Raw genomic sequence first — 72,089 nt, 5'->3', positions numbered from 1 at the left:
GGACTCTGCAGGTGATGTTGTTGCTGTGTCTCTTCTCCACAGTCACTCTGCTGCTGACAGTATAGAGGTCATCAGGACCTCTGAGGGTCTCTGTAGGTCCAGCAGAGAGGAGGTTTCCCTCACCGTCCAACCACAGCAGCTCAGGCTCTGGATACCAGCCTGCAGACTCACACTGTAACACCACTCCACTGATGGTTTTATTGAGGCCTGCAAAGCTGATAACAGGTGAGGAGACGGCACCTGGAAAAAGAGGCTTGTCTCACTTCACAGCTGGTGGACTTTGAACATAGTTCTGACTTCAATCTTTTCCTAACTGATAATGAGTTGTGTAACTTAATGAATGATAAGGCTTGTTTACTTTGTTGTAATATTTGTAATACTGGACACTACTACCAGAGAATACTGGAGAATAGAGAGATTATTTCTCAGCATAAACAAATGTTTTTGTGATATGTACCAATTGCTTGCCATGGAAATTGTCATGGAAATTGAAATATTGTCTTTATCTTTCTCTCTGCTACTAGCCTCTGAGGTGTGTGTTATGGAGACAGATTTTGGATTTTGAACTTCATGGTTCAATTCTTATCAACTCTGAGTTTCAGAGTTTTCTATTCTTTTGGCTAATGTTAGCCAATGTTAGCTGATGTTTAATAGTAAATTAATTGTTCTTAATAGAAGAAGCTAAATTACTTAGACATCCACTTACTAACAACAAGTTGAACATTAGAGTCTTTACGCAGGTCTGGAACAAAGCATCTGTATTTTCCCTCATCAGACGGTTTTACTCTGGAGATCTTCAGAGAAAGTTCTCCATGTTTCATTTCATTAATAAACAGAGATGTTCTGCCCTTGTAGGATGGATTTTGTAACTCAGGTCTCTCCGGCCACACATGGACTAATCTGAGGTCCAGGTCAGGTCTACTCCACTCCACAGTCATGTCTGAAGCATCCATGGTTGGGTAGAGGTAACATGGCAAAATGATGTCATTACCAATGGTTGCAGCAACTGGCTGATTTGGACCAATCACCTCTGACTGACCTGAGACAACAAAGGCTTCTGTTTTTATTTCACACAGAAATGAACAACAAACCTTGTTATTACTGTAAGCACATAACAGTTTGGTATAATTCCAGTGAGTCAGTGACTGGCAAACTTAACTAATGTGGTAACTTTGAATGTCTAAAAAAATAACATCAGCAGTTATGGATATTATTAATTAAATAATAGAAATATCACAGATGGGGCCAGTTCATTGTGTTATTCCCAGTGAGAAAAGTAATAAAGAACTTAACCTTGAGATGAGAGTATGTCATGGCTGCACTTACAGCCACACAGTGGCAACATAAACCATATTAGTGTAGAGGCTTTTACATAACGTTGCATTTACATTTGTCTTTAAATATAGGAATTAATTTACAGGACAATGAAGTTTGGTTTAGAATTAATTCACATATCCACATAACACTGCGTGTGTTACTGCGTTACTAAAACCGTGATTTTTTTGCGACAATGTCTCATGACATTGACGTAAGCGAGTGCGACGTTCATGACAACAGATCAACAATGGATAATAAACTGAGTGCGGGAGAGAGTATGACTGTGCAGCGTTTAAAGCGTGGAAGTACTGACCTTATTTTAAGTTTGATTCCATAAAAAGTGACAAAAACATTAGTGTCCGTTGTGCGTGGGAAGAAAACTTCTTTTTACAGCAAAAAACCCCCCTAAACTTCCAAGCAAGCTCCAAGTGCGCTACCACGTAATGGGAAACTCACAGAGAAACTCGCGGATTCTTCAACTGACCGCTGCAACACACCTGCACCAGGGTAAACCTCCGCCTACCCTACTCCTGGTTTACAGGTGAAAATAGAGCAACAGGACCGCTAGTCTTTGATTTTATTTATTTTCTGCTGTGTTTTACTTGCATCTATTTGAAAGACTGAGTGTAAACACAAAAAAATTATTTTATTTTATGTGCTGGAATGTGCAGAAAATAGGTTTAAATGTTAAACTAATTTCTTCAAGTCAGAGAATATTGCATATAATTTAATTTTTACTTGATGCATAAATTTAAAAGATTAAAAGTAATAAAACAAGTTTTATTGTTTCATTAGTTTTTTATTATTTTTTAAAAGGGACTTTTCCATTTGATTACATTTTGTATGATCGATTATGCAGAAAAAGTAAAATTGGGCTGAAAGATCTATCGCTTTATCACCTATTCAGGTTGTAAATCGTGTTTTTAAAAAGTAACTAAGTAACTAAGTAATTAATTACTTTTGAAAATAAGTAATCTGTAAATTAACGGTATTACTTTTTGGGGGAAGTAATCTGTAATTAGTTACTGATTACCTCCCTGAACCTGGTTTCTGCCTGTTAAAAGGGGATTCTTTCTTCCCACTGTTGCCAAAGTGCTTGCTGATTGGGGGTCATTTCATTGGTGGGGTTTACTCTGATCTCTCTGTATTATTGTTATCTTTACCTTTTAATACAATGCACCTTGAGGCAACTGTTGTTGTAGAAATAAAACTGAAATGAAATTAATTGAAACAAAAGTACACTGAGAAATTTTACAAGAAAAAAAAACATTAAGGCAGTTTTTTAAACAGAAATAGATTTTGGGAGTCCTATGATATAAAATAAATACAGTATCTAAAGTTGCTTCTATGAATAAATTTGCTCATAACCTGCCAGAAAAAAAAAATACTTGCTTGTTTTGGATCTTGACTTTGTCTCTTTGTTGATGTTGCTGGCCTTTGCATTTTATTACTTTTAGAGTAACATTTTGTGTCGGTTTTTTAAACAGTGTATGAGGTATTTGTACATGGTATATGGAAGGCTGTTAAGATGTTTTTAGTATATTATATGTGTGTGTGTGTGTTTGTGTATGTTTATGTTTGACCACACACAGTGCTAATAAATTATTATTAGTAGTATTATTAGCATCATTGTTATAGATTATTAAAGATTGTTATTTACTTGCTCTAAATTGTAGAATATTTAGTTTATTTTGGGTTTGGTACATTTTTTAATGACTGTTATTTGTAATTTCATTTTCATTTTCTTTACACCACTAGAAGGAGATCCTTTCAGATTCAAATCACCATGGTTAACTGGAGTTTGTTGGATTTCCCTCTGTAATTGTAAAGCTACGTTGGTAAATGTAGCACCACCACTGTTTGTGTGTCACCATTGTTTTTGGACTTCTGGAACTCATTGGCGCACGTGATTATGGTCACGTGATCCATGTCAACCCTTGACTGTCTAAAAAGTAACTCATTTTTAACTCATCAGACATGCACTGTCCAAACTTAATCCTTAATCTGAGAAACTGGGCCCTATTTCAGGAAGCCGGTTTAGAAAACTCAGAGTGAAAAACGATACTCAGGGTTGAGTAACCCCGAACTGTCCAACTCGGAATATTCGGTTTCAGAAAGGCTGATAACAAGTAGTTCAATCAACGCGGAGTTGCTTTAACCCCAAGTTAAGCGCGCGCACGAGGATACATAAAGCCCTGATTAGTGGAGCAAAGATTAAGCGAGTCACCATGGAGACGGAGGGAAAAAAGACGCAGTCAATGTATTTTACAGCGCTTGAGGCCGAAATTCTGATGGCAGCATATGCCGATAACATGCAAATCTTGCAGGAAAAAAGTAACACAGCCACAGCTGTGAAAGAAAGGGAGCATGCATGGCAAAACATAGCCGACAGAGTCAATGCATGAGTGTTAATTTAAACATTGATCTAGGGATTTCCACCCATTTAACACGTTATTTTATTATATTTCATTTTTTATTTTATACATTTTATTTTGTGACGTGATGTGAGCGCAGGTGCAACCCAACAGGCCCCAAACGTTCCTGGCAGCAAGTAAAAATGAAATATAAAAATATAGTCCAAACAGGTAAGGTGTAATTGTATTATGAGCCATAGTGCTTGATCTGTTTGTCTGATGTAAATCAATTGCAGTTAGAGGCTACATTAATTTTCTTTCTGTAAGCACTTATTGAAATTATCTGAGCACATACAAGTACATATTTGCGTACTCTGTATGCTCAAATGTGGCCTGTTATAGCCAACAGAAAAAAAGCGGAGGCCCGAAAAACAGGTGGGGGTCCTCCACCACCACCACTCACAGAGGCTGAGCAGTTGGCCCTCAGCCAAAACAGTGGGCGCCCTGTGGCCGAAGGCATCTCTGCGGGGACATCCTCTGAGTCAATAACCCCGCAAGACACAAGTGCCTACATAGGGGGTAAATTCAAAATAATACATGATGTGCATACATCCTTTCTTCACAGTCACCTTTGCAGTGCTGCTCATTCATTTGATAAACTCTTTACCATAATGGATTATTTTGTAGTGAAGTTATTTTCCTACTGATTTTGCCTTCCCTCAGTCTTGGTTGTCTTTGAGAGCATAATGACAATGAAGTGTAAGGTGATTGGTATGTTTGTTAATTGCCATTTGGTCCCTTGTAAGTTATAAGTGACCTGTATAAACCTCATATTCTATCAGTTGATGGTGGTGGTGTACTGCATCTGGTGCAGCCTCCTGTTGAGCCAGACCAACATGCAGTCGTGAGTAATACTCCACAGATTATATGAGTTTACAGTAGAACAGCAATGTTGTTTATTTCTTTACTACAGGAAAATAATGAAGAAACATTGACAGCTGTTACAGAGGAGGAAGCAACAGAGACACTTTATGAGGTTTACATCTTTTAATACTTTGTGTACAGGAAATACAGGCGACCAATAAAGCCAGTTGAACAAAAAATCAGTTTATTCTTCTTTCAACATGTTGAGGTGATGGGTCAAAAGAAATGATTGTGACATATGGTGTCTCTGACTGCTCTTCCATCTTGTATGTCCGTGGGAGGGTCAGGATGTTCATGGTTTGGATCACTGCTGATGTTTGGTTCAGAAGGACAGTGTTCTCCTCTAATTGTGGCAATGTTGTGTAGAATCACACATGCCACAATAATGTCACATGCCCTTTCTGGGGTGACCCTGAGTCTTTGCAGGCACTGGAACCGGGCCTTAAGCATTCCGATAGTCATTTCAATTCTGGCTCTTGTCCTGCAATTAGCCAGATTATATCGCTGCTGTGGGCCCGGTTCAGGGTCAGGGTAAGGGGTAAGCAAATAGGGTAAACATGGATACCCCCTATCACCAAGCAAGTAGCCAGTGAACTCTCCTAAGACAGAAGGATACACTTCAGTTCAAATGTCCCTGAAGCAATTGGTCTTTATATATTTTAAAGTATTCTCAACTCACCATGTCCAAATTTTGTGCTCAGTGTACATTCACGGAATATTTGTGAGTCATGGACAGAGCCTGGCCACTTGGCTTCCACATTTGTGATAATGTTGGCAGCATCATATATGATCTTCACAGTGCAGAGAACACAAATTAGCATCCATTACTATGATGAAATAATTTGTTAGTTTGAAATGCTACAGGGAACTATGTACCTGCACATTAACGCTGTGGAAAGACTTCCTGTTCACATAGTCTCCTTCATTTACTAAAGGAGCAATGACTGGAATGTGAGTGCCATCTATACAGCCAATCACGCCTGGGAACCCTGAAAATAAATGTAAAATTTAAGTAGTAGTCCAAGTATCACCACATCATACATTAAGTTTTGTTCATCCTGATACCTGCAATTTTGTGGCATCCCTCTTTGATGAATCTTGTGGGTCTGTGACCGGGGAACACCACAGACGAGTGCAGGAGACGTTTCAGTGCAACTGTAACATTCCTGACTGCCCGACAGACGGTAGCCTTGGAAACGTGCTCAGCGTCACCAATATTATACAGAAAGCTCCCGTTTGCAAAAAACCGAAGTGCAATACAAATAATATGTAATGAACTGAGAGCATGTCCGCGATGTGTCACATGCGTAATATATGGCCTGAGGATGTTATTCAAATAACTTATAGATTGTGCTGAGAAACGGTAACGTTCGCACAGAAAATCATCAGGAAATGATAAAATGTCCAAACGCGCTCTGATCACTCTCTCCCGGCGGAGAGCTCTGCGGAGAATTTGGGCTTCACGATCTACTGGCTCTTCAAGGAAGGGACACGCCATGTCCGACACTTCCTACTGTCAGGTTTCCGACAAAGGGGCGGAGACAGTCAGGGTTAGTTGTAGTTAACCTGCTAGGGGGCAGGTTAGCTTCACGGCGTGTGTCGTCATAGTGACTCACTCAGGCTTCAGCTGAACTCGCTTTGTGAAACCGAAAACCCAGAGTTTTCGTTAACTCAGGGTATACTTACTCAGTTTTTCCACTAAACCGGCTTCCTGAAACAGGGCCCTGGTTGAACGGCTGCTGCTTATCAAACATGACAGACAGTGTTCATACAACCCGTAATGTTGCAAATGGTTTCTGGAGGAGTAAAACATGTAAAGCTGTCTCTCTCCATGTATTTGCGTGCAAGCATGTTGCTCCCATAAGTCACAGGCTGTGCCCGAATTCAGGGGAAGGATGCTTAAAATGCCATATTTGGATGCAATGACATCCCAGCGACGTGACAAGGGCTGTCCGAATTCAAAGAGCACTCAAAATGTGGCAACAAATGCATCCTACTTTGTCCCAAATTTTAAGGATGGGTCCGATGTATCCTTCGTGTCCTACTATATCCCAGGTCACAGAGGAGATTTGTTTCTGATAACGATGGTGGTCGAAGCAGGAGAGGAAAACACTTTAAAATGTAAGTATATGAAAATCTGGTTGTACAAAAGTTAAATTGTTATAGCAGTCGTTTTGTTAAGCTTTGGGCATCTGCATAGACATGCCTCTTTTATTAAAATAACCGTAAACCAGCTTGTTCCATGGTTTTTCATGTATTGCCGCTTACATACAGCTAATTTTGATTTTCTTCGAATTGGTGATATGTTGTGGGGAACAAAGACCAAACGGCTTAATTTATTAAAGCAAGGAGAAACCTCTTCACTGGGGTGAAGAATTGGGCCGCTACGGCGTGGAGGTACAAGAATCAATCAATTTACACATCATAGTCATATGAGTACGGTCCTATTAATCTTCATGCTGTACGGCAGCGGTCCCCAACCTTTTTGCGCCACAGACCGGTTTATGTCAGACACGGACCGGCCTTTAAGATACAAAAAACCAGAGAAGTAGATGTTTCTGTTTGCCTTCCTATTAATTCATCTGTAATTCCTGGCATTCTCAAGACATTTTGGATTTGATCTTCCAAGGAGAGGTATATGAAAAAGGTATATGAAAAGTTATTGGTAAACCTATGTCTATGAAGGTTCTCAGTCATCCAGGTCATCGTAGTCAAAGGAGCTTGCAAGTTTTGAGATCCCTTCCCAGACGCCTTAACGCCCACTCACATCCTGGGCCATCTGACCTCAGGAATTCGCATGACAAGGTGGGGCCAGGTTTCACAATGAACACACCCGAAACTCTGGCTGATTGGGTCCCACACCCAATTTCACACCTTGGCTCAGGTGATTAGAGGATCATCAGGGGGTCCTTTTGTCCCTCTGTGGGGGGTTACTCCCACTAGGTTTATATCTGGGACTCTCCACCATTTGACCTTATGTTAGGGAAAATGTTTTAAAACACTTCTTCAGTAAAGACTCAGAGAAGAGAAACATAGAAGTTCTTGCTAGCAAGGGCAGCCTCCATACTGAGAGACTCCAGCGAGAAAGCTGCCCTGGTCTTTATTTATACTCTTGAGCGTATGTGTGTGTGTATGGTGTGTGTGTGGTGTGTGTGGGGTACTGCTGATCAAAGGGGTCATATAACATACAAACACAAAAGGTACATCCTTGGTCATAAAGAGGGTAGTCTCCCCCACCCTAGATGGCACGGTGAGGAAGTCCAGCAGTTAAAGCACTTAGACTAAAACAGACATAGCTACGTTAAAACAATAAAACAAGGTGCGACCTCTCCCACGCTCCCAAGCCTGCAGCCTGCTAGAGATCACATCTTGTCACTACACAATTGATTATATGCCTCTAAGTATACATGGTTAAACATTTCCTAATACAAATAACTACAAACAGCATCCTACCATAAGCAAACTTATATCACTAAGAGATTATACTGACTACTAAATACAATTTTCCATTGACATTCCCTCCTGTTGTCAGAAAAAACTTTTAAAGTGAGATATCAGTTTGCAACATCTTGTCGTACATTTTCTGTCACATCGTCATTAATCACACAAAGTCTTCATGTTCCAACAGGCCAAAGATATCATCATCATTTGTCACAGCTGTATATGCAGCAATAGTAAAAAAATATTATGCGGTTAATCATGAGTCTTAGGCATGGCAATATACACGTTACAAAAACACAAAATAAAAGTAAAAATATCCCAACTCCGATGAGTAGTCTTTTTAGCACCTGTAACCAGGAGCCAGTGTATAGCCAAGAGAACCAGTCACTTGTATCACTTACATAGTCCTGATCTTGAGCCTGCTGGATCTGTCTCAAAACATTCAGGGCGTCAGTCATGTTTGATGAATGCACGTCGTCTGGTATGGAAGTGCAGCATGTGGTATTAAAAAGGACGCAAAGTCCCCCTTTCTCTGCTAATATCATGTCCAGAGCTACTTGATGTTGCATCGCTGTAATCCGTAATGCATCAATTTCCTGGTTCTGCTGTTCGTTGATCTTACATGAAGCGTTCAGGAAAAGTCCAAACCGGTAATCCAGAGTTTCAATTCTCAGCATGTTTTTTCCAGCTCCCACCCAGGGGAACAATGAATGGAGCACTTTCTGTCTAGTAGTCCATAATTTAAACTCCTTAGGCACGTCGCCTCCCCATATCGGGTCATGTGGTTGAAGTTTAGGAATCACTAATCTTCTTTTCCGGCGTACTGTAGAAGTGGTGTTCACTGCAGTCATCCTGAAGGTGTGGTCTGACAGGAATATAGGAGCACATGTTCCATTACTAAGTCCAACAGCGTGTGAGATTGTATCGTCGATGATGATTCGGCTATGTTGAAATCCAATGCCAGCAAAGCTAGCTGCACACTTTGCTTGAGTGTTGTTCATATATTCGCCATATAATGTGGGGTGTGTCGACGTGCTGGGCATATGAGAACAGACATAACAGTCTGTATTTGCCGATTCTGCCTTTGTTCTGTTGTGGATATAACGGTACCAGGCATTGTTCATCCACGGATGAATGTGATCTTGCGTCATGTCCCTTAGGTAAGAGTTGTCGTGTGTCCATCTCTTCTGCCTGCCTCCTGGTTCAGCTGCTGTTGAGGTTAGCTGAAGTCCTGTAAGGGTGAGCATCGTAGTCAAGGTAACCAGGAGGGTCCACCTCCCCATGGTTGCACACAGATCCATCACACCTCACACTTGGTTGCCCTAGAGTTGATCAGAGGCTGGAGGTTGGAGTGCGAGCTTACCCTACGGGGGCTCAATCAGCACTCCCCCCTCACCAATGAAACAACCAAGTGTGAGATTTCCCTAATGTGCTGTCTTGGGGGTGTCGGGGTTTCCTGGGACCTCAACCTTTTTGCTCTCTGCTATTTTGCAGGTCAAGGTGATGTTCATAGGAAACTGCTGTCATCACCACCATAGCTTCTGGTTCCTGTGCTTTCACAGAATCATAATGCCATCCTTAGATTCCCTCTGCGCTGTCGATGGAGCTTGGCACGCTCCCCTCATCCTTCAGGTGCCCATCTGTTGTCCACAATCTCCTCTGTTGGCCTCTGGAAATCTCCTTTGGCACAGCTCTCATTCCAACGCAGTTTCATGGTCCTTGCTGTGGCTCCAAAGTCTGATCTCATGATGGGCCCTAACCAGCTTGACCTTTGACCTCAACCACTGCCTGGTGCTGTCAGCTATGCCTGGAATGGTTCTCGCTTCTCACTGGGCCTCTGAAGATTTCCCAGGAGATTACTGCTGCACCTGTATTTTAGAAAAACTTCTATTTGGAGAGCATGTCAACAATCATCAAACCACATTCTTTAGTTCAGTGAACTTATAGACCATCAAAGCCTCATCTGAACATGGGTGCACCACTTGCATAGGTTTAATACCCATAAATAAACGGTTAAATCACTGCAACAATAATAATAGAAAACATTGTTTAATGTTTATCCTTGGACTCCACCTCTTGACGCATGGACACTTCTCATGCGTCAACTCACCAAACCTGGATCCCTGTCTTAAAAACTGGCTCCACCAGGAGCCTGCATACACAAAATCTGGAAATAAAATCAAACTTCACACGTATAAACAATTATATCAAAAAAGTAATAAGCATTCAGCACGGGCAAGACAAGTGTCATGTGCAGGTTTTCTCAAATCATTAAATCACTATCGTTACCATAATTCGCCTCAAACATGGATCATCCCATGTGCTCAGTTAACATTAATGTAATCGGTGACTTCTCTTAAGCAAAGTCACTCCACTTTACATATTATTATTATTATTATTATTATTATTATTATTATTATTATGGGCTCAAAGTGGCCAGCTAAGAGCCCACAATAAACTATTCCATAAACACGTAATCCCTTATTTGTTTTACTCATGTCACTTGTCCGTTTCAGCTGAATCCTCCACAGCATTCTCAAAGAAACTAACATTAGCAATACACATTAACTGTGGTCAGACGGAGGTCAGACACCGGTCAACAGGTTCCAGAGGTGCCATAAAAAAGACCATAAAGTCAACCCTAGCTGTGGAAAGAATGTCAGTCACATGTAATCCCAAAAATCCTATAGTAGAAAAACAGTAACTAATCATCTTATAAACCACATGATCAAACACATGAAAAACTGTAATGCTGTAAAAAAGAAAATACAAATGTTAGCGCTGCGTAGATGTATACACACTTTTCTCACATTAACTTCTATGCAACACAAAATAGGGAATAGCACCCTTGGTAAATGCACAGACACAGAAAGTGGCATTTCACAGGTTAAATCATCATGCACCCTCGAATGTTGGTGTCATCTTACTGCTCCTGTAACAAAAAACACATATAGATTCATCCACCCTTTTGTCCTGTCTAGGTGGAGGTTAACTTTGAGTCGTGATCAAGTCTCGTCAGCTTTTACCAGTCGGTCAGTCAGTTTGTTTTTATTTTATTTCCATTCATACATTCACTCATTCATTCCTTGTTTCTTTGTTTGTTTCTTTGTTTGCTGATAGTGGAACCTGTAGTCGCATTTTAGTTTCCACTTGCAGCAAAATGACATCATTTCAAAAAAAGAAAAAGAACTTTAGATAGGATTACATCGCTGAATCCAGTTTTAGGACAGGGACTCTCATTTAATAATTGTCCCAAATGAGTGGCTTTCTCGATCGGTCGCATAGCACTTTCAATTCCCGACGTGCAGATCTGCTTTAAAGAAAAGAAATAAACAAACAAAATCAGTGCCTGTTCAAAAGATAAAAATGAAAAATAACAAAGATTATCAAACAAAACTCTCAGTGCACTGTAAAAGTATCAAAATAAAAAGGCCTTGTTAAGTCATAACACAAACTCCTCATCTCAGGAGGGTAAATCATACCATTAGCATGGTTCATCATACCATCATACTAATCGGCAGGCTCGACTTCACAACAGAAGAGAAATCATCAGCTAGATTCACTCCAAACCAACCATCAGCTGCACAAAACACAACAGTCTAACCCTAATGTCATATTAGCTATGAGTTTAATCACCAGGTCTGTGCTCTTCACTCATTTAGGCCACAGATCTATTTTATTCAATTTTCCTTTTCCCCTTCATCATAAAACATGTGACATGTTGTCATGCACTTCACAAAAGAAATTTGTTCTGACGTATTTCAGAGTTGTATATCTAGATACAGGATTCACTCGCACATCAAAGCAGGAAACTCAGTGTTTTAGAGTTTCCACTCAAACACATCTCATTCACTCGTGCTAGAATTCAGTCACCTTTCATTAATCTAAAACCGATCAACTAATTTGCATATCAGCTATTAACCCACTAAGTTGACAGGACAACAGAAAAGCATGTTCAAAATAGTATCACAAAAGACAATTTCCCTCATACAGTAAATTACTTATGCTGCATTAATCAAGCAGGAAGCTTCTCCCAATTTACCATTTTAACACTAAATTTATTGCCTGATCACTGATTTATCAAACCAGGATTTTTTTTTTTTTTTTTTTTTTTCCACAAGTTAAATTGTTGTCCTGCAACTTGGAGAGTCAATTTTTTTTAGGATAAATTCAGTATTTGATAACAAGTGTCTGCTAAATTGACACTATTGTAACACTGATGAAAGATAACAAGCTAATTTTCATTGCATGGGTGTTATTAGGCAGGTCTAATGCATGTCTGTGGAGCTGCATATCCAGCAGAGCATGTTCTTAAAGCTGCCTTTCCTACACACTTCTCTGCTATTATTTGATTATTTCTTAACTTCATGAGTCATTTTGTGTTTGGAATTGTTAGTAAAGTTAATGCATGTTCTGTTTTTTATGTATCCTTTCATGTACCTTCCCCCTTTTGTGGTGGTCTGGACACTGTGTCAATCCTCCACTTCCAGGCAGTCGCTTGTCTCCCCGAATTCCTTAACCTAATTTGATTGCCCACACTAAAACAGCCACCTCAGTCCTCTTCTGCTCCTTTCTCTCCCACTTTTCAGTCCAATGGCAGTCAGTTTTCTTCAGCTTTGTCCCGTGTCTCTCTTTGTCCCACTGTCTCTTTCATTGCCATCTCACTCCAAACATGGCAAATGTCAAACTCAGACAGTCTTCTCAAAAGTCCTTCACACACAGTGAGGTTGCAGCTGGCTGGAAATGCATCTCCATCCATCCGATCTAGATGGTGGTTCTTCTCTTTCTGATGCTGTTTGCCCACAGCGCTGCTGGACCTCTCTGCTCAGATTGTCTCTTGGACTCATGTCCACTGTTAAATGCTCGTGCTTCTGAAACTGCACTCGGTGTCTTCAGGGAGAGATTCGTTTCCTTGGAGCTTGCTTGTTCAGGATGAGGACGGGAAGCTGCAAAACAATTCAGCCAAAAAATTCTGGCTGGGTGTTTCTATTTTTTCTAATGATTTCAACCTATAATTTTCTTACGACTGCTACCCGTGTAGGATTGATCCAGGTCCGTTCCCCACCTGTAAACGACAGACTGAGAGACTTTCATTATTATCCTCACTGCTTAATCATCACACATCTCTCTCTGTCTGTGTTTGTGTGAACAATCCTTTCTTAAAAGCAGAAAATGACATTGTAGTTGTTTTTCGGCTGATCAACACAAAACCTTTTTCCTATAATTATTTTTCATCTACAATGTAAATTTTGTCTCTTTTTCACTCTTTTTTGTTTGTATTATTATTTAAATAACTGGTGACCTGCAGAATCACCGCTCTCACAATCAAAGGCAATTACTTTTACACAGCGCACAAAAACACTGTGACGTCAGACACATTCACACTCACTTTTTCATCTGCGTAAATAAATCACATAGCTGATATGTACCATGGTGATCCATAAATATGATCACCAGTTTATTTAACTATTTTTCAACCCAACAAAACAAATAAACAAAAACATAATGCTGATGTTATGAACACTCTACACACAAGTCAAGATGCAGGAAAACTGCTCACGGAAACGCTGCACACTCCAGTTATCACAGTTCTGTTTGTGTGAATTATCTGCTTTCATTACTAATACCAGTTTATAGGTTGTTATCCTTTTTATTATTAGTTTGAATGCATTAAAATTAAGTTGTAATTTAGCCTTTGTTTATTTTGCTTTACTCCTCTTGCATTTATATCTATTCAGTCGGGTCTGTTTCCAACCCTTTTTTAAACAACTAAAAACTACTATGATCTCTAATTTTCACTGGATGAGGGATTAATATGTTCTTCCTAGTCTGAACTGCTCTCTTCACCTGAGCTGCTATCCTATTCTGAGTTACTGTCTTCTTTGTTTCTTACAGTCACGTACCAAATGTCCCTCTTTTCCACACCTCCAGCATGTAGTGTTAAAGTCACTGTTTGGTGTGTGTGTGTAGCCTATGCTCTTCCACTATGCATTCCTCTCTCTTTCTTTTGGATTAGTCGTGCTCCGGCTTGCTGTTTTTTCTAGACATTTCTCATCAGGTGTTAATTTTACTTGTTTATAAGATTTTGCTGGGCCGTCGCTGGCACGCTTGACTTCAGAGTGGTTTACTGATACGGCCTTCGACTTCACCCTAACGGTGAAGCGGTATCAGTTTTATGAGATGAAACTCAACCGTTCTCCTTTGTCACCAGTACGTGAGCCTCAGCAAAGAAAACAAAAATGGAAAGTAGTTCAGCAGCGTATTGTGCTGTAAAATCAACTTACTTCCAGACACATACACACACATAGACAGTTGCGCGCTAATTTGTCACGAGATAATTTCAGCTACCTCTAAAACTGGTCGAAACATAGTTCCTTTTGCCAAACTTAAACCTAATTTGTCACGAGATAATTTCAGCTACCTCTAAAACTGGTCGAAACATAGTTCCTTTTGCCAAACTTAAACCTAATTTGTCACGAGATAATTTCAGCTACCTCTAAAACTGGTCGAAACACAGTTCCTTTTGGCGAACTTAGACCTTTTTTACCACATTTCTTTAAACTTTTGCGGCCGTTTTATATACTCAACGTGTTTTCATTTGTTAAACGTATTTTTAATTTGTCACGAGATAATTTCAGCTACCTCTAAAACTAGTCAAATTCGGCTCCTTCCGGCGAACCCAACCTAATTTATCACGTTACTTTAAATCTTTGCGGCCGTCTTTATATACCAAATAGTGTTTCTCACCCCTGACGTCCCACTGATGGTTCGGATCATCAGACTGAATCCCAGCGCCGTGGACCTGGTCACCGGCCCAGACTCGAATTCACGCTCTGGGACTCTCTCCTCGTCTAAGAGGGCTGTGCACAGACGTCGGTGCCGGCCCCCCACGGCGTCAGGAATCAGTGCTGGATCCTGGAACAGAGTCACAGATAACAGTTCTGATATATTCTGCTCCGGCTACGAAGGACCAAGTAAATGTTAGGAAAAATGTTATAAAACACTTCTTCAGTAAAGACTCAGAGAAGAGAAACATAGAAGTTCTTGCTAGCAAGGGCAGCCTCCATACTGAGAGACTCCAGCGAGAGAGCTGCCCTGGTCTTTATTTATACTCTTGAGCGTATGTGTGTGTGTATGGTGTGTGTGTGGTGTGTGTGGGGTACTGCTGATCAAAGGGGTCATATAACATACAAACACAAAAGGTACATCCTTGGTCATAAAGAGGGTAGTCTCCCCCACCCTAGATGGCACGGTGAGGAAGTCCAGCAGTTAAAGCACTTAGACTAAAACAGACATAGCTACGTTAAAACAATAAAACAAGGTACGACCTCTCCCACGCTCCCAAGCCTGCAGCCTGCTAGAGATCACATCTTGTCACTACACAATTGATTATATGCCTCTAAATATACATGGTTAAACATTTCCTAATACAAATAACTACAAACAGCATCCTACCATAAGCAAACTTATATCACTAAAAGATTATACTGACTACTAAATACAATTTTCCATTGACACCTTAGAACTGAAGAAGCTTCTCGGATGAGAGGTGAAACGTCTTCAAGCAACTTAAAGAAGTCCAGACGCTTTTCTTTGCAAGCTCCTTTGATTGGTAAACCTACTTGTTTTATCATAGCAGTGTTGCCAACTTAGCGAATTTGTCGCTATATTTAGCAAGTTTTCAGACCCCTTAGCGAGTTTTTCTCTAAAAATAGTGGCTAAAAAAAGACGTGTAAGCACGTATCGCTTTTGCTCTCAACAAGCAGCGGGTGCTGTAACGCAGTCAGTTCTTCTTTTACTCTTTTACTCTTATGCTGTTTTGTGGATCACAAGGTTTAAAACTACTTATAAACACACACACACAAAGTAACTCCACCAGAGTGCCTATTTCAGGTCACTTTTGCCGGTCCAAGCCCGGGTAAAGGAGCAGGGTTGGAATTGTGACATTAAAAAAAACAATAATTGCTAAAAGAAATTTAATTTGTAGTTCTAAATAAACTCTAAATGCATTTAGGACATTTTTTAATCACTTTATGTCTCTTCCACGATGTTATTTCTCTCTCCAACAACATAGGTGTCACGGCGGAGCAGGGAGGACTCGGCGCAAACTGAAATCTCAGAAAAACACGTTTATTTACACACTCCAGGTGCAATATATACAGGTGAAGGAGAAGGGGGCCAGGGTTCCTAGGGGTGCCGAGAGGAGTCGGGAAAAGTGTCCAGAGTCCCCAAACCAAGCACGAGAGATCTGCATACAGAGAACAAAAGTTAGCACGGAACTTTCACGGACAGAGCTCAAAACTGGCTGAGTCTAAAGTAGCACTGACGAGCGTTACTCAATAGTCCAGCAGCGAGGTGCTCTCAGTCACTGCCTTAAGTAGCGGGAGCAAACAAGGTGAGGAGCCACAGGTGATTGCCTACAGGTGGTGGAGGCCGGGAGCTCACAATGAGCTCCGCCCAGGCAGCGAGCAGAGAGAGAGGAGAGAATGGACAAAACATAACATGTAGCCACACAGGGCCAACCGAGCAGGCACGGGGACCATGACAGTACCCCCCCCTCAACGGGAGCCTCCCGGCGACCCACCAGGCTTACCCGGATGCCGACGATGGAAGTCCCGGATCAACTCCTTGGCCAGGACAGCCGACCGGGGCACCCAGGAGCGTTCCTCCGGCCCGTAGCCCTCCCAATCCACCAGGTACTGGAAACCCCTTCCCCGGCGTCGAGAGTCCATAATACGAGTGATGGCGTACACCTCCTGACCATCCACAAGCTGGGTGGGCGGAGGGGTCCTAAGAGGGGGGCACAGCGGGCTGGAGAGCACGGGCTTGACCTGAGAGACGTGGAAGACGTTGTGTATGCGCATATTGCGCGGCAGCTTCAGGCGAACAGACACCGGGTTGACAACAGAGTCAATTTCAAAAGGCCCAAGGAAGGTGGGCGCCAGTTTCTTAGACTCAGCGCGTATAGGTACAAAGCGAGTGGACAGCCATACCTTCTGACCCGCGGCGTATGCAGGGGCGGGGGTCCGACGGCGAACAGCGAGGGCCTTGTTTCGCTCCTTAGTTCGGAGTAGGGCTGCTCGGGTAGTACGCCAGGCCCGACGGCACCTTCGGAGGTGGTGTTGCAGAGAGGGGACCGCATGCTCGCCTTCAAGAGCAGGAAACAGCGGCGGTTGGTACCCCAGGGAAGCCTCGAACGGCGACATTCCCGTGGCGGACGACGTGAGGTTGTTATGAGCGTACTCAATCCATGGTAACTGGTCGCTCCAGGTGCCTTGATTGTGGGAGACAACACAGCGAAGGGCAGCTTCCAGCTCCTGGTTGGCACGCTCCGTCTGTCCGTTGGTCTGAGGGTGAAAACCAGAGGAAAGACTAACCTTTGCGCCCAGGGTCGTGCAGAACTCTTTCCAAACCCGCGAGGTGAACTGAGGGCCTCTGTCGGAAACGATGTCGTCAGGGATGCCGTGCAGCCTAAACACATGTGCCGTGAGCAGTCGAGCAGTCTCCAGTGCGGTCGGGAGCTTTGTGAGGGCAACAAAATGTGCAGCCTTCGAAAAACGGTCCACAATGGTTAGTATTACTGTGTTACCTGAAGAGGACGGCAGACCCGTGACGAAGTCCAGGGCGATGTGGGACCAGGGCCGGCCAGGAGTGGGGAGAGGCTGGAGCAACCCGGACGGCGGTTGGTTGGGCCGCTTGTTTTGAGCGTGGGACAGGCGGTCACATAGTCTCTAGTGTCTTTTATCAGGGAGGGCCACCAGAAGTAACGTTGCAAAAAGGAGATCGTGCGATGAAGTCCAGGGTGGCAGGAAAAGCGGGCGGTGTGACCCCACTGGAGAACACGTGACCTGACTGATGTGGGAAAATGTCAGTAGTTTGTTGACATTATATACTAAGAAGGAATACAAGACAGTCAGAGAGTTTTCAAAGAACTTGTACACGGGTGAATGCCTCTGAGAAGACAGACACACCGAGTACAGGCTGCTTGCTTTATTTATAAGGCAAAAAATGGGTAACAGTACTTCCTCTTTTACCAGAAAAGAGGAGAGTTCAGACATAAAGTTCAGACATAAAGTTCAGACATAGAGTCAGCTTATCTGATCTTTCACACACTAAAATAAGAATACAGAAATATATCATGCTTATCTGATCTTTCACGCTTAAAGTAAGGATACAGAAATATATCATGTCTTGTCAAAACATCTTAAACACTTAAGCAAGGAATGCATTGTGTTCTCTTTTAACAATAAGCTTGGTTATGTGAAAATATATGAACACTCGGTTATAAGGCATACTTGGTTATATTGCATTTGAATAAAAAGCATATTTGTTTTTACTTGATTACACTCAATGATTTGTATTTAATAAAAATCCTCTGACATTCCCTCCTGATGTTAATATATTTCACATGTTTAAAATGTATACAACAATTGTCTGTGAAGGTTATTTATTAAGTATATTAAGCCATTTTTTTAATTTTCAAAATGTCAGCAAAGCAGATATGGAAATCATTTGGTCTAAAGAATAAAACAAAATAAAATAATAAAAAGAACAAAGAAAATCATAGCTTGGTATTTAAAAATGATGAAAACCTAATATTTAAAATGAAAACTTCAAAAAATAAAAGAATGAAAACCTTATAGGTAAAATGATGAAAACCTGCATAAACTACTAATGTGTTAATCAGTGCGTGATCACTTGACAAGTCATATTTAATCACCACGTCAGTCATTAGCAGTTATTACAAGTTCTCCTCTAACAGAATTGCAACGGGATGCTGTTCTTCTTGAGGCAGGGCAACATAAGCAGTCATTGTAGTTGTTATCATCTTTGAAATAATTAGTCTTAGACATGGCGGTGTAGCTGCTCCAGATGTGTGGTCAGTGACATATTTCTGCAGAATGGTCAAATTCTGCAAAGCTTCATAAATGTCTCCGCTTACAAACTCCTCCTTGTGATGCTGTTAGCAGGTCTAGTGTCAGTCTGTTCTGCAGCACCATCGTTCTGATGGCCTTCTGTTCTCCTGCTAAAGCCGGTCCCAGGGTCTTTGTCAAAGTTGATGCGTCGTAGCAGAGCATATCGGTTGATTTCCACGTGATCCCGCACCTCGGCAGCTCCAATGCCGGGGATCAAGCTCTGTAAGAATTTCACTCCTCCTCAGATGCGAAACTCTGGTTCCTTTACTGCTTGGTGCCGTCCGTGCACATCCTGTCTGGTAATGAGTCTTTGTTTGTAGTATCATTCGGTAGCTGTAGTTGGAGCGACAGTTGAGGCTCATCAGTGTCGCGTTACTGGCACAGGTTTCGTTGAGTGAACAGTCCATACACTTCCTCTCGTTCCTCGGTGGGCAGAAAGTGTATATGTATTTGCATAGCAGTCAGTTTTATTATTCCAGTAAGCTGTAGTGTTCATAAACTTGGTGTACTTTCCGGGTACATGCATAGCAGTCAGTTTTATTATTCCAGTAAGCTGTAGTGTTCATAAACTGCCACCAGAAATTAGTGGCATAGCCATGGGGAAACTTGGTGTACTTTCCTTTGTCATACAGTGTCTGCCTTTTCTTCATATAGCGTGACTTATTGTCCCTCACGGAAGCAAAGATGAGGAGCCCGGCCACGGTCAGGGCCGCTGCAGTTATCAAAAGCCACCACCGCATGACGACGGGACACACCCTCCTGTCGCGAATAGTTCCCCCCGGCCAGGAAAGCTGACCCCTCCACTGGGCGAGATCACAACAAGTGGGCACGCCTGCTGTCAGCTGTGTTTAGATGGCTTCACTTACTCGCCTGCAGTGACTCTGATGGATGCAAGATGGTCGTTCCGCTATTTTGCAAGCTCCAGTTTTTCCTTTGGAGCACTTTGATCATAACCCAGTCACCGGGCTGTGATCTGCAAGACACTTGATAGACATCATTACATTCTTCGTCATTTACAATCATCTCTTTATTTTCCTACAATTTAGACATACATTTTGCTACTGAAATTATATCTGCCTTTTTCACTGGGTAGATTTCTGGCCACTTTGAGAATACATCTATAACCACTAGGGCGTATTTTTACCCTTGGCATTCCTTTAGCTCAATAAAGTCCATATGGATTGTGTGGTCTCAGGTTTCCCTGAGCATTATATTTTCGACAGGTCATGCATGTTCTGACAAATTGTTTTGCTGAGGTTTCAAAATTTATAGTGTAGAAATGAGAGTTGACAATACAGGGCATTCCCCCCGTTGACAAATGCGTACAGCCATGAGTCACTAATGCCGCCATTTCGTGGAGGAATTTTTGGCAACACTGGCTTGCCATAACACATCATTAAGTTGTTTGTCAGAACTGCACCGTGTTTTAGCCATTTTGCCTGCTCTGCTGTGCTTGCTGCTTTTTGTTCATTTTGCAACACATCCAGTGAAATCTGATGTGTGTTTACTGCCATCAATGTTATGTTTGTCTTTTGTGCCGCCTGTTTTGCTGCTCTGTCTGCAAAATTGTTGCCTGTAGTAATGAAAGAGTCAGTTTATGCCAAATTTTTTGCAAAATGATGCACAGCAGAGAAAACATACTGGCTGTCTGTATGTATGTTTATTAGTTTGTCTTTTTGTATTTAGCTTTCGCGTATCACAGCTATCAGCTCAGCGCTCTGTGCAGAACATGAAGAAGAAAACGGTTTTGCTTCTATTATTTTACTATCTGTTGTTACTGCGTAACCTACACAATTTAGGCCTGTGCTGTAAGGTCAAATGCTGTTCTCCTAGCTTCCACACTTGCTGATCATAAGGTGGATCTGGGCCTGGGGTTTGTTTAAATCGCAGAATGTTGTGATACTCGGTCGGTTTCTGGAAAGTGGATGTGGCGGGTGTCATTTAGTATGCACTCAGGTGTAATACCAGAAAAGAATGGCATGACTGCTATCTTAAGTTTTGTCAGAGCGTCTCTACTTAACAACTTTACTGGACACGACGGGTCATATATGCATTTAATAAAGCACCTGCGGCCACTTGCTGTATGTACTAGTTCTAAAGGGGCAGTTAATTGTTGTACAGTTGTGTGGCCTGAAGCTGACTTTACAACTAATTTGTCCTTTGAAAACTGTAAGTGGCTGCCTCAGAACTGTTTTGCATTATTTCTCTGTGGCCTACCCCTACAATCTCGTGTGAAGTGACCTTCCTCTCCACGGTTCTAGTTCTTCAAACAATTCATGGATCTCACACATTTCAAACTTTCAAGATAAGGTTGTTTTCCATTTATACAAATATATATATATATTTAACTTTGCATTTTTCATAGCTCATAGCTCACAGCTCTAAACCTAGGCATTTTTCAATCATATGCCTAATCACCATGTGTCACTGTGATTCTCAAGTATTGTCACAAGTTCGTTTAAATTCGTTTCCAAAATCAACAAAATAATCAAACAAAAACATAAAACATAAACGTGTCAGGACACAAAAGAAAAAAGAAAAAAAAAAATGCTGCCACCCGAACAAGGCAGAAGTCTGCATATGTTGGCTTTTAATAGCATGCAGCTTGTAATATGGTAGACTAATGTGCCTGTGTTAATTCAGCTCCATATTATTGTGTGAAGTTGCACTGGGTTGGGAGTGGCGTTGTGTGTGTCACATTTTTGGTTAGCCAATGGCTCGAATCAGGTTGGACTAATTAGAGGCAGGTGTACTTGATTGCACTGATACACTGGTCTACTTATAGCCCACACTACAAACACTGCTGTTTCGTTTTGTCTCTCTGTGCAGGTATGTAATGTGATGAAATCAGATATGGGATGGATTGGTTTTGCGCTATGAATTTTATATTAAGTGTGTCGTTTTGTCTCTCTGTGCAGTCCAGGGCCTATTATATGCCACAGCCTAAAGACAGCTGGGTTCCAGAGGCTTGAGTGACCACTGACTATATGCTTGCAGGGTGGTGGGTCTCCAAGGACAACTTCTAACCCTGTTAAAGGCAACATGTGGAGTGCAACTTGGCTGTGTGGCATAGCTGGCTCTGGCCTTTGGACTGTGTGTGTTTATACAATTCATAAGTGGGAAACTGGACTGTTTTATCTATTATCTCTTGATATATTTTTCGTCAATAAATTATCTTTTAGAATTTTATTGACTGGTATCTTTTTGCCCACGACTGAGACGGTTGGTCAGACCTAGAGTCTTTCTTTTGGTGTGTTACAGCAGCTTCTGCTCTAAAAGAAACAAATAAATAAAAAGAAAAGAAAATGTGGAACATGCTCATCAGCTTAGCGGTGTCCACACATTTAATTCAGCTTCATAATCCTGTAGGTTTAGTTATTTTCTACAGGGTTTGGCTTATTAGTTGTTATTATAGATGTGCTCTGTATCTCAGTAATATTTATCTAGGATAAATTACAGGTTTTCAAACAGGTTAAGTGCCTCTATGCACCTAATTGGTTTAGATATTGCCTTTATTTTCTTCATCTCATATGTCATTATACTGAGTTTGAGCAAACCTTAAACTTAATGCAGACTACTTCATAACAATATTAATATTATATCTTTATTAATTATTATCATATTTTTCTGTCTATATAATGACAATAGTATATTACAATATTTCATTAGTGTATATCACTATACTACTACTAAGCTAATTTAATAGTTAGGATCATCTTACTCAGCAAACAGATAATTTATAGTTCATCCAATCTGTACAAATTTGCTTTTTCTCTGAACAGGTTTGTGCCTACTTTTAGACTGGTTTTCTGTTTGCCTCATCTCAGATCCAACCTTCATTCACATTCATTCTCTCTGTTGCATGTCGAACCAAGTAGTTTATTATTATATTTTATTTTGTATCCATCAAGGACTGTGGGAGAGCTGCAGTTCTCACCCATTTCCAAGCTGGAGACATTTATCTTTTCACACACTTTCCTTGGCTGAACAATGACACAGCCTTAATCTACCTTATGCATCTCTCTTTTTTATAGAAAAGGTCTTCATATGAATGATTTCCTTTTATTTATTTCATACAATCTGGGCATGATCGTCATGCCAACTATATTTCATTATTTAGTTCTGTTTGGAGGGTCTCCACGTAGGACAATTTAGTTTCTTTGGATTTCTCCACCTATTTGCGCTTATTTTGGCCGGCACCTGGATGGATTTTCTCCATCCACTGCTCATCAGCGGTTAATTCAGGTCTTGTGGGTTTATTTCCCATTTTAGTTTATTTGTTTTATTTTTATTTTATTAATACCGCCAACACATACACTATGAAGTTTGGTGGATACAAAGGTCGGAGGAGGTTATTGAGGCAGCCTTCTACCCTGAGCTAAACTCAGGGCGGCCCCAATTTTATGCGATGAAGCGCAACCTTTCTCTTCCCCACCACACAATACCTCACAGGAAAACAGAAGAGTAGTACAGAGACCTAGAGTCTCTATTCAAAGGCGTACTTACTCTTTACACACATACATTGCGCGCTTAAACGAAAACCTGCTTTTACTCGACACTCCTTCCCTTGTTAAAGTTTTTAGCGGGTGCGATCCACACAGGAAGTGCAATCCCGTCTTATAGGTTACTTTCGAACCTTCGGTCCACACAGGACCTCTCTTAGTGTCCACACAGGACTCTTATTATCCACACAGGATTCTACAGGTATGAGTGTCGTTGTAAAGTCGATTTATTTCAAACGCATGATGTTTATGACTGTTGGTTTGACTTCTGACCCTAGCAGCAGTTGTTCTATATTGTAAACTTCGGCTTCATCTGCTGTTAATTTTACTTTAGTTTTAGAGTTACCCATTTTAAACGTCAGAACTGTGACACTGTCTCTGGTATGAAAAAGTGGGCGGGTTATCAATAACAGGCTTCTACTCACTGGCTAATCGAGTGAGCGGTTATTGATTTTACGTGATGACGCACAACCTTGGTCCCACCCTTAATCCAGTACGTGAGTGTACACAGGAAAACAACTTTGAGAGAAGCGGTTCGACCGCGTATTGGGTCGTAAATGACAACTCACTTCTCTTTGTTAACACAAACAGAGCGCGCTTTTATGATTTTTATTGAGATTTTCCGTATTTTTCGTCGTGCAACCTTCTAACCGTTCCGTTCAGCTGCTCACACAGGGCAACCGGAACCTGTTCCGTTCAGTTGCTCACACAGGGCAACCGGTACTTTTAATGGCGATTTCTAGAATCTCGCTCTTGCCTGTCGTCTCCTTAGTCCCGCATGGACACTGAGATCTGTCGGCGCTCACCAGGTTTACACACTATTTTAAAGGAAAATCTCAATATCAACGTATTTTAGCGCTTGATGGAATGCAGTGTTTCATATTCACCTTACTGTGGCGCTGCGTTTTGGATCCGGCTCATCTGGTCCTGGCGCCGTGGAGCCTGTATAAGACGCTGACCGGAGATCGAATGGTCCCGGTTTTTCTCCTTTACTGTGCACAGGTTTTTTTCCAGCGCAGGCAACACGACGTCAGGATCGATGAAGACCGTCTGTGGAGAACTAGACGTTAAAAATAACAGTTAGTTCTCCGGCTACGAAGGACCAATTAAATGTCAGGGGTTAGACACTTTTTCAAACACAAGTAAGTGAAATAAGACACTGCAGACCGACTCAGAGTTTAAGAACGTGTACACGGGTGAATGCCTCTGAGAAGACAGACACACCGAGTACAGGCTGCTTGCTTTATTTATAAGGCAAAAAACGGGTAACAGTACTTCCTCTTTTACCAGAAAAGAAGAGAGTTCAGACATAAAGTTCAGACATAAAGTTCAGACATAGAGTCCAGACATAGAGTCAGCTTATCTGATCTTTCACACACTAAAATAAGAATACAGAAATATATCATGCTTATCTGATCTTTCACGCTTAAAGTAAGGATACAGAAATGTATCATGTCTTGTCAAAACATCTTAAACACTTAAGCAAGGAATGCATTGTGTTCTCTTTTAACAATAAGCTTGGTTATGTGAAAATATATAAACACTCGGTTATAAGGCATACTTGGTTATATTGCATTTGAATAAAAAGCATATTTGTTTTTACTTGATTATACTTAATGATTTGTATTTAATAAAAATCCTCTGACATGGCTGAAGATCAAAGACAGCTTGGTAAGATTCCTCCCGTGGAAGTCAGGAAAATGGTAAATAGACTAGTTCTTATATAGCGCATTTCTACTCTTCTGAGCACTCAAAGCGCTTTACACAACTCGTGCATTCACCCATTAACACAAGCGCATTGATCTAAGTGCAATTTGGGGTTAATATCTTGCACAAGGATATTTGGCATGCAGACTAGGGGAAGCCAGGAATCGAACCACCAACCTTTTGATGAGTAGATGACCTGCTCTACCGCCTGAGCTACAGTCACCCCATAAAAAGGGATGCCAGATTTAACATGTTAAACAGTGAATTGCTGTTAGATGTTCACCAGACCGTGCAAAGGCCTCAAGAGAGAAATGCTGAGTAACATTAGTAACTTATTAGCATCACAGCTGGATTTTATTCAGATTATATGTGTATTATTTACCAAGGTTGGAATTTCCAGAAAGCAAAATCTGATTCTTTGAAATTCAAAAGTGAAACACCAAATACACAACCTCAGTGTCAACTATAGTTTTAACGTGTCACACACAGTAGTTTACGGCAAATAAGCAGAAGTCAACTTAGTGTCACTATATGCTACACACAGTGAGAAAACAATGTTTTCAGCTAACATGAGTGTTTTCAAGTACAGTTTTACTTGTGGATAAAATACTGGCCAAAACACTAAAACAGAAATAGTTAATATTCAAATGCACATCAAACATGCAGTCTCCTGATTCCACCAAAAATAATAACCTATTTAGCATTCTTGCTTGCTCAGCCATCTGTGTCAATGCATAAAAGAAATGCAGTAATGTGATGTGGATGACTGTCAAGTGTTCAAAAACAACCCAAAGCATATTACACACACACCCAAACATTCAGCGTCACATTAAATGTGACTTTCTGTTCTTTTTTTGGAAATGATGAGTCTGGTAAAACAGGAAACCCTTATTCTTTCCCTTTGTGTATGACTTCTGAATACTTTTCATCCTATTTCATCTGTTTGTCAGCCTGTTATTCAATCTATTTTAGTGAAAAGGGGGAATACCATCATGGAACAGAATACACTGCAGAATTTCCTCAATTCAATTCTATACTAGAAACAAACCTTTCCTACAGTATAGTAGCTAAAATGATAAGATGGGTTAAAGGCTAAAGGGTGTGTGTGGAATAAAATGTTAACTCCTGAGTGTGGGGCTGCAGCTGAATGCTGTCTTATTATTAAATTAGTATTTAATTATTTAGTCTTTAAAAGCACTGTTTTTTATTTAACATTCCCAAGATAAAAACCATTTACCTTACAATGTTTTGAAAAAAGGATTATACTAAGAGACAAGCAGAAAATTGTGACTAATAAGTGGTTCAGAGCATAAATTAATGGAATTAAATTTTATTTATGCAGTCCCAAATCACAACAACAGTTGCTTCAAGGCACTTTATATTGTAAGGTAAAGATACAGAGAAAAACAAAAAAAACCCAACAATCATATGACCGCCTATGAGCAAGCAATTTGGGAATGGTGGGAAGGAAAAACTCCCTTTTAACAGGAAGAAACCTCTGGCAGAGCAAGGCTCAGGGAGGGGAGGAAGATGGGATGAAGACACTGTGGGAGAGAATCAGAAATTAATCATAACTAATGATTAAATACAAAGTGCCAGTACAGGTGTTTGACAGATTTATTATTTCCTTGAACATAGTATGTGTACAAATGTTGTTAATGTGTACAAAATGGGAACAGGGAAGCAACCTAATCTGTAATACCTCACATGATGTGCAACGCCAAGCACGCAATTCACCTTTTTGTGCTAATCAACCATTTCTTTTTCTTTGCTTCCTTGTGGTTAAACAGGAAGCAAAGGTTTTTTTTTATTAATGTCTGCTTTACATGAAGCTCTGTGAAACCTGAGCGATACCGTCATCAGTTTACCACAAAATAAATTCTTAAAGAAATCCTAAAAATAGCTCTGCAAATTTGATCCTTTTGCTGCTTAAGGTGGTTTAAGTCAGTTAGCGACATTTCGTTTCATCTTCAGATATGAAAAAGCAAAGGGGTGGGGGGGTGTGCTCACAAGAGATACTCAGAGTGCTAACAGGGTTTTGTCATGTCTCACTAACAGAAGAGTGGTGGAATACAGCTAAGATAAATTAGATCATAGTACATAAACCCCAGCACTGCAATTATTATATTTCTGCAGTGCAGACTATTCCGCAATACATGACTGTGCAGTCTTTAAGCTCACCACTTCCTGTAACCAGCTGGGCCTATCAACGGTGGTCAGGATGCGATGGCAGCTTAGCCCAGGAAGATGATCAAACAGACTCTCTCAGAGAGGACAAAGCTGTATCCAGGTAGACCCATGGGAGGGCAGGCAGAGGGGATTATCTGAGGACACATTGATCAACCCTTCTAATGTATGACTATTCTTAGAGAATGTGCCATGAGTAATGTTTAACCCTTTACAGCCGATTGGAGCAGGCACGCTCTGTTTTGCATAACTATTTTTAAATCCCAGTAGCACTGCAACCATGTAAAATAGCGCAATTTTTTTTTTTTTGCATATGAAACCGGAGGAGTTGTACTTACATCTTATGCCATCAGCTTGTCCTAGGTCACGGTTTCCTTCCACATAAAGCTTTGCAAAAACTGCATAAAAAGCACTTGCAGGAACAAAAACACAATATTCCAGAAACATGCTTTACCGATCCGATCAGCTGTTTTTTTTATTGTTTTTTTTTTAACTTTATTGAAATTACAAAATGAACAGCCAGTCATTCCAGTTCAGCCTGAATAGTAGACATACAAGGCAAACAAAAGCAACAATATACAGTGCAATGAAACAAGAAGGACAAATAAATAAAGGAAAAAAAAAGGGTGGGGGGATGTGAGAGACTTCATATTTTAGTACTTGTGACAGCTCATTTGTTAAACATTTCTGAATGAATTTCAATCAGTGATAAACCTTTCTTATTATAAGTTAATTTAAGAGAGTTTAAATAATATTCAATTTCAATCAAAAACAAATTAAACGATGGGGTTGAGTTTTGAAATTTACATTTATGTATATGGAATTTCCCTAATAAGATATAAAGATTGACAATGGCACATTTTTTTTCTCTTTAGTTTCAAAATAAGTGATAATGTTCTTCCCTTCAATTTTGATTTTGTATGTTGTCTTGCACAGTATATAATTTTCAAGCTCTCTCCAAAATGTAGCACTGTATGAACAGTCATAAAACAAATGAGTAACACTTTCAAGTTCAGTTTTACAAAAGGTGTATTTTCTATCAATGTCACAGAATCTTGAAATGTACATGTTGGATGGATATATGTTATGTAATATTTTCAAATGTAATTCTCTAACTTTGTTTGTAATACAAAATCTAAAAGGAACAAGCCACGCTTTATCCCAGTTGATATTATCAAAAATCCAATCAGCTGTGTTGGAATACACGTCAGCGCGAACTTTTGCATTTCCGCCATTACCTGCCCGAAACCGGAAGTGACGTCATTTTCGCGGAAATTTAGTCTTTTTTTACTATCAGGGCCTCAGGGCCTATACTGCTCTTTTTAAAAGTTATCTTTGACTTTATGACTTTCTGTGTCGTTTCTGGGATGCTTAGGACTCATATTGCACTGCTGGAAATAGTTTATTTTGATGCATATGCTGCTTTTTTGCAAATTTGCAGTATAATATTTATTTTCGTTTTTCCTGCAGTGTATAAAAATTGGTGTATTTCAAAAATAAAACTATGAAGACACTCAAAATAAATTTCCTGTGGTGGGAAACTATTTTGTGCAACTTTTTTGTATTTACAGTTTTGAGGGATAAGCCTCTTAAATTTCTCTAACTACAAATATATGTTAAAAAAGCAAGAACAATTTTCAATTTTTTTGTAGTTTATTGCACTTTTTTGCAATTTATGTAATTACTATGCACTTAATGAATACATATTATTAAAATCTGGGCTATAATGGTTGTATTGATGTATAGCAACTTGAAATGCTCCCAAAAATGGCACCACAGCAGGTAAAAATATAATATAAGCTCTGGTGGACTTGGTTCTATGGTAGGTCTTAAAGGCTTCCTGTCCTGTTTGCAGGTAAATAAATAAACTGGTAAATGAATAAACTGGTAAATGAATAAACTGGCTTAAAAAAAGAGAAAAAGAAAGAAAAAAGCTGTATTAAACAACCCAGAATCAAAAGTCCAGGGTGAAGCTACAGGCTGACACTTGAAAGAGGAGAAGACATTCTACAGACAAGTATGTTACAAATATGCTGAGGATCTTCTATCCTTTCTTTATCAAACTGCTAATCACTTTTGTTAATGTGTTTCTTACAGAGACACTAAATATCATCATGAAGCTGCTGACTGCATCTGCACTTCTCTGTGCAATGATGGCTCTGACCGCTGCTCAGGGTAAGTATAAAAGTATGTTACTAGTATCATACTGAATGTTGTGCATGTCAATGGGCAGCTGTCCAAATAATAAGATCTATTTTTAAATACATGTTTTTAAAAATAGAAATCTAAAGGAAGAAAATGACACATTTTCCAGTTGAAATTTGTGGAAAAGTAAAACTATTGCCAATAAAACACAAGTTAATGACCATAATTATAATTATTCCAGTAAAGGGGGAATTGAGTCAGCATTTTATCACACAATATGTTTGCTTTCTCTTGTCAGATGAGTGCTATGTTCTCAAGAAGTCCTCATCATGTCCCGCTGGTTGGACTGAGTACAACAACAAATATTACTTCTATGTTTCTACACCCTTACCCTGGGTTGATGCTCAGGTAATAACATCAGGACTCACCAGTTACTGTGACTGCGTTTCTTTGATTCTTTAATATTTGGATAAGAGCTTATAATAATATTTTATAATATTATATTAAACATTTTTATATTGACAATTATTAAAATGTTATCAAAGCCAATGTGCGGTTAAAAATTTGTCTAAAATTATAATAGTTTGTATTGATCATTGTTAATGTTATCTTTTATTGAATTTTGATAATGCTATCATTTGTTCTAATATGTATGTACAGTTGTGGTCAAAAGTTTACATACACTTGTAAAGAATATAATATAATGGCTCTACCGAGCGTCCCGTTATTTCTAAAACTCTGATTTTTCTCTGATAGAGCGATTGGAAGAAATACTACTTTGTCACAAAAAACATTCATGAAGTTTGGTTCTCTAATGACTTTATTATGGGTTAACAGAAAAAAGTGATCACATCTGCTGGGTCAGAAATATACATACAGCAACATGAATTAGCAATTTTGGTGACTTAGAAAGTTGTCAGTGAACTGAGCTTCATAGCATGTCCTCTTAACTGCTTGTGAGTGATTATGAGTGACGACAGCTGGTGACTTCTCTCAGGCCAGTTAAATAGGGCTCATTGGATACAAACCCCCACAAACGCCACAATGGGAAAGTCAAAGGAGCTCAGCATGGATCTGAAAAAGCGAATTATTGACTTGAACAAGTCAGGAAAGTCACTTGGGGCCATTTCAAAGCAGCTGCATGTCCCAAGAGCAACAGTGCAAACAATTGTTTGTAAGTATAAAGTGCATGGCACTGTTTTCGTCACTGCCAAGATCAGGAAGTCCTCATCATGTCCCGCTGGTTGGACTGAGTACAACAACAAATGTTACTTCTATGTTTCTACACCCTTACCCTGGGTTGATGCTCAGGTAATAACATCAGGACTCACCAGTTACTGTGACTGCGTTTCTTTGATTCTTTAATATTTGGATAAGATCTTATAATAATATTTTTTAATATTATATTAAACATTTTTATATTGACAATTATTAAAATGTTATCAAAGCCAATGTGCTGTTAAATTTTGTCTAAAATTATAATAGTTTGTATTGATCATTGTTAATGTTATCATTTATTGAATTTTAATAATGCTATCATTTGTTCTAATATGTATGTATGTCATATATGGCTTTACTTTTTAACAAGTAAACAGCAACAATATATTAGTAAACAAGAAATACAAACAAAGAAGCAAACAAACGAAAGTCTCCAGTTTCACGTTCCTACAATTTATGCCATGGATAAATCCCCTGTCAATTTTTGCTTCGATTAAAACCAGTTCTTATATGTACTGTGAAATATACATCCAAGCTTATAATAGCAAATATTATTTTTTTAAATTTATAAAAATAACGCTAATTATTGCAGTAAATGGTTTAAGCCACCAACTTTAACTGCATGAAATAATTCTGAATGATAAATGATTGTAAATGTATTAATCATTAGACCTTTCAATATAATAATTATTAAAAAACGTTACTTTTGTTACTTGTTGAATTGTAAGCTATTAATAAAAGGTCAGATAATTAAAATCAATAATTTTGTCAGTTAATGTAAATTTTTCTTTGTATGTTTTATTATGTTTTTTTATGTATGTGGTGGTGTAATCATGAAGGTTGTTTTATAAATCTTCTGTAACTCTTCTGTCTTTTTGTTTACTGTAGAGAAACTGTCAGTCCATGAGTGCAAACCTTGCATCTGTACAGAGCCTTGGGGAATACCAGCTGATTCAGAAGGTGATATCTGATGGGAGTAGAGCTAATGGACGGACATGGATTGGTGGTTCTGATGGTCAACAGGTATGCCAGTCTGCCAGTTAAAACATAAATCTATCCATTGAATATTTTACTTATTTTTCACTCTTATCTTTTTTTCCATTGCCATATAATTCCATATATCTTGTTTCATATATTTGATGTCTTCAGTTTGTATCTACAATGTCGGTAGTAGTGAAAGTAAAGACAAACCAATAAATGAGCAGGTGTGTCAAAACTTGGTAGTCGATGTATAATGTTAAAGTGTAGTTTTGTTAAAAAACGATTTATTATTTTTAACTTTTTTCTTTTCTGTAGGAGGGTTATTGGTTTTGGATCGATGGAACACGTTTCCAATACACAAACTGGTGTCGGGGGGAGCCTAACAATTGGGGGGGCAGCGAGCAATGCATGGAAATGAATTTTCCAGGTATAATATTGTACATAATATATACAAGTGCTATTGTCATTATACATAAAACCAAAAAAAACATAACATTTTTCTCATATTTTTGTGTGCATGCAACAAAAATTTCGGTTAAAGTTGATTTTTGGTGTTTACAGGAGACCTGTGTATGAATGATCAGTCTTGCCAGGACCGAGCCCCTTCTGTCTGCATTAAGAGTAAATGATGATTCCTGGCTGACATGAAGGCACGGCATCTGAAAAAGAAAGAAATCTTCTCATATATCACTCAAAATATCTGTTTTCACATCTTTACCTTTTTCTTTTGCTGTAACGATGCATAAGGAACAAAGCGACAAGTGACATAAAAAAGTGTGATTGTGTCTTTTAAAAGGAGCAATTGAAATGTGTAATGGAAAGAATGCCTTTAGCAAAAACTTAAAAACAAAACTTTTTTTCTCTTCTGCATCATTAAACTATTAAGCATTGAATCAAACTGGTCTGTGAGTATCTGTGTTTTTGTGTAACATTATGTAAGCTTTGAGTTCAGTTTTTAAACACTCACTGATTAGATTAACCCACGTATAAATCTGCTTGAAACTACACTAATTTCTCTTGAAATTACTTTAATCTTTTTTGATCTGATGCTGTTTGCTTCTGTGTCCTCCATCTAATTCCTGCTTTTGATGGCATCAGCACACACGAGCATACAATTAGACACACACACACACACACACACACACACACAGAGAGACACACACACAAAAAACACACACATGATGAGGTCTCTCTTTTAATAATTCTCCCCTCCTTTGCTTCCCTCTTCCCAAAATTTTAATTTCACCTAATAGTGCTAAATTTAACCAAATATTTTGCTAAAGCTTTTGTACATTGTCATAATACTTGGGTTGCAGTCACGTGGTTCTGATGACGTGCGGAGGCAGCGCGATTTTTGAGTGGAGGGCGGAAGTAAACATGGAGGACACTGTGGAGAGTCAGGAGAGCAGCTATTGTGCAACTTTAGACCCCGTTTCTCGGGAGAGATATAAACAGATAGTTAAAAAATATATCGGACGTGATCCGTATTCTTTGAAAATGTCCGAATACACCACAGAAGTAAAGGATTTGCCTACTATCGACGCTGTGGATATCACCAACTACTTGGTCCTCCAGACTTCTTACTACACTAGGGAGCAAATGAAAGCTTTCAAGAGTCTGGAGGCGTACAATTTTTTTGTCAGCGGGTGGGTCCACAACCTTGGAACAAAACGTCTCCGTGATGGATACAGTTTGGTGTTTGCAAGGGTGAGTGTTTGTTCTTATATTGCTTTATCTTAAACACGCTAACAGTTAGCGTTAGCGGCTTTAACGTCAACAAACATGCCAAATCCTTAGGACTTCGTTAGAGTGACAGTTGTTTGTTTCAAGGTAAACCATTCTCAGAGGTCTAACGAGACACCTCTGAAGACTTGGGTAATTGCAAAGGAGGATGGAGAAGTGATTGCAGCCCATTGCAATTGTATGGCAGGGTTAGTAGCCTAATTAAGTAGGATGTTATTGCAATGAGAACACACACATACACACACACACACACACATATACGCATAGGGCACTGCTAGCATTTTGCAGGTGTACTTCAGTAGTAGTGGGGAGAGAGTGTTTTCTTTTAGCTAAGAATTCATCAGCTAAGAATTTGTGTGATTGCCTTAGATCCCTCATGACACTCAGATGCATTTTTCAGATAGAGGGTAGAACTATTCAGTCATGTCATCACCTAGATAATGATTTCTCTATAGGCTGTTGAGAAAGAGTTAATGAATAAACATGTTACTTCAAATAAAGTGCCATTGCACATTAGTATTAGTAAGCTATGCATCATCAAAATGTACTGTAAATATTGCATTTCATGTTAAAAAGATTATGTGCTCTATTTCCAGACTATCAGAATCATGCTCGCACGTTGGAGCTGTTCTTTTTGCAGTTGAAGCTGGGGTGAAAATGAGAGCGACATGCACATCAGAGCAGTGCAAGTGGCTGATGCCATCTCATGTTAAAAAGGTAAGCCAAAAAGCAAAATGTAGGATAAAGAATGTTATATTGGGACTTCATGTGACAGTAGGATAAAATATCTTCCCCTATACTGCTACCTTGTCGTGGTGGGGAAGCTTGAGTGCCTCAATGACCCTGTAGGCTATACCGGCGGGGGCTTCAAGCTCCTGGTAGATCTAATCAAGCCGGGCATATATAGCGTTTTGGAAAAGAGCTTTTTAAATTTTAATGATCTTCTTTGGCTTAATTTTTCCAGATTCCTGCTTGCCCAGTAACTCTGATTGACTTCTCTTCAGCAAAGTCAAAAAAACGAAAGCTTGAGTGTTCCATTGATGGCTGCACAAGTACACAAAAGGTTGGGAAATCACTTCCATGCCCAAGAGTGCAGAGAGATTCAGAGACATACTGTAGGTTTTTTGAGAGTTTAAGCAAAAACTGTCCAAGGAGTGCAGCACTGATGTCTAGGGAACCTTACCACAAAGAATTTGTCCCCCAGTCTAGCATGCTTCCTAAAACTGTGCCTGAGTACAGAACACCAGAGACACTGCAGCTCCCCCCCAAAGACCTTGAAGAGCTATGCCTGGACTTCCAGCTTGAAGAGCTCACCCTGTCCCAAGTCCAGGCTGTAGAGAGGGCGACTCGAAGTCAGAGTGCAAGCAGTATTTGGTTTAGGCAAAGAGCTGGACGCGTAACTGCCTCTAAGCTGAAACAAGTTCTTAAGACCAACCCCCAGCAACCATCAAAGAGCTTGATCAAGGCCATATGCTATCCAGAGGCATATAGGTTCACCACAGCTGCTACAAGGTATTTAGGGTTTGATGTAGGGTAAGGCAGAGTTAAGATTTGGGGTATGAAACTGTCCATAACTGTAACTAAAAAAGTGTTATGAAGATGGAGGTTAGTTATAGGCTTATACGGCTAGGGTTATACAGGGTAAGAACTAAGTATAGTTTAGGGTAATGGCATATTGTATAATACATCACTTTACTGTTTTACACATCCAATACTAAGTAATAATTTCCTTTTCATGTTTGGCATGTGTACTGTTTATAGTTATGGATGCAAACATGAAGCACAAGCCAGAGGAGCATATGAGAAGCTTATGAGCCAGGAGCATGCAGGCTTCTCATGTATGGACAGCGGTCTCTGGCTGAACCCCAAGTGGCCATACATGGGGTCCACCCCTGATGGGATAGTCACTTGTGACTGTCATGGAACTGGCATCTGCGAGATTAAGGTATTGACTCTGTTGTAGTCAAGGCCATAGGTGTGACATCTTTCCATAAGAATCAGTGAACTGAGTAAAAATGCAGGAAATACCTTTTCTAATTTCTAATCTATTGTTCAATTAAGATAAGATGAGGCTTTATTGTCTGTCTCAAATAGACCTTTGTTTTGGGCAATGAGAGATTATGATAACACAGACCACACCCATCATCTTTGCTTCTTCACTGTTTCATCAGATAAATCTTGATTGTTGTTCTCATCACTGTGATTTTAGTGCCCACACTCTCAGAGAGATGCGGTCAACCTGCGCATGCGTGCTGGGGAGAAGGGCTTCTGCCTCATCAGTGACGGGGATAATGTCACACTGGACCCAACTCATGACTACTATTACCAAATTCAGGCACAGCTTCACATTGCAAATGCAGAGTACTGTGACTTTGTTGTGTGGAACCGCAATGACATATTTGTTGAAAGGATTTTGCCTGACCTTGAGTTTTGGGACGATGCGATTCCTAAAGTTGAGTGTTTTTTTAGAAACAGTATACTCCCAGAAATACTGGGACAACAAGTTACAAACATACATGTGTAATGTGATAAAAGGACGACAACATAATGACATTTTGAATATTGTTATGACCTGATGGTAGTCATTATGAGTTCTGGCTATTGTATTTGCTCTGACGTAGCATTAGAGCACAGATTGTCATTTAATTTTATTGTACATTTAATTGTGTCATTTAAGTGTTGTGTAACACTACACAATGATTAAATGCTATTGAGGCAGCATAATAATACATTGGTGGTTTATTTACAAGATTAGACTTTTAAACAAATAAACAAAATAGATTGCAATCCATCTCACAGTATAATACTGTACAAACTGCCAGCACAATATGACAGTTGGAGAAAAATATTTCATTTGAAAACATTTACAGACTAATCAGGAGTCAGGACTTAGGTACTACTATTACTCTACCCTGTTCTACTTATCACCAGAGCCAAGCAGCAGATACTGGACACTACTCTTCCTCTCCACCCCCTTCTGTGAGCCGTGACAGTGACAAGACATTTAATTTTTTTTAACTGCTTGATTACTACCCACCCCCCTTACTCCAGTGGGACAACAGACTCGGAGAGATTTGATAAGGCACAACAAATTACCCCAATCTTGTCGATCAATGCATGTGTCTCACCTGGCTTTGTGGACATGTTCTCTATTGGCATAGCCCTGCTCTGCAGAATTTGATATTTCCTCCTGACTAAACCTATGACTCGCTCAACATGGATACGCAAATTGGCTATTTTCCTTGTCTCTGCCACTTCATAGGCTGACAGCTGTTTTCTCCCTTTAGTGAATGCCGGTGTCTGTAGTGAAGCACAGTAAAACCCCACATTATCGCCAATATTGAACCCACGATCTGCAAGGACAATATCTCCAGGTAACAAGTTCTTTAGGAGGCCACTCTCTATTGTGATCTGCTTATTGCTAATTCTCCCTCCCCAGGCAGAAGATATGTAAGTGACGTAGCCTTGGGGGGCAACACCAATCAAAAATTTTACAGTGTGATGGTGCTTGTAGTTGGACCAAGTTTGAGCTTGTGCAAGAAGATTAGATGGTCTCTCAATAAAGACTTCAAAGCAATCAACAATCACAGCCACTTTACATCCAAATGCCTGTCTGAAACTCAGTGGCATCGTAGCTTGAAGAACATGTCGCTCTGGCCACTCAATTAGGAACTCTAACCTTTTATGAAGTATGTCAATTACTTTATGCCAAACTCTAGAAGCAGTGGACAGAGAAATATTGAACCTGAAAGCTAAATCTTTCAGGGGCAGATTTAGTCTCAGCCTCAGCAAAACTAGTATGAATTGTTCAAATTTGGACAACAAAGACATAGGTCCCGAGGTGATATAGGGCTCGCACAGTTCAAAAATCTGAATTAAAACTAAGAAGTTGGGGAGCCCTGTGTAGAACTTTGTCTTGTCTTCATTTTTTTCAAAAGCCTCCTGGCTGAACTGTGTGTCCAGAGCCTTGCTCCGAAGATCAACCAGCTCTGCTGTGTTCTGTCTCAAAACATCCTCCATCTTCTCGATGTCATCCATCGTCAGCTCTGTCTGGCATCCAGCATCCGCACAGCCTGCAATATAACAGTGGGGGAGCATAATCAGCATAATAGAGGCAACCTCAATTTTTACTCATTTTCACTGTAGGAGTTTTTTAGTGGGCTATTAGAATCTGGTGTAATGTGTTTAATTCACTATGTTAATTTAATGTAATTATTTTTTTTAATCAACAAAAAACATGTTGCGTCTAAACAAAAAATATATTTATATGTTTCTCACCACAGAAACCTTACATTACGGATATCTTTACTTATCTGTGAAAGGAGACTGTCTGGAATCTGGCAATATAAGAACCACAGCAGTGTACAAAAACCTGTGGTGTGTGCCTGACGGTAATAAGTGCCACTTTTTCTTTTTTTCTGAATAAAATGGTATGGATTTACTCTGTGATTAAAAAATCACAAACATGTAATATGTAACTTGGACCATAATCATTACAGATAATGGCATCTTTTTCTCTTTGACATGATTCTTGTTTGTTTTACATCTCAGCACAATATCTTACCTGGATAAGTGAATGTCTCATTCACACTGAAGTCTTCTGGTTGTGGATTCTCAGCTGGAAGCTGCAGTTCGGGGTTCTCCACTGTCACTAGGCTCAAATCCGGGCTCTCAGCCGTCTGTCGCATATCCAAAATCGCCTCTGCACATCGATGCTGTTCTGCCTTAAGCCTCATTCTTTTATCTCGTTTGAGAACTGATTCCGATCTGGGTTTTCGTTCGTAGCCGAGATTGACCGTCGGAGCCCAGTCCTCCGACTCTTCGTCATCCAAAGCACTTGGGCAGCCTATAGTCCCAATCAAGTCAATATTAGACTACTAACTTAAAAGCACTAAGTAAACGAGAATTTAACGACAACATAATGCTAATAAGTTCGTTTGCAAACATAACATTACCTCTGACGAAGTGGTCGCTGCAGACACGGGCATTGGCAGACTCTGCTCCTCCCGACTGTAAACGTAAATTTAAAATCCATTTTTTCCTACGTTTTTCGGTTAGAATTTTCCATTTTTCTCCTCTTCGTTGGGCTATTTTTGGTACCCTAAAATACCGTTTATCAGTTTCTCGGGTCGACCTACTGGAGCATCCGTAAACACAACAGGACAAAGGCATTTTGCGTACTGTCTGTCTGTGATTTTGCGCTGATCTTTTTCACTTCCGCCCTCCAGTCAAATTTCGCGCTTTACGTCGACGTCACGTCTACGTCAAATGAAACCCAGCTATTGTTAAGATACAACCTTGCACCCTTTTCACAAACCTTTAACCCTTTACAGCCGATCGGAGCGGGCACGCTCTGTTTTGCGTAACTATTTTTAAATCCCGGTAGCTCTGCAACCACGTAAGCTAGCGCAATAATTTTTTTGCATATGAAACCGGAGGAGTTGTACTTACATCTGATGCCATCAGCTTGTCCTAGGTCACGGTTTCCTTCCACATAAAGCTTTGCAAAAACTGCATAAAAAGCGCTTGCAGGAACAAAAACATAATATTCCAGAAACACGCTTTGCCGATCCAATCAGCTGTTCAAAACACTTCCTATGTTGGAATAGACGTCAGCGCGAACTTTTGCATTTCCGCCATTACCTGCCCGAAACCGGAAGTGACGTCATTTTCGCGGAAATGTAGTCTTTTTTATGATCAGGGCCTCAGTGCATATACTGGTCTTTTTAAAAGTTATCTTTGACTTTATGACTTTCTGTGTCGTTTCTGGGATGCTTAGGACTCATATTGCACTGCTGGAAATAGTTTATTTTGATGCATATGCTGCTGATTTGCAAATTTGCAGTATAATATTTATTTTCGTTTTTCCTGCAGTGTATAAAAATTGGTGTATTTCAAAAATAAAACTATGAAGACACTCAAAATAAATTTCCTGTGGTGGAAAACTATTTTGTGCAACTTTTTTGTATTTACAGTTTTGAGGGATAAGCCTCTTAAATTTCTCTAACTACAAATATATGTTAAAAAAGCAAAAACGATTTTCAATTTTTTTGTAGTTTATTGACCTTTTTTGCAATTTATGTAATTACTATGCACTTAATGAATACATATTATTAAAATCTGGGCTATAATGGTTGTATTGATGTATAGCAACTTGAAATGCTCCCAAAAATGGCTCCACAGCAGGTAAAAATATAATATAAGCTCTGGCGGACTTGGTTCTATGGTAGGTCTTAAAGGGTTAAAAACAAACTGAAATTTTTTTTCACAAAAGCTCTGCAAATACATAATAAAACCATGTTAGGTTACTTTTATAACAACTTCTGGGTAAAAGTCGTAGGTTTGTACGTTTAAATGTTGGTTTAAAAATCGTGACTCAACAGTTGGGTTGGCGATGTGCTGGGTTCTTTAATTAACTCCCTGGCTTGAATAATTCTATTGGGTCATAGGTTTGCTAGCTTTGATCAAATATTGGGCCAAAATTTTACCCAATTGTTTGTGTAGAAGATACGCTTCAGAAGAAGCCACATTATTCTTCTGAAACTGCCATTTTCAACTAGACTGTGACCTGATCAGATATCACTGATTTCTCCTCTCCTATGAAATAAAACATGGTAAGCAAAAAGTGAATTCCAGCACTCTAAAAATCACTGGGTTATTTTTGATAATTACACTTTACTGGTTTATTCTAGAACTTTACCTACTGATTAAAAGCCTTTTTACAGACAACACCAGCTAACTTGTGATGAAGAAAGATAAAGTTATTTCTACTTAAAAATGCTTGATAATGTCTTTTAAACATATTATTTGAAATGAGGCTGAGGTTGCTCTGTTTGACAAATTATTTAGCAATTAGTACGTCAGATTACTACAGAAACCTTAGCAGGATAGTAGGAAGGATACACGATCATACTGGTACTGGCAATTCCACAGCATATCCTTTAATGCACATTCTCTTCATCAACCACACAAGACCTTGCAGGAGGTCTCCTCTCTTCAGAAACTCACTCTGCAGGAGGGGGAAATATAGGAGATCTCAGTCTGGGTGTCTATTGTCTTGTGTAGTCTGGAAGATGAGTGGATGACGGGGTGAGTGCAGTTTTCTCTGTGGTGGAGCGGGTGGGCTGTCCTGGGCTCTGCGGGGCCAGGCGGCGCTGCCGAACTAGGCCCCCCCTTTCGCTGACGGGTTGCAGAGTATGGGGGTGCCTACTGGGTGCAGCATTCGATGCTGTTGACCATAATATCCTATTAGAGCAATTAGAATATGCTGTAGGTATTACAGGTACTGTGCTGCAGTGGTTTGTATCATATCTATCTAATAGACTCCAATTTGTGCATGTAATTGGAGAGTCCTCTTCACACACTAAGGTTAATTATGGAGTTCCACAGGGTTCAGTGCTAGGACCAATTCTGTTTACATTATACATGCTTCACTTAGGCAGCATCATTAGAAGACATAGCATACATTTTCACTGCTATGCTGATGACACCCAGCTCTATCTGTCCATGAAGCCAGATAAAACACACCAATTAGTTAAACTGCAGGAATGTCTTAAAGACATAAAGACCTGGATGGTCGCTAACTTTCTGCTTCTTAATTCAGACAAAACTGAGTTTATTGTACTCGGCCGTGAAAAGCTTAGAAATATGGTATCTAACCAGATTCTTACTCTGAATGTCATTACCTTGGCCTCCAGTAAAGCTGTGAGGAACCTTGGAGTCATTTTTGACCAGGACATGTCCTTCAATGCACATATAAAACAAATATGTAAGACTGTGTTCTTCCATTTGCGCACCATCTCTAAAATTAGAAATATCCTGTCTCAGAGTGATGCTGAAAAACTAGTTCATGCATTTATTTCTTCCAGGTAGAGTTGGATGTCTCGAGACCACTTTTACATGGTCTTGGTCTCGTCTTGGTGTCGACGGACTTTTGTCTTGGTCTCGGTCTTGCTCTCGCTGTTTCGGTCTTGCGTTCTCAAATCGCCATAGTGTTCAGGAGATTTGGAGTCAACCATCAGCGGAGCGGGGGTGGCGTACTGGGCTTAAGCCCGGGTCATTTTTTTCAGAAGCATGGGGTCTTTTGGAGTGTAATTTTTTAGTTAGATGTCTGACTGACAACTGTATAAAACAAAAACAACACACGAAGCACGGTGCGCACCGTTGTAAATTCCCCCTAATTTTGGTATGATCTGAGCTCAGGCACTAGCGACTGAGCACAGCACCAATGTGAGCGAAGGGGGGGAAGCTGCTGCCTGCGAGTTTGTTGCAGACAGAGGAGAGCTTAAGTTTGACCAGGTACCAAAGAAAATCATTCGTACTGAACTAATAATGTAAATATGACGGTGTATCACAAAAAACTGAGATTAAACTGATTACTTGGTTGTGTTACTTGCTCTTCGAGTGAATCAACAAATGGATAAATAAAAAGCCGAACAGCAATGCTGATTTTCTAGAAAGTCTTAGCTTACATTTCATATTTTCAGTTGTTACCCTCCACGGCTAAACAAACTCTCTAAATCGGTTTCAATTGTGTACTGATGAACACAACAATGGACATAAGGAGCTTCTTTCAAAGAAAAAACTCAGGTAGATGTTATTTTATATATTATGCTTTGGATGTTGTTCAGTATATATATGCAAAACAAGAGGGATTTCAGTATACAGCAGTATATTCACATTTGAAACCAGATATTTACATACACTTTAGGGAGAAAACATAAAAACTTTTTTTTTACTGTTAAACATAAATGTAGAGTAAACTTTTGTTTTAGATAAATGTTGAAATATCTTTTGAATTAGTTAAATGTCAGAATAAAAGAGGGAGCTGTCTATTTTAATAACTAAATACACTAAGTTTATTGTTAATTAATAAGAAAACTCCAGACGATTCCATTCTGACCTGAAGAAGTTTCTGATAGGTTAGTAGAGTCCATGTGAGTAAATTGGTGGCACAGCTGTAGATGCATATAAGGCAAAACACAGAGCCTGTTTCTTTGACATGAGAAAATCAAGAGATGTCAACCAAAACACCAGGAACAGAATTGTGGACCTCCATAAGTTTGGCTCAATTTTGAATACAATTTGGTGCTATTTACAATTAAGAAATACAGATAGTTTCTCTTTTTACTCTTAAAGTTAACAAATATGTTTTTTATATTTGTAAATCTAACGAAATAAACATTTAGTCTGATTTGATGTTACAATTAAAAAAGTGTTTGTGTTTTTATCTGAAGAGTACATAAATACCTGGGGCCCGTTCTTCGTACGTCGCTTACTACATCCAAGATCAAATGACACATCCAAGATCAAATCATCGCGCTAACCGTGAGCTCGCTAATCCGGTTCCCCGAACACACCTGCTGTTGACGATTACTACAGCTGGACGCAGGAATGTGACATCACTGGGCGTCGTAAAAGGGGCTACGCATCGATAGTAGAAACATTGATCGGCAACCCGCTGATTGGTCGGCGAAAATGTCGAAGGGGCGTGCTCGGTATTTTCCGGCAGCAGAGCAAGAACTCTTGAGTGAGGGATTTCAGGAGTTTCAGAGTTTAATTAAAACGCAAGAGAACACTGCAAAGGCTGCAAAAGCAAGGAGAGAGGGCTGGCAGAAAGTTGCTGACAAATCAAACTCGTAGGTAATTTAATAATAATAATAATAATGGATTGGATTTATATAGCGCTTTCCAAGGCGCCCAAAGCGCTTTACGATACCACTATTCATTCACTCCCACATTCACACACTGGTGGAGGCAGCTACGGTTGTAGCCAGGCTGCCATATCGCGCCATCGGCCCCTCTGGCCAACACCAGTAGGCGGTAGGGTAGATCTATCATATGACACTATATTGTCCAATATCATATGGCATTATATTATATTATAATATGTTATATTATATCCCCTTTCACATTAGAGCCACAACAGGACCCACAAGAACATGGGAACAAGTAAAAGTGGAATACAGGAGTATTCTACAGAATGGTAATATTTATCTCTTAGATTGCTTTGCGTCTCTTGGCAAGGTAATACTGGCCTGTAATACTCTGTTAGTTTGTTCATAACAGCAACCAAGAAAAGGGCAGAGGAAAAAAAGACAGGTGGTGGTCCTGCACCCCCTCGTCAACAAGTTGGTTAAGTAAATAATACCCTCACGGGAAAATCGATATCTCTCTATGAGCACACTGTCGCGCTGAGCTAAAGGATCCTGTCTGTCCCGCAATATACGCTGGATTCTGAGGACTCTCCTTATCAATCTTGCACCTTCCGCAATGGGCTGCTCGCGTATACGGACAGGACATGGCTGCGACAGGCTTCCCAAATCCACCTTCGCTTTTATAGCCGTGGTCTCTCATCTTGATTACACGAAGTAATTTACAATTACTACTCTGAAATATGAATTACATCTGTAATAATCACATACATGTAATAGAATGTTAATAGTACATTTCCCTTTTTTAGGAAATGACCTGTATGTATCTGTGTGAAATCAATAAATGGATCAGGTGCTGCATTGTCTTTAGTTACATTGATAATATTTATTTATGGTGAAACAGTGGTGGAATATCGCTGTTGCTTTCGTATAAATGAAGCGGACATACCTGCGTGGCCGCGATCTAATCCTGTTTACATAAAGTGAACCTGCTCCCGAGCAGGTTTACGCTTACGGCTCTGTTGCTATGACAGCAAGTCCCGGATGAGCTTCGGGGAACCGACTGATCCAAGATCACGCGAAATCGTCAACAATCTAATCCGGCTAACCTACTTAGCGAGGTACGAAGAACGGGCCCCTGGTTTCAACTGTATATTTGATGATTGTCAGCACAAAGAGGGAGAGAGAGGAACAGAGAGGGAGAGAGAGGAACAGAGAGGGAGACAGAGGAACAGAGAGGGAGACAGAGGAACGGAGAGGGAGAGAGAGAATGAGGACAGAACAGAGATGGAACAAGAGCAGGTGAGACACACATGTTAGTCAAATGGTTGTTTGCCCAAACTCATCAGAACATGTATCTAGTACCTAGTGTTTCTTTTTAGATACCATTTGTTACTTTTCAAATTCTATATTTATTAAGTTATGCAGGCTTGTTAGCACACCAAGGCTAAATAATTATATAAACATTTCTCAATCTAAATAGTGTACTTCGGTAGAATTAAAAAATAAGTGTAGTGCAGGTCTATGATGATTTTTAGTGCTACTATCATCTAGTTCTGATTCTGGTTCTGTCTTGGTTACTGTTGTTGTCCTGTTTTAATTCCGGATCTGTCACGGCGACCCAGAACCGTGACAGGATCAGTTCTCGGTCTGGTTAAATTGGGGTTTAGTCCCTGTGTCTTGATACAGGCCACACTCTGTTCTGCCTTGCTGCTTAATTACAAAAACTAGTTTAAGGTGTCCTGCATATGTATATAGAAGTGTGTATATATATATATCTATATATATATAGATATATATATACACTGAACAAAAATATAAATGCAACACTTTTGTTTTTGCTCCCATTCCCCATGGGATGGATGTAGAGACCTAAAATTCATTCCAGATACACAATATAACCATCCCTCCCAAACAGTGGTCACAAATCAGTCCAAATGTGTGGTAGTGGGCACATCTGCTATATTGAGATAATCCATCCCACCTCACAGGTGTGCCACATCAGGATGCCGATCTGACATCATGAGTAGTGCACAGGTGTACCTCAGACTGCCCACAACAAAAGGCCACCCTGGAATGTGCAGTTTTTTTCACTATTGGGGGTCTGGGGACCCAGAACCGGTCAGTATCTGGTGTGACCACCATTTGCCTCATGCAGTGCAACACATCGTTGCATGGAGTCTATCAGATTGTCAATTGTGGCCTGTGGAATGTTGGTCCACTCCACTTCAATGGCTGTGCGAGGTTGTTGGATATTCGTGGGAACTGGTACACGCTGTCGTATAAGCCGGTCAAGCACATCCCGAACATGCTCAATGGGTGACATGTCCGGTGAGTATGCTGGCCATGCAAGAACTGGGACATTCTCAGCTGCCATCTGCCCTGAACAATGTGAACCATGATTCATCTGTGAAGCGCACACCTCTCCAACGTGCCAGACGCCATCGAATGTGAGCATTTGCCCACACAAGTCTGTTACAGTGACGAGCTGGAGTCAGGTCAAGACCCTGATGAGAACGACGGGCATGCAGTTGAGCGTCCCTGAGACGGTTTCTGACAGTGTGTGCAGAAATTGTTTGGTTGTGCAAACCAATTGTTCCAGCAGCTGTCTGGGTGGCTGGTCTCAGATGATCTTGGAGGTGAACCTGCTGGATGTGGAGGTCCTGGGCTGGTGTGGTTACACGAGGTCTGCGGTTGTGAGGCCGGTTGGATGTGCTGCCATATTCTCTGAAACGCCTGTGGAGACGGCTTATGGTTGAGAAATGAACATTCAATGCACGGGCAACAGATCTGGTTGACATTCCTGCTGTCAGCATGCCAATTGCACGCTCCCTCATTGCTTGTGGCATCTGTGGCATTTTGCTGTGAGACAAAACTGCACATTCCAGGGTGGCCTTTTGTTGTGGGCAGTCTGAGGTACACCTGTGCACTACTCATGATGTCAGATCAGCATCCTGATGTGGCACACCTGTGAGGTGGGATGGATTATCTCAATATAGCAGATGTGCCCACTACCACACATTTGGACTGATTTGTGACCACTGTTTGGGAGGGATGGTTATATTGTGTATCTGGAATGAATTTTAGGTCTCTACGTCCATCGCATGGGGAATGGGAGCAAAAACAAAAGTGTTGCGTTTATATTTTTGTTCAGTGTATTTAAATATATATATGTGTGTGTGTGTGTGTGAAGTCATTCTTTTTTGAACAAAACTCAAAACAGACAATAATAATTTTTCAGTCATTTCTACCCTCACTTTGTTTCCTTTCGCTGCTCAGCTCTCACAAAGTGGCTCAGTTATGCTCCAATCACTCCATATTGTGGCCAATCACATGTGAGGATATAGGATAATATCATTATATGAAAAACAGAGAGGGTGAGAGACGCGACAGTCAAGTGGAGCATCCGTCTGTCCTCTAAGTGAGTGAGACAGTAGACAGCGATGAGGAGGGCTGTGCGAAAGCAAAAACACATAAACATGCCTGACACCCGGAAACGAAGCAGCATCTGGCTGCAGTTTTTTGGTCTCGGTCTCGTCTCAACTTGGTCAACTTGGTCTTGGTCTTGTCTTGGTCTCGATACCCTCTCGTCTTGTCTTGGTCTCAGATTAAGTAGTCTTGACTACAAGTCTACCTGGATCCACTGGGACCTCTATCTGAACAGGACCTGCAGTGCACTCTTCTTCATTAGTCATCAGCAGAGTTCTGTCTTCTGGAAGGGTGTCTGGGATTTCCTTGAAAAGAGAAGAAGGAGAGAATTATGGGTCCTGTAAACATCACATTATAAATCTTCAGTGTAAGAGCATTAGCCTAGTGGATTACAGCAGACATTTGAAATTGGCCTTATTCACTAACTGTGCACTATTTGACATGTCCATCGAGTCTTGCCAAAATCTAAGTGTGCTTTGGCTGACCAAGATTAACTCTCAAAATGAATGCTTAGTGAATCATAATTAGAACAATGATTACTTGCTTTATTTTTTCTTGGTCAATGCACTCATTCCTGAATATTCTTTAAAAAACAATACGGTTAGAAATGTCATGATCTTTTTGATTTCATTTCTTGACTTGAAAACTCAACTAACTATTGTGTACTTATTTCGACAAATCTATAGTCCTATATTCATAATAAATTCAATTTATGTTTATGCATTAAATGTGTTTTCATTACAGTTAACCCAAAATGTTAGTATTCCGACACTAACATAATAATAATAATAATAATAATAATAATAATAATAATAATAATAATAATAATAATAATAATAATGGATTGGATTTATTTAGCACTTTTCAAGGCACCCAAAGTGCTTTACAATGCCACTATTCATTCACTCTCGCATTCAGACACTGGTGGAGGCAAGCTACGGTTGTAGCCACAGCTCCCCTGGGGCAGACTGACAGAAGCGAGGCTGCCATATCGCGCCAGTTGGCCAGTTGGCCGTTGCAGAGACAAGACTAAATGTTGGCCGTTGCAGAGACAAGACTAAATGGAAGGGCTAACCATAAAAAGAGACCAATAAGATGGTCATTTATTATTTGGTATAACTGAAATAATTAAATGCTAAGGGATAAGATAAAATGGATAATAAGATAAAAGGAATAAAACTTTATTTTGGTAATCATCAGCCTCAAGTTGTTCTAAACCTGTTTCTTTGTTCTGTTCAACACAATAGAAGATATTTGAAAAAATGTTGGTAACCAGTTTATTGTCCCTACTGACTTCCATAGTATTGTTATTTTACACTATGTCCATACTATGTCAATGGGGACCAGCAACTGTTTGGTTATCAACATGATTCTATGTTAACTGTTACGATTCGATGTTGTCAGTGTTTTGTTTTAGGCGTGACTGTTATGTGTTTCCTGTTTTACTTTGAAGGTCTGTCTTATCTCAGTGTGTTCACTTCACCCTTCTTTGTCTCGTCAGTTCTGATTTGCCCCAGCTGTGTTTTCCTCCTGTTGTCCATTCCCTGATTGCTCCCTCTATGTATTTAAGCGCTGTGTTTCAGTTCGTCATTGTTGTGATCTCCCCCTGTGTTGTAAATGGTTTGTTGTATATAGATGTAAATAGTTGTCGATACTTTTTCTTCCTCGCTAGCTGGAGGGGTGAGAAGCCATTTTTCTTCGGGAAGCTTTTCTCCTGTTTTTGGTTAGGGAGGCAGGTAAGACACCTGTAATTTTCGTTTGGGGTTCTCTGTGAAGGTAAGCCAGCTGCATTTCATTTCTAGAGTTTTTGTTTGTTGTTTTGGCCATGCTCACCCTGACGCCTGCTATCTTTTGGGACTTGATAAATTGACTGGCTATTGTGAAATCCGTGGTAGCTGTTTTTTGTTGGTTCGCCCCCCTTGAGGAGGGGACGTTGGGTGTGGAGGGTGTGGGGGCATTTCTCCTTATTTTTATTTTTCTGATGTTGCACGCCAGTTTTCCCTGGGCTGGGGTGTAACATAAATGGGGGCTCGTCCGGGATACGCTGGAGGGACCGAGGGACCGCTTCAGCCTCCATCTGTCTTCGCTGGAGGGACCGAGGGACCGCTTCAGCCTCCATCTGTCTTCGCTGGAGGGTCCGAGGGACCGCTTCAGCCTTCCGTTTTCGCTGGAGGGTCCGAGGGGCCTGTCCGGCCTTCGTCCGTCTTCGCTGGAGGGTCCGAGGGACCGCTTCAGCCTTCCGTCTGTCTTCGCTGGAGGGTCCGAGGGTCCGCTTCAGCTTCGTCTGTCTAACAGGTGTCTTACAGACACCTGTAATTTTCGTTTGGGGTTCTCTGTGATGGTAAGCCAGCTGCATTTCATTTCTAGAGTTTTTGTTTGTTGTTTTGGCCATGCTCACCCTGACGCCTGCTACCTTTTGGGACTTGATAAATTGACAGGCTGTTGTGAAATCCGTGGTAGCTGTTTTTTGTTGGCTCATCCCCCTTGAGAGCAGGGGGGTGTGGGGGCATTACTCCTTTTATTTTTCTTATGTTGCATGCCAGTTTTCCCTGGGCTGGAGTGTGACATAAATGGGGGCTTGTCCGGGATTGTTGAAATGGGAGTTTTGAGTTGGAATTGGTTTTTGATTAACTTGCTTTTTTCACCTTTAGAGATTCAACTTCCCAGTGAGTGTCCAGCTGAGCTTATTAAGTTCTTCCTTCGGGCACTCTTTTGTTGTTTTGCCTTTTTTATTTTTGGAGTAATCCTGGGCGGGGATTCGTTCCCTGTTGGGGATAGGCAATTTAGGGCTCCGGTTGCTGAAGCTTTGCCTTTCAAGTCGCCTCGAGCCCAGCACGCTCCAGAAGATAGGTAGGTGAAGTTTGTTGTGCTTAGGAACTGGGTAAGTTGTTTGTTTGATGTGTATGCTGTACGTTGGTCAGTTAGTCAGTTAAAGTAAGTTGTGTAGTTTTCCATTAATCAGTGGATTATTGGGTAGCTTCTGAGTGAGTTGGCAGAGAGGTGTGGTTGTGTCTTAATTAGTGTGTGTTTTCTAACCCTTCTCCGGCCCACAAAATGGCTCATGCAGCCATCAGTGCACAGGTGTCTAGAAGCTCGTTTGTAAGCAATAACATCCACCTGGTTCCCGTCTTCTGTGAATCTAGTGTTGAGAGCTTCTTCAGTGTGTTTGAAAGCATAGCAACTGCATTACAGTGGCCTGAAGACATGTGGGGGATGATTGTTAGAGTGAATAGTTAAACATTTGTCATTTTTATATTTACCATTTGTTCATTGTTTTAACTCTGTGAAAGGAATTCTTTCTTTCCTCCCATCCCCAGATTCTCGAGGTTCTGGGTGCAAGGTTGAAGTGTTTTATCACAGGAACGTCCTTTCGAAGATCTGTTTGATGTTTGGTAGAGCTTCCTACCCTTTGTATGGTTTCACTGTGTTACCTTATGGTAAACCATACATTGGGTGTGGGGGAGACTACCCTCTTTATGGTCAAGGATGTTGTTCCTGCTTTTAGGTTATATGACCCTTTGATCAGCAGGAACACACACACACACACACACACACACTCACACTCAGTGTATGCATTTATATACAGTGCCTTGTCTTTGTAACCAAAGGGGGTTGCAGGGGGAGGTGTTTTGTAAACTATTGTTTGAAGTTTGTCAATAAAAAGGCGGCGAGAGGAGGCCACCATTGTGGTCATTTCGACGTGCTGGTCACAGATGAAAAGGCCTCCTTGTGCAAGAAATCGATCGAACACTGTTGCCTTGTTTTTCTTTCATGGGAATAAGTCTTGGATACAGCGGGGTCTGAGTTTAGACCCAACATTTTGTTCCTGTGTAAATTCACGGGTAAGCTTGTTCTCGTCTGTCTAGGCAGGACGGCCTAGTTTATGAGAAGATTAAAAGTGCTGTCCTCCAAGCCTATGAACTTGTACCTGAGACCTATAGGCAGGATTTTCGAGGTTTGGAGTTGGCACAGGGTCAGTCCTATCTTGACTTCGCTAGGGACAAAGCGAAGCTTTTTGATAGGTGGTGCTCCACAAGCCAGGTTAACAATTTGGGGTCGTTATGGGAGCTCATGCTTGTGGAGGATTTTAAAAACTCTGTTCCTGAGTGTATTGCTCTTTATTTAAGTGAACAGAGGATTTCCACTTTACAGCAGGCTGCCATACTGGCAGATGAGTTTACCCTAACTCAAAAAACAAATGCTGTAGAATATGACATCCCTTCTCACTATAATACATCTTGGAGAGCTAGGAGGGAGCCAGCTAACGAGGCTGAAAAAGTGGTCGTTTCAAGTTCCAAAGCAAAACTGTTTCTTCTGCCACAAACCTGGACACCTTGTTGCTGACTGTTTGAGGCTGAAACTCAAACAGAAAGCCCACTCTAAGCAAAAAGGGCCTGCTTTGAGAGAAGTCAGTCATGGCTCTCAAACCGACCAAGTTGCCAGGCCTACTAGGAGGCTAACCTTGGAGCACAATTGCTCAGTAGCACGCTGTAGTAAGTGTAAGAGGTCAACTAGTCCAAAATTGACTTTCCTGTTTTTTGACAATGATTTGGCTTTTCCCAAAAATCGTTGGTTTTCTTCAAACTACGTGACATCCATAATTTCCTAACATTACGTAGTCTACATATATCCAATATGATTTTATACCCTCAATAAATACAAAGTATGACCTAGTAACAGAAAAAAAAATCTGATATTTCGATGAGGAACAGTCAGCATTTCACAAACATTACACTTGTTTTGAGAGAGTGAAAGCTATCACAAAAGGACAGAAGCTGTAGCTGCCTAGTGAAACTTTTTTCTGCTCTCCATTATTTATGGAAGCATCACTTTATTCATTATTGAACACAAAACAAAAAAAAGAGACAAATCAAATAAAAACTTGGAAATGCTACAAACAACAAGCAAAAGAAAACTGTAAAAAAAAAAAAACCCTGTTGAATTTTAGTGGTATTTGATGAGGGTGTTGACTGAGCATCCACCGATCTCTAAAGAAACAACAGCTTCATGTGTGACTGATCGTGCCAACAGTGTTTTTTTTTTTTTTTTAATGGGAGTTGGTACAGTAGCACATGAGGAAGTGAGGCTGATACAGTGACTTTGTAAACACTCTCACATTACAGCAAATATTATAATGATACTTCTCTCATGACAACTTGCCATCTACAACTATTTTCCCATAAGGGGGAAGATGGTCTCCAGAGCTGGCACATTCATGAGCTTTCTCTTTAAGGTGTAAACTGTAGTAGGATAAATGATACATTTTCTCACAATCAGTATTGACTATTGAGTATTTGAGTATTGTATGACTTAAAAATATTTAAAAAAACAAACACATTTTCAGTTTTTGCAGTTGATGTTAAAATCATTCAATCCAAGCTGTAACTTGCTTGGTGCATCACAATGACCAAGCCATGCTATGTGTAAATGATGGTTTTCTTTGAGTTGCTGCATTGAAACGTTGTCAAATCAAATCGTATCAAATCTGATTTGCTTTCAAAGTGTTCGTTTCCTTTTTTTTAAACTGTCTATTTTATGGCCGTTCAAAGGTCTTTATTGATCTGTTACCCATTTTAGGTATTTTGTTTTTTATAGAAATACAGTGGAGAAACATACATGGGAGCAAGACTGACTGGGAGATAGAAAGAGAACACCAAATGCAGAGACAAGACTAAATGGATGGGATAAGGCTGACTAAACATGGGGCATGGAAACTCCTCTGTTCCGTGCTCCATGATAACACAAACCTACAGACTAGAAAACAAAACTAAGAAGACATGAGAAAACAAATATAAACAGAAGGATCACAACTGTAAACCAAAACGAGGAACAGAACCAAGCTAATCAAGTTCGCAGATGACACCACCGTTATTGGGCTCATCTCGGACGGGGATGAGTCTGCCTACAGGAGGGAGGTTGAACGTCTGGTGACCTGGTGCAGCCACAACAACCTGGTGCTGAATGCCCAGAAGACAGTGGAGATTATTGTGGACTTCAGGAAGCACACAGCCCCACTCCCCCCCATCATCCTGACTGACACCCCCATCACCTCTGTGGACTCATTCCGCTTCCTGGGTACCACCATCACCCAGGACCTGAAGTGGGAGCCCACCATCACCTCCGTCATCAAGAAAGCCCAGCAGAGGATGTACTTCCTGAGGCAGCTGAAGAAATTCAACCTGCCAACACGGACGATGATGCAATTCTACACTGCAATCATCGAGTCCATCCTCACCTCCTCCATCACCGTGTGGTACGCTGGAGCCACTATCAGGGACAAACAGAGACTGCAGCGTGTTGTGCGCTCTGCTGAGAAGGTGATTGGCTGCAGACTCCCATCTCTGCAGGACCTGTACACCTCCAGGACACTGCGGCGTGCAGCCTGGATCTCAGCTGACCCTTCTCACCCTGGACACAGTCTGTTTGACCTGCTCCCCTCAGGCAGGAGGCTCCGGTCCATTCGCACCAGAACCTCTCGCCATAAGAACAGTTTCTTCCCCTCTGCTGTTGGACACATGAACAATAACCACATGACTGTCCCCGCCATTAACACATGACCCTACGCTGTGTCACTGCATCATTCCATGTTTGGCACTGATCACCACCTGCACTCATGTATATATCTTTCTACGTAGCACTCATAATTCCTATTCTCATGTATATATCTCATGCACATATCTTTCTTTCTACATAGCACTTTAATTCTTATTGTTTGCACTGAAGCACCGCAGCAATTTCCTAATGTTGTAAACCTCAACATCTGGCAATAAACCCCATTCTGATTCTGATTCTGATTAACCATAGGACATTAAACAACCCAGAATCAAAAGTCCAGACACATTTACACTGGGCCATAGACCCAGGAGCGTGACATCTTTGTTGACCAGCAGTCAATAAATGAAATTAAACATCCATGAAATTCAAGCTGGGTGGAGAGAATTGCGTAAGCTTGGTAAAGACAGGGGTAGTGAAGCATGGAATCAAAACACACTTAAGTATTTTTAGTGCATCTCTTCCTGGTATAGAAATGTAAGAAAGTGTATATAACTGTTCATCTCTACATGGGGGTGAAGCTATGTTACAAATATGCTGTGGATCTGCTATCCTTTCTTTATCAAACTGCTAATCACTTTTGTTAATGTGTTTCTTACAGAGACACTAAATATCATCATGAAGCTGCTGACTGCATCTGCACTTCTCTGTGCAATGATGGCTCTGACCACTGCTCAGGGTAAGTATAAAAGTATGTTACTAGTATCATACTGAATGTTGTGCATGTCAATGGGCTATATACAGCTGTACAAATAATGAGATCTATTTTTAAATACATGTTTTTAAAAATAGAAATCTGAAGGAAGAAAATGACACATTTTCCAGTTGAAATTTGTTGAAAAGTAAAACTATTGCCAATAAAACACAAGTTAATGACCATAATTGTAATTATTCCAGTAAAGGGGGAATTGAGTCAGCATTATGTCACACAATATGTTTGCTTTCTCTTATCAGATGAGTGCTATGTTCTCAAGAAGTCCTCATCATGTCCCGCTGGTTGGACTGAGTACAACAACAAATGTTACTTCTATGTTTCTACACCCTTACCCTGGGGTGATGCTCAGGTAATAACACCAGGACTCACCAGTTACTGTGACTGCGTTTCTTTGATTCTTTAATATTTGGATAAGAGCTCATAATAATATTTTTTAATATTATATTAAACATTTTAATATTGACAATTATTAAAATGTTATCAAAGCCAATGTGCTGTTAAAATTTGTCTAAAATTATAATAGTTTGTATTGATCATTGTTAATGTTATCATTTATTGAATTTTAATAATGCTATCATTTGTTCTAATATGTATGTATGTCACATGTGGCTTTACTTTTTAACAAGTAAACAGTAACAATATATTAGTAAACAAGAAATACAAACAAAGAAGCAAACAAAGTCTCCAGTTTCACGTTCCTACAATTTATGCCATGGATAAATCACCTGTCAATTTTTGCTTCGATTAAAACCAGTTCTTATATGCATCCAAGCTTATAATAGCAAATATTATTTTTTTAAATTTATAAAAATAATGCTAATTATTGCAGTAAATGGTTTAAGCCACCAACATTAACTGCATGAAATAATTCTGAATGATAAATGATTGTAAATGTATTAATCATTAGTCCTTTCAATATAATAATTATTAAAAAACGTTACTTTTTATTACTTGTTGAATTGTAAGCTATTAATAAAAGGTCAGATAATTAAAATCAATAATTTTGTCAGTCAATGTAAATATTTCTTAGTATGTTTTATTATTATTTGTATGTTTGTGGTGGTGTAATCATGAAGGTTGTTTTATAAATCTTCTGTAACTCTTCTGTCTTTTTGTTTACTGTAGAGAAACTGTCAGTCCATGAGTGCAAACCTTGCATCTGTACAGAGCCTTGGGGAATACCAGCTGATTCAGAGGGTGATATCTGATGGGAGTAGAGCTAATGGACGGACATGGATTGGTGGTTCTGATGGTCACCAGGTATTCCAGTCTGCCAGTTAAAACATAAATCTATCCATTGGATATTTTACTTATTTTTCACTCTTATCTTTTTTTCCATTTCCATATAATTCCATATATCTTGTTTCATATATTTGATGTCTTCAGTTTGCATCTACAATGTCGGTAGTAGTGAAAGTAAAGACAAACCAATAAATGAGAAGGTGTGTCAAAACTTGGTAGTCGATGTATAATGTTAAAGTGTAGTTTTGTTAAAAAAAGATTTCTTATTTTTAACTTTTTTCTGTTCTGTAGGAGGGTTATTGGTTTTGGATCGATGGAACACGTTTCCAATACACAAACTGGTGTCGGGGGGAGCCTAACAACTTGGGCGGCGAGCAATGCATGGAAATGAATTTTCCAGGTATAATATATACAAGTGCTATTGTCATTATACATAAAACCAAAAAAAAAAACATAACATTTTCATATTTTTGTGTCCATGCAACAAAAGTTTCGGTTAAAGTATATTTTTGGTGTTTACAGGAGACCTGTGTATGAATGATCTGTCTTGCCAGGCCCGACTCCCTTCTGTCTGCATTAAGAGTAAATGATGATTCCTGGCTGACATGAAGGCACATCATCTGTAAAAGAAAAATCTTCTCATATATCACTCAAAATATCTGTTTTCACATCTTTACTTTTTTCTTTTGCTGCAACGATGCATAAGGAACGAAGCGACAAGTGACATAAAATATTGTGATTTTGTCTTTTAAAAGGAGCAATTGAAATGTGTAATGGAAAGAATGCTTTTAGCAAAAACTTTAAAAAAACCTTTTTTTTCTTTCATTAAACTACACTCAACAAAAATATAAACGCAACACCTTTGTTACTGCTCCCATTCCCCATGGGATGGACGTAGAGACCCAAAATTCATTCCAGATACACAATATAACCATCCCTCCCAAACAGTGGTCACAAATCAGTCCAAATGTGTGGTAGTGGGCACATCTGCCATGTTGAGATAATCCATCCCACCTCACAGGTGTGCCACATCAGGATGCTGATCTGACATCATGAGTAGTGCACAGGTGTACCTCAGACTGCCCACAACAAAAGGCCACCCTGGAATGTGCAGTTTTGTCTCACAGCAAAATGCCACAGATGCCACAAGCAATGAGGGAGCGTGCAACTGGCATGCTGACAGCAGGAATGTCAACCAGATCTGTCGCCCGTGCATTGAATGTTCATTTCTCAACCATAAGCCGTCTCCACAGGCGTTTCAGAGAATATGGCAGCACATCCAACCGGCCTCACAACCGCAGACCTCGTGTAACCACACCAGCCCAGGACCTCCACATCCAGCAGGTTCACCTCCAAGATCGTCTGAGACCAGCCACCCAGACAGCTGCTGGAACAATTGGTTTGCACAACCAAACAATTTCTGCACAAACTGTCAGAAACCGTCTCGGGGACGCTCAACTGCATGCCCGTCGTCCTCATTGGGGTCTTGACCTGACTCCAGCTCGTCGCCGTAACAGACTTGTGTGGGCAAATGCTCACATTCGATGGCGTCTGGCACGTTGGAGAGGTGTGCGCTTCACGGATGAATCATGGTTCACATTGTTCAGGGCAGATGGCAGCTGAGAATGTCCCAGTTCTTGCATGGCCAGCATACTCACCGGACATGTCACCCATTGAGCATGTTCGGGATGTGCTTGACCGGCGTATACGACAGCGTGTACCAGTTCCCACGAATATCCAACAACCTCGCACAGCCATTGAAGTGGAGTGGACCAACATTCCACAGGCCACAATTGACAATCTGATAGACTCCATGTGGCGATGTGTTGCACTGCATGAGGCAAATGGTGTTCACACCAGATACTGACCGGTTCTGGGTCCCCAGACCCCCAATAGCGCAAAAAACTGCTATATATATATATATATATACTGCTATATATATATGTGTGTGTGTGTGTATTCCAAAAATCTGCTGTCTTCTGTATGCCTATATCTTACACACACACACACACACACACACACACACACACACACACACACACAAACACACACACACACACACACACACACACACACACACTTTTTACTTCTTATATTATATAATTAGAAATATATATCTGTTAGGGTTTCTCGGAAAGGAAGACCTGTTGCTCTCTCAGTCACCACAAGAAACACAGGAAGAGGAAGTTCCTATGAACGAAAGACTTTCTTTCACTCTGACACTCACACAGTCAGCGACAAGACAACATGGAGGTCAGAACTCAAGGCATCAGACTGTGTGAGTACTGAGTTTCTCTGTCTACAATAAGTTATTTAGTCAGTCATTCCGAAAACATGTGCATGGGAGTAATGAGAAAAATATGTATATATTTAAAACAAATTAAAAGAAAATATTAAAAATATAACATTTATACAAATCATTATGTTTCTTCATTTTTGCAGTGATGAATATGCTGTTGCTGCTGGTGACAACAGTCGACTTTGGAGATTTTCAAAGACATGGTACGTAGTTAAATGCTTGCGGAGATGATTTCACAGCAAAAATATAGTACAGCCTTATTTCTAAGGAAAAAATAATAAATTCTCATACTAACATATGATACGCATAGCCTTTCAAATGATTAAACCAAAGGAAAACATTAACTCATTGTAAATTTGACATCAACAATCCATTTCAAAATAGATGTTCCCGACTGTGTAGCATCCCCTTTCTTATTAACAATAGTCTAATAATCTCTTAATGTCTGGGAACTGAGGAGATCCGTTACTGGAATTTTGAAAGAGGAATATTTCCTATTCTTATCTGATATGTATCTGTATTATCCATTTCATGATGTACCAAATGTTTTCAGATGATGAAAGATCTTAATTGAAGGCAGGTCTATTCACAACCTAAAATCTTCTATTTTGAAGCTATGCTGTTGTAAAAGATGCAGGATGCAGTTTTATTATTGCCTTACCCAAATATGCAACACCTTCCCTGTAAAAGATATCTTTTGGATGGGAGCATATGGTCATGTAAAAGCAGTATATACATTTCAGCACTGATGGTGCCTTTTCAGATGTGCAAGGTGGCAGTTTGTAGGCACTAATGCAGCCCCATACCATCAAAGGTGCTTTTAAAGTGAATGCTGATAGCAAGCTGGCTGGTTCCTCTTTTCTTTAGCTTAAAGGATGTGCCATCCAGGTTTTCCAAAAATGATGTCTAATTTAAATTTGTCAGACCACAGACTGGTTTTATACTCTGAGGTGATTTTAAATCAGCTTTTGTTGAAAAAAGATGGATATGTTTGTCAATCACGTTCACATATGTCTTCTTCTTTGAACGGTGATTTTAGGAACAGGTCATGCTTAAAGATGACAGGGATCCAGTATTCATTTTTCACCTGTACTTTGGACACAGAAATTTCTCCACATTCTTTGACTCTTTTGATTATATTATGTACAGTAGATAATAACATATCCAAAGTCTTCATAATTTTACACTGAGTAACATTATTAATTTGTTCCACAATTTGTGTAGGAACATTTTTTTTCATAGATTGGTTAACGCCTACCCATCTGTACTTCTGAGAAACTTTGTCTCTCCAATCTTTTCTCTTCTAAATACCCAAACATGTCACTGACCTTTTGCCAGTTAACCTAACAAAATTTTCCCAAATTTCCCTCCAGCTGTATTTTCTCAAATTCAAAAATGTTTGTCCTGGTAATTTTTTTTATCATCTTCAATTTATCCTTTGATTTCTGTCTTAGATTCAGCTTTTCCTCAGGTTGTTCCAAATAGACAGCAATTCTTTGAACTAGAGTCAATTTCAATTAGCTGTGAAGGACTGAATGGATTGACTGGTTGGAGAGTGATGAAAAAGACAAAGGGACATGTTAGACCATGTGCGTCTACCTGGGAAACATCTACTGGACCTTGCAATATTAGTAATGCATATCCATCAAGTGACAGTGGAGAATACTGGTGTGAAATAGAAGGAATACAAACAACCAACACTGTCAACATCACTGTAACTGGTATGTAAAGAGGGAATTACACCTTCTCATTTAAACTTTGCAGACTTTGTAAGTCAATATGTTTTGAGATTGCACATTTAGCCAAGCACGTAATATAATATTTTTTTCCTGATAGAAAAAACAAAACAAAAAACCTCCTCATTATAAACACAACATAACGACGCAAATTTCTGTGCATTCTGATTTGGGTACATGTGATATGCTTTACACAGCAATTTAATCAAAATGATAAATAATCTACTGTCTGTAGTAGGTGAAACTTTTATATGTTAACAAATCATGTGCCATTTAGGTGGTCCTGTGATCCTGGACAGCCCTGTGAATCCTGTAACGGAGGGAGATAACATGGCCTTACACTGTAGAAAAAAGGACAAAAAATCTAACTTCACTGCTGATTTCTATAAAAGTGGCATCTCCATTAGTCATGGTCCAACAGGAATCATGATGAACCCCACTGTTTCCAAATCTGATGAAGGAGTCTACAAATGTAGCATCTCTGATACTGGAGAATCAGCAGAGAGCTGGCTAATTGTTAGAAGTCTGGAAACTCGTGCTCAAACTGAAGACAGTTATTTTCACCTATACCTTGGTGTCGGTGTTTCTATGATGGTTCTACTGCTGCTACTGGCAGGCCTCCTTTATTGGCTGAATTATCAACAAAAAATCCAAGGTCACACTGAAGAAATGCCACTGACGCAAAGTAAGCTTAAGTAGTTTTGACTAAATATTCATTCCAGTAATAACCAGCTAGTCTGGTGTGTGTGTGTGTGTATATATGTGTGTATATACATATATATATATATATATATATATATATATATATATATATATATATATATATATATATATATATATATATATATATATAATATATATATATATATAATATATATATATATATATATATATATATAATATTATATATAATATATATATATATATATATATATATATATATATATATATATATATATATATATATAGTATTTGTCTATATATATATATATATATATATATAGTATTTGTCTATATATATATATATATATATATATAGTATTTGTCTATATATATATATATATATATATATATATATATAGTATTTGTCTATATATATATATATATATATATAGTATTTGTCTATATATATATATATATATATATATAGTATTTGTCTATATATATATATATATATATATAGTATTTGTCTATATATATATATATATATATATAGTATTTGTCTATATATATATATATATATATATATATATATATATATGTATGTATATATATGTATGTATATATATATATATATATATATATATATATAGTATTTGTATATATATATATATATATATATATATATATATATATAGTATTTGTCTATATATATATATATATAATATATATATATATATATATATATATAGTATTTGTCTATATATATATATATATATATATATATATAGTATTTGTCTATATATATATATATATATATATATATATATAGTATTTGTCTATATATATATATATATATATATATATATATAGTATTTGTCTATATATATATATATATATAGTATTTGTCTATATATATATATATATATAGTATTTGTCTATATATATATATATATATAGTATTTGTCTATATATATATATATAGTATTTGTCTATATATATATATATATATATTTGTCTATATATATATATATATAGACAAATACTAAGTATATGTAGGTATGAACTGTTCTCATCTGTTGGTTTTTGTATTTTGTAATATTTGAAATCTGACCTTGTCATGTAATGACCAGTAAATGCAATAGTTAGCCTGATAAAAACTAACAATTTTCTGCCTATGTTTTTCGGCTCTGTTTTTAATGTCTGTAGAGGCCAGTGAGGTGGAGTCAACCCAGGCAACATATGCTGTCATCACAAAACCAAGAATGATGAAAGGTAATTTACCCATCATTGACAAACACAAAAGATCTAACACCCTTAACTGCTTAAAAAGCTATAGTAAGAAAAAGCTTTGACAACTTGCTAGTGCCAAAACTTTGGAGAATAATAAACCTGAGCTAAACATCTTCTATTATTATTGAAGAGGGCTAAGGTTAGGAGTTCAGTTAAGGACTACTCAAAGAGTTAACTAGGTTAGAAAAAAAAAGAAACCACTGACTTTTGCATTTTGATATTTATGGAACCTTGAAAGTTACTCTTTAAACAGTGCGTTGGTGTGATGCTGATTACACATAGAGCTTTCTCAACATCTTAGATAAAAACCACATGAGAAACCCACAGACAGAAACAAATATGTGAGTCGCCGCAGTGACGTTTCTAAAGGTGGTTTGCAGGTCACAAATAAATATAAAAAGACTAAATGTGCACACTTGATTTATTTGTAATGAGAGAAGTGTTGACATATGAGTAGTGAATTTTAAAAGTAACCAAGGTGGGCCAGCCACATTGGTTACTATTTTGTACATACTATAATTTTAAATCTATTTTAAATCTAGCAGCTTATTTTTTCCACAACTTGTTCTTCTAGATGCACCAAAATATGTTAGAGCAGAACAGTTTTTAAATTATTATTTTCTTCAAATATATGCTAAATAAAAATTAAGTATTGTCTCAAGTATCAAGTGAATTACATTAATGATGGAGTGTAATGAAAGTGTAGTGTAAAATGCAGACAGACAATCAGTGTTTAAAAAAATAATTTTGAGACATGTATTCATTTATATCATAATCTGTCAAAAATTAGCTTGGCCAGTAAAGAATAAAACAAACAAACAAACAAACAAAAAGTGTTTTCTGTGTGTGAATTTGATTGGAAAATAATTATTTTCCTATCGAAAATAATTATTATTTTTTCTTTTCTTTCTTTTTTCAGCATGACAGTGGTCTCAAACATACAAACACACTGTCATTGCAGTAAACACAAGCTGGATTTGAAAAGACAATATAAATTTAAACAAATACACAAAACAACAACAACTAAAAAAACAACTGTCACAATGATCTGGCCTCTATGACCACATCACTGTGACCACTGATAAAGTAGTGTTGGATCATCAGCCAGGAACAGCTTTGAAATCTCTTTGAATTTGAAAAAGTGGATTTCAAACTTATTAGAATTGTACTTTTTTCCCCTTACATACAGTTTCTATATAGGCTTCCATATTTCAATGAGTCACTCGACCTGCTTTGGTTTGCTTCACAAAGCTGCATGAGTTCGTTAATTTTTTTTTTTTTAGAGATTTTCAGTTGTAATTAGGTTAAACGAAAACATACATATAATCAACAAATGAACAATGTTTGTGCTTGATTATAAGAAATAGGTGACCTTATATTTGCAATTTTAATATACTGCTGCAGCATACTTAATTTAGAATTTAAATTTAAATTGTCTCCATAATAGAATCAAGAGCAGCCAGCTGGTCAGTGTGTTCTCCGGAGCGACCAGCCCATTTATAGGAGAAGAGGAAGTGGATTGCTTTGATTCTACAGTCTACAGACACAAATGAGGAAAATACTTGTATGACATCTGCATTCCGCTATAAAAATTGTTGTGTTCTCCCTTATAGCTGTGCTCCTCCCAGTTTTTGTGGTAGAAAATTGCAGTTTAGTTTCCTTATTTTTGATCTGCATATTTTGTCCGGCCTGCCTCACAGCCTGATAACAACAGAATCAGTAACATTTTCCTCTAAAAAGAGAGGATCCTTTGTGGCAATCATTTGAGTAAATTACCTCAGATAATCACAAACGCTAACAGAACCATCCCGTTGTTATGTTTAATAGTCTGAGACTGCCATTGCACAGTGAGTCCTTCTCCTGCAGGCACGTGCAGAGGGGGGGGCTAGAGGGGCTTGAGCACCCGCCCCTTTCCTGATGGGTGCCCAAAGTGCCCTTTTGTTGAGGCAACTTTTGAAAAAAATTCTTTATTTATTTTTTTATGTGTGTGTGCGTGCGGAGTCCCGTCTGTGCCCCTCAACAATAATATTTAACTATTAATCACAGTTTCGCTAAATAAAAGGATCTGGCTTGCATCAGTCACATGATCACATTTAACCAATGATCGCCCTTGACAGCAGAACGCGCTGGTTACGAGCCGGGAACGAGCTCACAAAGAGCACGCGCATTTTTAGCGGTCCGGAGCTGTAGAAGAAACACAAATTAACTCAGAGACACAGACTGATGCAACAAAACCAGTAAGTAGGTGTACAGCGCACACTGTAGTGTGTAGCACACAGGAGTATTAGCTTATTACGTACACATTAGTAAGCTGTCTTGTTGCAACTGACGAACTAAAACAAACGAGCATGCTGTGTGTGCAACAGCGCGACAAACATTACCTGTCCTTTTATTAACTGCACAAGTAGTGCTGGTCACAGCTGCTGGCTACCTGTGTAAGGCTGTCATGGGTCTGTAGCTCTGTCACCGTTTTAGGGAACATATTTAGTTTTAAAGTAAGTTTCCGGGCTTTTCCTGCCTTTCTGGAGGGATTATATTTCACTAAAAAACGATGTAATATGCATGTCCACATAATTATGCATTATTATAATTATAATATATTAAAAAACACACGCTGTATTTTAAAGAACATACATTAAGAAGCAGATTATATCAGATTTATATTTTAAATAAGACAAAATTTGGATTTTACAGCAGTAAAATTATTGTATCTACAGTTTAAAAATGTAATAAGTTTTGCCCCTGCACAGAGTGGATAGTGAAACAAATGGAATCATCATAAATACATTATTTCATATTCATTACTTCCCCCTCATTGCTTTATTATTGTAGCTCTAGTAATAAATAATAATGTAAGGATTCTGAATCAGCACCGTGATGCCCATAGTATATACAGTATTCTGAAGAAGGTCTAAAATGTCACTGTGTGTGCGTGCATGTGTGTGTTTTATTTAGATGGATTTTTAAAAAAAATATTACTCATGATATAACATTGTCCAGACATGCCTGGTAAGGACATGAGGAGGAAACAGTAGGAGCTGTGTGAGGCTACTAAAGGCAGGGCTATAACATTTTTCTGCCATCATTTTATTATAGATTAAGTGCAAGAGTTGTTAGGTGTGGATAATTAGATTATAGTTTATTGCAATAGCAAGTTGTGCCTTGTTCTCACATAGCAAGTGGAGAGTGATATATGAAATGATGGGATGGAAGGAAGAAGAGAAGCAAAGAGTGATTCACAGGCAGAGCCGAAATTATTTCTCACAGTTTTTTGTGTCCTTATGGTTCCAAGCGCTGTCACCAATCTTTGCATTTTGTTATTATCTCATGACACTTGTTTAATCAGCTACCATCTCTCCTATGGACTTTTTAATGTCAACAGTCTCAGATCAACACAGCCCTGCCCTCCAGCACTATCCACAGCAACATTGTACCCATCAGGTAAAGCATCGGCTACGTTTGCTTTGCCTTGTTGCCCATATTAGATTCGTGATGAATGTGTGTTGTTGTTATTCAGCCTGGTTCAATGTGCCCCTTTTTAACTTTGAGCACCCGCCCCTTTAAATCTCTCTGCACGGCCCTGTTCTCCTGCACCACTTCCCATGTGTTTATGTGTGCATTTAATGATTAGTCATTATGTTAAACTCTTTTCCCAAGTCCCCAACAAGTCCCAGGGGATAGTTTCACCTCACAATATTCATCTTAGTAAGTTTGTGTCCAATGTGATCATGATTTCAGATAATCTTGACTTTTGGTGTTTACAGAAAAGAAGTGTTGGGATAATAAGAGCTGTACAAACCTCCTCCCATCTGTCTGTGTCAAGAACATCGGATGATTCCTGGGTCGCAGCAAAGCATGATACACCTGGCAACAAAGTTTCTGATATTGCAACCGTACCTATTTTATTTTGCTGTAATGCTACATAAGGAATGAAATGACTACTGCTATAACTTGGAGTTGGGTTGCTTCTTTTAATAGAAACAAACTGAATATGTAATAAAAAAGAATTTTTTTCTTGCAAAACTTCTTTCTTATTTTCTGGAACATTAAAATATTTGTGTTGACACTTCTCTTCGAAATAAATTTACAGTAACTAAATCTGTAGAGTAGGGCAGGTGATGAATAAAGATTGTGTTTACATCTAACCATTTGGTTTTAAATAAAAATAACACCTAGGTTTAAGAGAGCACATGATGCTGTGGAAAGAATGGGGCTTGAAGGACTGATTTACTCTCTGAACGAAAAAAGGATTTTTATTTATTGTCAAAAATTAGAAATATGAACACTTGTAATGCAACTTCAATTGAAGGATGACTTATTCAAAATGCACAAACCTAAAAAAGCATAGCCAAGAAGTGCTCTTCTAGGAGGAAAAAACATAAGAAGTGCTTCACTCGTGCTCTGCACTATGTTGATTTCTGAATACTGTGTGAAACCTTTCAAATAAACCATTCTTCAACAAATCATAAATTACCTGTTTTACAATTACACTTTCAAGAACCTTTGAGGCAAAAGAAGTTTGAAGATAGTTAAACCAGCTGGGTCAGGTGATTGATTTTTAAGTAATGGTTTAATTCAGGGATGGGCAATTCCAGGCCTCAAGGGCCGGTGTCCTGCAGATTTTAGATCTCACCTTGGGTCAACACACCTGAATCACATGATTAGTTCGTTACCAGGCCCTGGGGCAGACTGACAGAAGCGAGGCTGCCCTCTGGCCAACACCAGTAGACAGTAGGTGAAGTGTGTTGCCCAAGGACACAATGACCAAGACAGACAGAGCTGGGGATCTAATCGGTAACCTTCTGGTTACAAGATGAGCTTCGTAACCCCATGAACCCCGGTCGCCCATAAAGACTGAGACACGACCGACTGGAAAGACACTGGGAATATGGAGGTAAGCGTGAATAGATGAGGAACACGAGAAAGGCAAAAAAACAGAAACCAAAATCCTAGAACTAAAAATATAACACAAGCAGGACACCTATCATTCTACAGCAATGAAATTGGAATGTTATTTACAGTGGAGAAGTGTAGTTAGACTGTAACAAAGAGAGGGAAAGTATTCAGAACTGAGGGGACTGCACAACAAGAAGGTAACATTGCAGCCATTGAGGACAGTTACAAGTACCTGGTAATCCCAAAGGTAAATGGGAAGCATGAAGAAGTCGATACGAAATATGCAACCAGTCCTGAAGAGTCTGCTGAATGGGAAGAACAAAATCCAGGCAATTAACACCTACTGGTCATCAGATACCCTGCCGCGATAATATATAGTACTAGTCGTAACCACAGTTACCTCAAGGTACTTTGGAGGTGGATCCAACAATGATCTATATAGGAAGAGAAACAGAGCAGAGATAGTCTTGAAGGAAGACTAAGTGTTATGGAGGTGAAGAGAGTGGGGTAATATTGATTCCTGTCACTACATATACGCTGCAGGCTGGATGTCAGTTAAAAGAGAAAGAGGAATTCTTTTATACAATAGATGATGTTAGTCTAGTCAAAACATTATAATTATATAATGTTATATTTAAAAAGTGCAATGATCCATGTCTGAGTAAACTGTCAACAACAATGTTAATAATAAGCATTAGACATAAACATAAAAATAAAGAAAATAAATTCTTCTCTGTTGTTTGCTTTCTTATTTTGTATTTTGAGATTGTATCTTCATATTGAAATCTAGAACTATGATTCCAGTTACTATTTTTTTGGAAGCCAGCTGTTTATTGATTTTTCTTTTTTAGTTTGGATATAGAAGGCAAGCCAAGTTTATTTATATAGCACAATTCAACAACAAGGTGATTCAAAGTGCTTTACAGAGACATTAAAAACAAAAACAAATAAAAAAGCATGATTTAAAATTGATTAAAAAAAACAGTAGATACAGTAGTTAAAATGTAAGTTTTGAAATTTAAGCTTAAAAGAGTGGATTTGGTGTTTTATTCAAATGCAGCTGAGAACGTGAGTCTTCAACCTGGATTTAAATAAACTGAGTGTTTCAGCTGATCTGAGGCTTTCTGGGAGTTTGTTCCAGATATATGGAGCATAAAAGCTGAATGCAGCTTCTCCGTGTCTGGTTCTCATCGTGGACTACAGGAGGAATGCTGACCCACATCCACCCATCCACATTAAGGGGACGGCTGTGAGCAGCTTCAAGTTCCTGGGAGTCCACATCTCCTAGGATCTCATCTGGACGACCAACTGCTCCAAGCTGGTCAAGAAGGCTCACCAGCGCCTCTTCTTCTTGAGGACTCTGAGGAAGAACCACCTGTCCTCAGACATCCTGGTGAACTTCTATCGTTGCACCATCGAGAGCATCCTGACCAACTGTATAACAGTCTGGTACGGGAACTGCTCTGCCTCGGACCGGAAGGCGTTGCAGAGGGTCGTGAAAACTGCCCAGCGCTTCGCTGGAGCACCACTTCCTGCCATAAAAGACATCTACAGGAAGCGGTGTCTGAAAAGGGCTGGGAAAATCATCAAAGACCCCAGTCACCCATCACATGGACTCTTCACCCTCCTTCCCTCTGGGAGGCGCTACAGGAGCCTCCGGACTAAGACCACCAGGTACCGGAACAGCTTCTTCCCCACAGCTGTCAGACTCCTGAACTCTGCCTCCTGACATCTGACCCACGTTAACACATGGACTGAACATACACACACCCACAATGGACAACTGTACCCTCAAACACACAATAATAACATAGACTGAACCACCACTCACAACCACCAGCACTTTATATAGCCTCTGTAGAAACTATCTACACCCTCACTTATCTTAACTGCACTACTGTATAGCTCTGTGTAAATAATCATTCTGTACATTCGATAATCTTTAATCCTACAACTGTTTACAACTTGCATAGTTCCCATTTCTGTATAGCTGTATATCTCAGATTCTGTAAAGTTTTTCATATTTATATCCTGTTCATAGCCTGTACATAGCTTGTACTCACTACAGCCTGTACATACTTAAAGTTATAGAATATTCACAACATACTTCATACCGTGTACATTATAACATACCATAATAGACCCATTTCTGTAATATACTCACATATCTATATTATTGCTAATATATATTGTAATATATCTATATCACTAAAGCACTTCTGGATGGATGCAAACTGCATTTCGTTGCCCTGTACCTGTGCATGTGCAATGACAATAAAGTTTAATTCTATTCTATTCTATTCTGACTCTGGGAACTGATAAAAAACTGGATCCAGATGACCTGAGGGATCTGGAAGGTTCATACTGGGTCAGGAGGTCACTGATGTATTTTGGTCCTAAACCATTCAGAGCTTTATAGACCAGCATCAGGACTTTAAAGTCTATCCTCTGACGGACAGGCTGTCATGGCCCTGGGTCGTCGACCCAGTGTTTTGAGTTTATTGTTATTATTTTCCAGTGTCTGCTGTTTTGTATTTGTTCTTATGGTTTGAGTCGTGTGTTTAGTGTTTCTATCATCCCTACCTGTGTCCTTCCTCTGTGTTCTGTTCGTGTCTCCGAGTTGGTATTGTGAAACAGTCTGTGAGTTTCCTATTTTACTTTGTAGGTTTGTGTCTCGTTATGCCCATTAGTTCCAGCTGTGCCATTTCCTAATTACCTGGTGTGTGTGTATTTATACTGCGAGTCTGCCTGTGCTCCTCGTTGCGTCGTCTGCATTTCTCGGTATCATTTTGGTATAGCGCCGTGTCTCTCTGTTCCTCGCTTTGTGGCCTCTGTTTGTGTTAGTTTTCCCAGTTTAGGTTTATGTTTAAATCTCCACCTGCATCTCCACTGCCATCTGCATCTTGGGTCCTCTTTCATTCCACCACACGACTGCTGCCCAGCCGTGACACAGGCAGCCAGTGTAAAGACCTCAGAGCTGGACTGATGTGGTCCACATTTTTGGTCTTATTGAGGACTCGAGCAGCAGAGTTCTGAATGAGCTGTAGTTGTCTGACTGATTTTTTAGGTAGACCTGTAAAGATGCTGTTACAGTAATCAAAGATGAATGCATGGACTAGTTTTTCCAGGTCCTGTTGAGACATTAGATCTTTTATCCTTGAAATATTCTTGAGGTGATAGTAAGCTGACTTTGTTATTGTCTTTGTTGTGATATTTTGATACCATGGTAGCATTTGCTGAGTATTGTTTTTGATGATATTATACAAAGGACCCTGTCTCTGCAATGCCCTTTGTTTGAACCTCATCTCCTCTTGCTGTGTCAACTGAAGATTTTATGGTGTGAAAGTAGATACTAAGGTTTGAGGGAAAACACCAACAAATCACTCTTTTACTTATCATTCCCTTGCAGAAGATGTTTATGTGAAGACCATCTGGGTTGTGTCAGAACTCACGGATGTAGGAGACCTCTGTATAAGATTTATAGGCCTTGTGAATGCATCTTTATTGCCCTTGCTGAACAAAGGATTCCAACTGTCGAAGGACACCACCCCACCCAGTGGGCAGGGTTTGAACTGAAACTTGTTGTCTGCCTATAAAAACTGCTGCACAAAGAATAAACTTTGAGTTAGTTTGGGATGACAATTTAGAACAGTCTCCGCGTCTTTTTGTTCTTCCAAACTGCTCCCGGTACTCCGGCCGGTGCCGTAATTAACCGTTGATCATACTTGAGAATAGTTTAATTGTAGGTTAAAGGATGAACTCTGATGATGAAAGCCCACGCCTCAGAGAAACCCGGAATGGAGTTTCTTACAGTCTTACTCTGTTTTTCTAAGTTTAGGTCTGCATCCATCACTATACCCAAATTTCTCGCCTGGTTTGTGGTTTTTAGGTGTATAGATTGAAGTTCTCTGTTGACCTGTAATCATTTTTCTTTGGCTCCAAAGACTATTACTTCAGTTTTATTTTTGTTTAGCTGGAGAAAATTGTAGTAAAATAACACAACGTCTTATTCCATTCAACTTCTTTCTTAATATCAAGCTTTTACTACTACACTAGTAAGTACTAAATAGAAAGTTACTAATTAATGATGATGGACTTTAGAGCCAGTATATAGCTTTAATTCTTACATGTTTTTAAATAATGTAATTTAATGCAATCAGACATTACAAACACACCACCAACTGAATAAATACACAAAATGTGATAAGTATGATTTAACCCTTGGATGCACAACCTACCAGTACCTACACTCTTCCACGAGTGGGGTCAAAAATGACCCAAAATAGAAACAATGCATTTTGCTATAAACTCTGTTGTTATTCTTCAAAATCTTTAAAAGAAAGAGTTTTTTTATATTTTCATATTTGAGGTATTCCTCATAAAACATGTTTGTGACATGAGGCCCTTTGCATTTTTATTTATTTTTTCATTAATTTTAAGAAATTGCAGTTTTTGTATCACTTGTATCACGTTTGTATGCTTGCTCGGTATATACTGCAGAAGCTGGGCCTTCCTTCTGAAAGGCACAAGTTGTTCATCCACTGTAACATAATCACTGAGGATGAATTTCTGCCTGCAGTTGACCAGCAATAGGCCCCATATGTAGCTGAAAGCTGCCATGTGGTTTGTTTTCAGTCCATAGGCTCTGGTCCTCTTGTCATCAAAGTGCAAGAAACTGTGAATATCTTTAAATCTTTGAATTGACATAGTGGCCTTGTACCATGGGTTATGCAGAGGACTCCCAAAAAACATAAATGCACATAAATGGTCCACAGGTGCGCATTTGCTGTCAAAATAAAAGACACGCACCAGATAAGAAGTTGGGACGCTCGTATGCGTACATTAGATGTTCTGGAGGAGGACAGACATTTGTTCAGAACTCTTAAAGATGTTGAAGAAGCAAGCTCCGTAAGCAATTACTTTGGTGTTCCTCCACCGCAAAAGAAGCACCTATTCTCTGAATTTCCGGGAATACTTTTATTTTGACAGCGAATGCACACTTGCGAACCAATTATGTGCAGCCCTGACTATAAATCATGTATGTTACTGTGTAAAATTTAATTCTTAATCCATCATAAGTGTAAGTGGGACAGTCAGAGTTGCTAAGAATGAAAGTTCCAAAAAAAAAATTCCATAGGAACTGCTTGGGTTCATTTTTGACCCCACTTGTGGAAGAGTGGGGTAGTGATACAAAAACTGCATTTTTTTTAATTAATGAAAAAATTAACAAAAATGCAAATGGCCTCATGTTACAAACATATTTTATGAGGAATACCTGGAATATGAATATATTACAACTTTGCATTTTAAAGATTTTGAAGAAAAACAACCCCTGGGGTCATTTTTGACCCCACGTGTGCATCTAAGGGTTAATTGTGATTCTAACGTATTGTGTTTATTTATTTCATTTAATGTGTTCTATCTGCAAAACAAGTGATCCAGGAACAAAATAAAAGGAAATTGACTCTTTATAACCTACTTTGACACCATCATTTCAAAGTATATAAATGTTTAAAATGAGGTGACTGTATGAAACAGGTAAGCTGAAACAACACTTTTTATTTTATTATAAAATTAATGATATGAAAATGAATATTTACACTAACTATCTGCATCACCTCTCCAAACGTTTTAATCTGGTAGTTAGTTGTACACCTGAGTGAGGCGAGTGAATGATGGCCGACAGTCAACATATTACACAGCTTGAATACTTATGTTATATTATGATGTAACTGAAGAACAAGAAAAAGCAGGTCACAGAAATACTGAAAGCTTTACTTGAAGTTGGTCAAGATGATAATTAAAAAGAAAAAAAGTCACAATAGACACAAAACAAAAAGTGCATATTGTACAAAAACTTAACTGATTTCATTTTACCTACTACAGAGAGTAGATTACAAGGCATTTTAAGTGTGACATTTCTGAAAGCCATATTTCTTAATTTAAGAGCACATTGTGTAGAATAAAATGTATCCAGTTGATTTTATTTTTAATTAGTTATTTTCCTCATTGGAACAACAACTGTGTATTAATGTAATATTTTAAAATGATATTTTAATATTGTGTTATAGGATACCATAACACGTTACTGTCTAATTGTTCTAGTTCCATTGATTTGTAGAGCTTTGTTGCCATTCCTTCTATGTCCACTAGTTTACTTAATTTGCCAACTACTAACT

General features: G+C 39.2%; 5 protein-coding genes across 5 annotated transcripts; 4 read left to right on the top strand and 1 right to left on the bottom strand.

The window, feature by feature from the left end:
* The first annotated feature begins 29,452 nt into the window (after positions 1 to 29,452).
* Positions 29,453 to 32,321, top strand: LOC113009146 (ladderlectin-like). Its single transcript, XM_026147299.1, has 5 exons — positions 29,453 to 29,523; positions 29,792 to 29,901; positions 31,600 to 31,734; positions 32,008 to 32,119; positions 32,254 to 32,321. The coding sequence occupies exons 1-5, from the start codon at positions 29,463 to 29,465 to the stop codon at positions 32,319 to 32,321; spliced, it is 486 nt and encodes a 161-aa protein (XP_026003084.1). The 5' UTR covers positions 29,453 to 29,462.
* Positions 32,322 to 33,001: 680 nt separating this feature from the next.
* LOC113028482 (uncharacterized) lies at positions 33,002 to 36,418 on the top strand. Its single transcript, XM_026178796.1, has 7 exons — positions 33,002 to 33,399; positions 33,523 to 33,623; positions 34,032 to 34,152; positions 34,400 to 34,947; positions 35,197 to 35,380; positions 35,645 to 35,892; positions 36,367 to 36,418. Exons 1-7 carry the CDS (start codon positions 33,022 to 33,024, stop codon positions 36,416 to 36,418), a joined length of 1,632 nt encoding a protein of 543 aa, XP_026034581.1. The 5' UTR covers positions 33,002 to 33,021.
* Positions 36,419 to 36,477: 59 nt separating this feature from the next.
* On the bottom strand, positions 36,478 to 38,123 carry LOC113028474 (uncharacterized). Its single transcript, XM_026178784.1, has 2 exons — positions 38,000 to 38,123; positions 36,478 to 37,508 (listed from the first exon to the last, which is right to left on the bottom strand). Exons 1-2 carry the CDS (start codon positions 38,121 to 38,123, stop codon positions 36,478 to 36,480), a joined length of 1,155 nt encoding a protein of 384 aa, XP_026034569.1.
* Positions 38,124 to 53,687: 15,564 nt separating this feature from the next.
* On the top strand, positions 53,688 to 55,616 carry LOC113009140 (ladderlectin-like). Its single transcript, XM_026147286.1, has 5 exons — positions 53,688 to 53,748; positions 54,024 to 54,133; positions 54,910 to 55,044; positions 55,318 to 55,426; positions 55,549 to 55,616. The coding sequence occupies exons 1-5, from the start codon at positions 53,688 to 53,690 to the stop codon at positions 55,614 to 55,616; spliced, it is 483 nt and encodes a 160-aa protein (XP_026003071.1).
* A 1,657-nt stretch (positions 55,617 to 57,273) lies between these two features.
* Positions 57,274 to 59,760, top strand: LOC113028471 (uncharacterized). The gene is made up of 4 exons (XM_026178770.1): positions 57,274 to 57,304; positions 57,469 to 57,528; positions 58,780 to 59,046; positions 59,333 to 59,760. The coding sequence occupies exons 1-4, from the start codon at positions 57,274 to 57,276 to the stop codon at positions 59,758 to 59,760; spliced, it is 786 nt and encodes a 261-aa protein (XP_026034555.1).
* Positions 59,761 to 72,089: the final 12,329 nt, after the last annotated feature.

The sequence above is a fragment of the Astatotilapia calliptera genome, chromosome 2 (genome assembly GCF_900246225.1).
Source record: "Astatotilapia calliptera chromosome 2, fAstCal1.2, whole genome shotgun sequence".
Classification (NCBI taxonomy): domain Eukaryota; kingdom Metazoa; phylum Chordata; class Actinopteri; order Cichliformes; family Cichlidae; genus Astatotilapia; species Astatotilapia calliptera.
This window is presented reverse-complemented; position numbering and strand designations above follow the sequence as displayed.

Bases quoted from the DNA above. Each gene is read 5' to 3' on its own strand.
- LOC113009146 (XM_026147299.1), top strand. From the start codon at position 29,463: ATGAAGCTGCTGACTGCATCTGCACTTCTCTGTGCAATGATGGCTCTG. The intron at 29,902-31,599 runs GTAATAACATCA...TGTTTACTGTAG, and splicing joins TACCCTGGGTTGATGCTCAG to AGAAACTGTCAGTCCATGAG. The intron at 31,735-32,007 runs GTATGCCAGTCT...TCTTTTCTGTAG, and splicing joins GTGGTTCTGATGGTCAACAG to GAGGGTTATTGGTTTTGGAT.
- LOC113028482 (XM_026178796.1), top strand. From the start codon at position 33,022: ATGACGTGCGGAGGCAGCGCGATTTTTGAGTGGAGGGCGGAAGTAAAC. The intron at 34,948-35,196 runs GTATTTAGGGTT...TACTGTTTATAG, and splicing joins TTCACCACAGCTGCTACAAG to TTATGGATGCAAACATGAAG. The intron at 35,381-35,644 runs GTATTGACTCTG...CTGTGATTTTAG, and splicing joins CTGGCATCTGCGAGATTAAG to TGCCCACACTCTCAGAGAGA.
- LOC113028474 (XM_026178784.1), bottom strand. From the start codon at position 38,123: ATGCGACAGACGGCTGAGAGCCCGGATTTGAGCCTAGTGACAGTGGAG. The intron at 37,509-37,999 runs GTAAGATATTGT...GTTATATTGCAG, and splicing joins TGAGACATTCACTTATCCAG to GCTGTGCGGATGCTGGATGC.
- LOC113009140 (XM_026147286.1), top strand. From the start codon at position 53,688: ATGAAGCTGCTGACTGCATCTGCACTTCTCTGTGCAATGATGGCTCTG. The intron at 53,749-54,023 runs GTAAGTATAAAA...TTCTCTTATCAG, and splicing joins GGCTCTGACCACTGCTCAGG to ATGAGTGCTATGTTCTCAAG. The intron at 54,134-54,909 runs GTAATAACACCA...TGTTTACTGTAG, and splicing joins TACCCTGGGGTGATGCTCAG to AGAAACTGTCAGTCCATGAG.
- LOC113028471 (XM_026178770.1), top strand. From the start codon at position 57,274: ATGGAGGTCAGAACTCAAGGCATCAGACTGT. The intron at 57,305-57,468 runs GTGAGTACTGAG...TCATTTTTGCAG, and splicing joins AACTCAAGGCATCAGACTGT to TGATGAATATGCTGTTGCTG. The intron at 57,529-58,779 runs GTACGTAGTTAA...TTTCTGTCTTAG, and splicing joins TGGAGATTTTCAAAGACATG to ATTCAGCTTTTCCTCAGGTT.